The sequence below is a fragment of the Lactuca sativa genome, chromosome 8 (assembly GCF_002870075.4).
Source record: "Lactuca sativa cultivar Salinas chromosome 8, Lsat_Salinas_v11, whole genome shotgun sequence".
Classification (NCBI taxonomy): Eukaryota; Viridiplantae; Streptophyta; class Magnoliopsida; order Asterales; family Asteraceae; genus Lactuca; species Lactuca sativa.
Genome location: NC_056630.2, coordinates 69545646 through 69617734, shown reverse-complemented (window position 1 = coordinate 69617734; position 72089 = coordinate 69545646). Strand labels below are relative to the sequence as shown.

The window sequence follows — 72089 nt, the reverse complement described above, 5'->3', positions numbered from 1 at the left end:
AGGTGTGGAAGGTAGTATGTGCCCGTACTACTGAAAGCACAAGACCCATACGCGTGGCAAGGAAGTCACAACCCCTAGGGTTGGGTTTTGGAGTTGTTTCCCTGTCATTATATAGGTTATTAGAGACTTTTTGGTGTATTTCCAGAATGGTGGTCACAAGACGTCTTTTGACCGGATCCAGGTTAGGATCGGGAGCTGGCAGCCAGGATAGGCCAGCATTGTCAAGGGATCGTGTCAGGGAGATCCTCTGGGAGGAGACGATCGAGATTGTTCGGGGATAAATTCCGAAGATGATTGGGTCTTTCAAGACCACCATGGTTGAGTCGTTTGTTGAGCATCATGCAGACATTGCTGAGACGATTGCCGTGGCAGATTTGGCAGCTGTAATGACGGCAGGGAGAGGAGCTGGACGAGCTTTCTATGATCGGGACATGTTATTGGTACATAATCTGATGAGCAGAATTATACAGTTATCTAGGAGCAGGAAGATGACCTGTACTCGTTATATTTCCGCGGGTTGAGCGGGAGAGTCTAGCTTGTGGGTTTATAGATTTGATGCTCGGGGGTTTGCTCGAGGCCGGGTTATGGGTCGTGGGAACTCCGGAAAGGAGTGATGATTATGTTCAGCTGGGGTTTTGCAGCTGGAAGTGAAATGGTTGATTGATGAATTGGACCGTCGTTTGGTAGGGCAAGGATTGCACCCTCTCCGTTTCCGAGATCAAAGGAGTGAGCAGGCTTGTGACCCCAGGATCAGGTGTATTCCAGCTCGGGGTCAGTTGGTTACAGGAGTAGGCAACATTATTTTAGTGTTTGTGAGCTCAGGACGATCGTGGTGGCATAAGTGTTGTGAGGTACGGTTTTCCTTGGATCTCTTGTATTGTATGGAAAGGATTGATTGTGCGTTCTATTGCACTTTTGGCACTGTAGACTATGTCTTGGGAGTGGTTTGTAGCCCGGTTTCGGGCAGAGGTTGTTTCAGCTGCTGTCGTTTAACTATTGGCGTTTGAGTTAGTAAGTGAGTCAGGGTGTGAACCCTGAAGAGAATGATTTCTAAAGCCCGAAAGTGGGAAGCTTGTTTGGAACACCTTTGGAAAAGGGGTTTTATGTGGGAGGACTGCGGATGGAGTTCCACAAAAGGGTTATTCATCATTGTCAGGATTTAGTGGTTAGCAACCATTAGTGGTTGACAGATTAAAAATGCCAAGAGAAGTAACTCTTTGCCGAGGTATTAGTTGGAGCATCTATATGGTGGTCTTCAGGAAGTGAGTGAAGAGTCACTCACGCATTAGTGGCTGTCGGTTTCACTGGGATTCAGGAAGTGATCATCTGATTCTTAGAAGTGTGTGATGAGTCAGGTCTAGCTAGCAATGGAACACTAGTGGGAAAGAGTTGGTTGTCATCGGATAAATCGTTGGGAAGTGAGGAGGATTGAGAATCCTCTAATCTTCATGTATTATGAAGGCTTAGTTGAATCTAATTGGGGGAGTGTTACCCTGAGATGCTGAAGTGGAAAGGTTTTGAAACGGGGATAAGTTTCACGACCTGACAAGGAGAACATAGGCCCTATTGGCTGCTTAGTTAAGGGTTGTGTTGTTTGGGGGTCGACAAAACTCCCCAGCATAAGAACACATCTTCTGGATGCTTGATAGCAGAAGTTGGATAACCATGTTGGGGTCCTAGTCAAGAATCAGGTTCAGTTCGAGTTTTCAGTCAATGGTGTGCTCGACTCTGAGGGTTTTCGATTGATAGATTGAGGGTTTTGTAAGATGTCAGGGCTCAGCAGTGCATTCAACATGGGAGTGCGGGTTATTTAGCGTGTATCGTAGACACGCATGCCAGGGAACAAACCTCGGATTTCCGAGAAGGTGGACGATTGACTGAAGGCCTAGTAGGGCGGTCCAGTCATGCTGAAGACTCTGTGTATGTTTGTAGATCTATGTTCGGGTATTGAGTAGGCTGCTATGCTTTAGCACTCAATAGGTCTGTTCGACGTTTTGAGCATGCTGCCAGAGTAGGCTAAGGACTCCGGTGTATCTTGGTTGATCGAAAGTTATTATTAGGGTTCGGACAGAGTTCAAAGAATCTTGGTGATCTCATCCGTTCGGAGTGTCTCCGAGGTTTCATCTTCTTGGATCGGGTAATACTCCAGTTGGGGACCGAGAATGGATCTGAATGGGTGTTTTAATTAAAATATTGGATCTAGCGGTGTTGTTAGCTGAGAGTGTGGTGTGATTGGAGCAAGTGATAGACAAGTGGGGCAGGGAATAGACCATGATTTTAGAAAAGGTAGTTGGTCGATGTGAGGCTTGGGTTTAGGCCATGGAAAGGATTCCGGGAACGAAACTGGAGTTCGGAACTCCAAGAGGGCTAGAACAGACTGCATGGGAATGATTCCCGGGAAGGATGGTTCAGGGTGACGTACGACAGTTTTGAGCGGTCCTAATAGATTGAAGGCCGGAAGGCATACCATTTAGGCCGAAGGCTCAGGGAACGGTCCAGACAGGCTGAAGGCCCAGAAGGGTGATCCAGATATGTTGAAGGTTTTGAGAGTGGTCCAGATAGGCTTAAGGTCTAGTAAGGCGATCCAGTCATGCTGAAGACTCTATATGTGTTAAGTGGATCTGTATGCGAAGATTGAGTAGATATGTCGCCATGCAATAGCAATCGATATGGTATGGCCCCAAGTATTGATCATGATGATGGAGTTGGCTGGAGGCTGTGCGTGGGCCTTGTTGTTTATGTGATCAGATTCGGGGTATATGGGAGTTTGAGAATAGCAGTTGCTCTACATGGATAATGTAGAGTGGAGTTTAGCTCAGCGGCACTTATAGGTGCGGTAAAAGTTGTTAAGTAGACTTCCTGGAAGGGAAAGGTTTGTAGCTCCAAAAGGAGTGTGAGTCCTCTAAAAGGAAGGCAGTAGAGTAAATGGATGATCGAAAGTGCTCTAGTTGATTTTGATAAGCACTGAGATTGTACCAGATGTATGGAAGCACATACGGGTTGGATGCCCGTTGAGATTGTGGGACGGTTAGCACTGACGCAGAGTCAGGGGAGATCAAAAGTGATGCACGGGTAGATCCTTGGATCCCGAATTATGGTTGTGGTCATGAGTTATGTGTGTAGTGGTGTTTCATCCTAGGGATGGTTGGACCATCGTAGGCGTGCCTGGTCTTCTAGCCCGAGGCTGAGTGAGCCAGGTACGATGTGTATGAACGTTATGGTTTGATGTTCAGGAGGGTTGCTCGGAAGCTGTGAAATGTTCCATCCTATCAGCGCGGTAACGGATTTGATCCAGGGGGGAAACGACATGAGTTTCCATCGGTGCAAGTTAATAGAAGTGGCGCCAGATGGGCGAGAGATAGCAGGATAGTACTGGGTCAAGACCCGGTGGTTTAGAAAGGTATCCAGTTTTCGTAGGTGGCGAATGAATGCGTAAGACGGAAGTAAGGTAGTGTCTTCTGGTGGCACTTAGTGATGAGTGTTGTTATCAGAGAAAAGAAGTCGGTGGCCAGCTTGAAGCAGTTATCAGGACCCTGCAAGGGAAGAGGTGGATTTTAGGGATTTGATAGCAGTTTTTAAGGAATTTGGGTTGGTTTGAGATCAGTGGATGCATTGTGGGAGTATCATCCGGAAGTTTGTGTTGCAGCAGGCTTCGAGGACGAAGCCTAATTTAAGTGTGAGAGAGTTGTGACACCCCGAATTTCAGAAGTACGATTTAAGAGTTTAAAGTGTAATTTCGAAGAAGGGACTTGACGAGTAGGTATGCTTACTCGCCGAGTCGGAGTGGGTTTGGGTCGCGAATTAAGTGACCAACTCGCCGAGTCGGAAGCTAGACTCGACGAGTTGGTGCTGGGATGAGAAAAACCCTAATCTTAGGGTTTTCACCCTATTTAAAGGACTTAATGTCCTCCCCCTAGCTCCTTTAGCCCCCTTTGAGATCCAGTAAACCCTAGCTCGTGTGTATAAGGCCATTAGAGGGAGATTGAAGCTTTGAGAGGTGTTCTAGTGGAAGAAACTTGAAGATCAAAAGGGTTTGCATCAAGAAAGTAGTGTAGATCCAGAATCTATTGCAGTCTTGGGCACATCATGGAGGTAATGAGTTGTTACCTTTCCTTTGTTGCTTCTAGATTTATTCTTGAATGAGATTTGGGGCCATTTTGGTATGATTGAGATCCACTTCGGGTTTGGAATCCAGATCTGAGGTTGCTACTTCAGATCTAGACTTGTATTGGTCCAGAAAGTCATAAAGCATCAGTTATTGAATTGTTGGTGAAGCCCTTTTGTCTAAAACCCAAGCCCTAGTGTGTTTTGGGCCTATATCTCTTTGGTTTAACGTAAAGTTTGCAACTTTATGTAAGGGATAGATTGTAGAAGGGTGGATCTATGGATTGGAGCCTCAGCATGGCTCGAAAAGCCTCTGAATGGATTGAGAACTGGAGAGACTCGGCGAGTCACATGGGTGTACTCGACGAGTTGTATGAACACGTGCATGGACTCGACGAGTTGGAAGAACAACTCGGCAAGTCTGTTGAAGATTGCCTTGGACTCGGCGAGTCTGTTCTTGGACTCGGCGAGTCAAGTCGCAAAACCCCAACCTCTTTTGGTTAAAGCCTTGGATTAGTGAGTCGGATGGTGACTCAGTGAGTTGGACAGGATGGGACTCAGAGATCGTTGGACTCGGCGAGTTAATTTGTGTCATGAGAGTTTTCTGGGTAAGGGAACTCGACAAGTCGACGGGGTGACTCGACGAGTAGAGTTAACCAGGAAGGTTGACTTTGACTAAGGACTTTGACCTTGACCAATAGTTGACCAGTTTGACTTCCAAGGGTACTTTGGTAGTATTGTATTTACGGAATTGGTTCCTTGGTAGTGTTCAGTGGCGGTGATCGTGTTGGAGGTCGGAGCAGCATGGTCTTATCTTTTTAGTCAACAATTTCAGGTGAGTTATCCTCACTATATCAATAGGGTCTAAGGCACCAAGGCCAACCCTTTTAGTTGTTATCTTGGTTACGGTATGCTACATGTGGTTATGATCTGTTAGATTGGTATCAGAATGGACAGTATGTTATTATGCTCATGTGATCCGTTAGGATTGGTATGTTAGTGACCAGGTTAGGTCGATGCCTTGGTCATGAGAGATTACTATGATCGATGATCTGTGAGATAGTTATATTTGATATCTGTACTTGTACTCTTGATGTGCTTATTGATCTGTTAGATCGGCGTCCTGGTAATTGGGACAGTATTATTTCAGTGACCTGGTTTAGGTCGGTATCCTGGTATATAGGATGATGCTATGTTAGTGACCTATTTTAGGTCGGTATCCTGGTATATAGGATGATGCTATGTTAGTGACCTGGTTTAGGTTGGTATCCTTGTATATAGGATGATGCTATGTTAGTGACCGGTTAGGTCGATATCCTAGTAAGGATGATGCTATGCTTTATGATCAGCTATATCGATTTGTTTGCCTATGGACAGTTATGTGATTTCCTGTTATATGTACACATGGTTATTTTCTTGATGTTTGGGTTGAAGGCCAACATACCCTACGAGTGGTCCGGATAGATTGTAGCCCCGTATGGCAGTCCAGTCATACCAAAGGCTCGGATAGATCAAGATAGACTAAAGGCCCGGTGCGGGTGGTCCATTCATACTGTAGACTCAGAGAGTGGACCAGGTGAACTGAAGGCCTGTTGAGGGCGGACCAGTCACGCTGCAGACTTGAGAGGCATGGCTGTTCTGTATCGTGATATAATATGTTATGATTATGGTTGTATGTGGTTGGTATTTTGGGGGTAACTCACTAAGCTTTCGGGCTTATAGTTTAGTGTATTGTTTCAGGTAGTTCAGGAGATTGTGGCAAGGCGAAGGCGTGATCATATCGCTCCTCATGTTTTTGAATGAAATAAAATGTTTTAAATTGGCTCAAATTTTTGGTCGTTACAAATTTCACTAACCAAGGACTTCTTTATATAGTGTGGAGATTAGGGTTAAACCCTAATACCCATGACCTTTCATTTCATATGATCCATGGGTTAAACACTCCATGGACTATCCATAAAAGCTTAGCCCAACCTAAATGAACTTGGCCCATCACACATATATATCAAAGAGTCCATATTTAATTAGTCCGTTTTTGATCATTTAATTAATTATAAATTAATTCTTGATCAATACTAATTAAATAATATGATTATATATTAATATATTAGAACTTATAATATATTAATATAAATCACTAGTATCCTTTTTCCCCATCTTGTCAATCCAAATGTCCTGATGCTATGCAACCCAAATTGACCATGTCGGGTCGGGTCAAGTCTTACCAATTATAGTTATGGACTTAAACATTAATCCATTAGTCTCCCACTTGGATAAGTCTAAAACTATTATTGAGTATGACTTCAAACCCCGACTAGCAATCGTAGTTCTCAAAAGCTTCTGTCGAACTCTGACCTTGCTGATGAACTCTGACCTTTGTCAATGACTTGTCCATTAGATAAGGGATCATATATTCCTCCATTCTAGATATCATATGGACTGAGACATGGATTATAATCATTATCTATTTCCATTTGTTGTTTCCCGATTTTTGATTTATGATGACTGACTGGTTGAACAAATCAAATCAGTCCTGGTTTGGTCAAGCACTTACATGTATCATCATTAAATCATTGAGGGGCCCACAAATATCGCTTTTATCCTGAAGGTAAAAGGAATGGATAAACTTCGACTCATATGGCTTGTTCTACTACTTGTTGATGTTGGATAAGGTGTCTAAGTCCATAACTATTTCTGGTATGTACTTGACCCGACCCGCCATGGTCCATTTGGGTTGCATGGCACCATGCAATTGGATAGACTAATTGAGAGAAATAACACTTGTGGTTTATTAATATATTATAAGTTCTAATATATTAATAGTATTATTTAATTAGTATTGATCAAGAATTAATTTGGAATTAATTAGGTGATCAAAAGATAACTAATTAAATATGTGGGTTGATTATGTAAATCATCCATAACTTATATAGTGGGTAAGAGGCTCCATGGATAATCAAGTGGGGTTAAACCCATTGGATGCTCCATGGAGGCTCCATGGGAGTTAAAAACCCATGGGTCATGGAAATGAAGAGTCATGACCCATTAGGGTTTACATGGTGTAACCCTAAATGTGTCAACACTATATGAAGCTCATGTTTCTCCCAAAATCGGCTACACATGCATGCTTGAGGGCTAGAGGCTCCATGGATTATAAAGTTGGGTTAAACCCATAGGATGCTCCATGGGAGTTACAAAACCATGGGTCATGGAAATGAAGAGTCATGACAAATTAGGGTTTACATGGTGTAACCCTAAATGTGTCAACACTATATAAGGAACCCATTCTTCACCAAAATCAGCTACACATGAACAAGTGAGGCTAGGCCGATTTTTCAAGTGTATATTCTCTCAAAAAGTTTACTCCTTTGCTGTTGTGTGAAGCATTTGAAGCGTCACACTTGGGGTGCTAGGCTCACAAGGTTTCAAGGATCATAATCAACAACAAGGTAAGTTATTCTATCTTTCATTCAAGTTAAAAAATGTTCCCCATGTATGCTAGATAGGAATATAATCATGGAATTCAACTTTGCATGATAATTAGACAAACATAGATCCAAGGTTATTAAGGTTGCATGTACACTTAGGAAGTGTTAGAATGCTCAAAACCCATCAGTGGTATCAGAGCCTAGGCTTGTTTGTTTGTTATTTGTGCAAAATTGTTGAAAAAAGTCGATTTTGTGTTGTCTGCCTGCTGAACTCGCCGAGTCCATGGGGGGACTTGCCGAGTTCATGTGTAAATTTATGCTACTCGCTGAGTAGGTTCGTGCACTCGACAAGTAAGAGCCTCAGGATGCAGATTTTCGACTTTTGCTGCTGGAAATGGACTACAAACATTACCCTAAACTGTTTTGGTGTTATAAAACTTGTTTTAGATGGTGTAATGTTTATGCTAATCCATTTACAATGGCTATAATAAAAAATTACAAGTTTATGAGTAATTTATGATTCTTGAAAGTGTTCATATCATGTTCTTGAACTTATGAAGATTAGATGATCTTAGGTTTTTCTTGTAACCTTCATGGTAGTTTAATTCATGATGATAATGTGTTTTAATGGAGTCCATAACTTGTCCTCAAGTTATGGAAAATCAAAAGTCACACTTTTATTAAAGCCATTAAAAGAACACAAGAGTTATAAAAATGAAGAGCCTTCATTTTTATTACTCAATTAACTCATAAGTTATAAGAAATGAAAAGTTTTGAAAGTTTACAAAACTTGCCCTCAAGTTTTGGAACAAGTAAAGTCTTGATTAAAACTGTAACGCCTGTGTTTCCGGGCTTGCCATTTTTAGCAATGTAATAGTCTAGGTTAACCTTTGTAACCCATTTTGAAATAATAAAAATGTATTATTTGAGTATTATGTGTTTTGTGCTTAATTGCTTAATTATGTGGTCTGATTAATTAAGAATAAAAATAAGCGTCAAAATTTAAGTGTAAAACGAACGGAATATATTTGGTTAATGTTGTAGTAGTTAAAACGAGGTTTTCGAATATATATATATATATAGAACGCCGAAATCTGACTTCGTATGAGGAAGTTATGATTTATCGAAGTTTCGACTTAGCGGTGTGCAGCCTGAAATACTCGATTTGAGATCGAGCGGTACTTAGCCGAGGCAATCTAAATGAGAATCGAAGATCTCATTGTTGGTATCGAAGCGATAAAAAGTTAGGCGAGAACGGACGTCAAACGAAGAAGTTATGAATTTATAACGAAGTTTTTCTGTCGCGGCCTATTAAAAATAAATAATAAAAATAAAGTCAAAATTAGTCGACGGAGTCTAAACGAAAGTTGTAGAGCTTAGTCTCACCTTTCCGTGGATATAAAGAACGTCGAAAACGGAGTTAGTATGAAGAAGATATGAATTTCCGAAGTTTGATAAATAAATTGTATTTATTTTTAAATCAAAAATCCGGCATTATCCGAAGGCCGAGTCACCAGTCCGATCCGACGTACGCCCCGCGTACTCCGAGAGTGTCGACACTTCGGATGACGCATGCAGTGACGATTTCGGAAGTAGTACGCGCTGCGTACTGCAGTACGCCCCGTGTACTCTGAGGCTCCAGCCTCTATAAAAGGGATCCGAAGGCAGCCGACTATTTTGCCAATTTATTCTCTTCTCTCTCCCGTTTTGCATCGTTTTGCATGCCAAAAATACCCCGAAGCCCCGGTATTATTCTCAAGCCCCGAGGCAAGTCCCGAGATCCCGAAGATCCCGAGAAGTGCGGTCCCCGAGCCGAAGCTCTGCCCGCGAGAAGTTCGATTTTTGTGGAGATCTTCCAGATCTGCTGTGGATTACTACTTCTACAAGTCGTAGTGCTGTCCGATCATCTTCTGATCAAGTGAGTGTATACTACCTTTCATAAACACGATAATAATACAAGTGCGGTTTGAGTGTATTAAGTAAATTGTGGTTTACATGTGTGAGGGTGCAGATACTTTCTTCTAACGAGTAACTATGAAGTATTTTATATGATATACTTGTTATGTGTATATTTTGTGATTGTATGTGTGAATGGATATTCACTTTATTCTATCTCATAGATCTGAATTGTTTTCTATGGAATACGTGTTATGTGGTATGCCTCATCTGTTATGTGGAATATATATTGAATGAAAATGATATACAGGTTTTAAACTATGTATGAAAATATATTCTTATCTACTAATATGTTGGGTAGAACATGGGTAGATAGTTGGTGTGTAATAAACAGATGAGAGGCCTCGATGTTGTTGTTGTTGTTGATCTAGTTATTCAGCGGAGTATGGATAACGACCACAGACTCTTTCTAGACAGTCCAGTGGAACGCTAGCAGGTTCATAACCTGTAGGTGTTGTGAACGATGTGTTCACCGGTGTACTCTATCCTCCCCATGGTTGCCTTTAGGATATCTATTGTTGAGGAAACCCCTTCGCAGTGATGTCCGTCCCGATGAAAATCCTAGATTAGGTCCCTTGAGATAGTTGTTGTTTTAGGGACGTAAAGTGAGGATAACGGGAATGGGTAATCGGGATAGTGATTGGTTGGTGAAATTAAATATAACTTATTGATTGTGGTTTGAAAACCCTATATGCTCACCAGGCTCCCAAGCCTGACCCACTCAGTTTTATTTGTATTACAGGAAGTGGCACAAGGGCGTAAGATGGATGGATCATCTTGTTGTTTTGTTTACAAGTCTGTATATGTATATATTTGTTGAATGACTTGTAATGTTTATCGTTTATGCTTTATGGTCTGTATCGGAACATGACATCCCGAGTTTTGATTATATAATGATAATGCATCTCTTGATGAAATGCTTTGATAGGTATTATTTTATCAAGTTTTGTTTGGGAACAAATTCCGCAACTCTTTCAAATCAAAAGGATTTACTCTGAAATTATTTAAAAGCATAAATGAAAATCGGTCTTTTCTGGCCGAGATTTTGGGGATGTTACAGTTGGTATCAGAGCATTAGTTTAAGCGAACTAGGAATTTGTAGGATTTCTAGACTTAAACTTAGAATGCTAAGTGGAATTTTAAGATGTGTGTCTGATATGTGCATAATTAGTTAATTATTTAACATATATTCTTAGTTATTTTTGATTAATTATGAGAATAATGTAGACAAAAGGTACTTAAAATGTTGTGAATTGTGTTTTCAGTCCAAAAGATATGTTTAGAGGCAAAAAGGAGAAAAGGAAAGCAAGTGAAGATAAAAGAGTGAAAGAAGGAGTCCTACTCGGCGAGTGGATTGACCCTACTCGGCGAGTACATGACGATGTGCCAGAAGATAAATACGACTGCTAATTCAAGACGGATAAGTATTGACCTACTCGGCGAGTTGATTCTGTTACTCGCCGAGTACCCTCTGTTTGGGGATATCTATAAAAGACGAATCCTTATTCCATGAGAAGGCATTCCTGGCGATTTTTGAAGGATCAGCTGCGACTAAAAGGTTCAGAAGGCGCTAAGGAACCCTAGGCTTCAAGAGTTGGAAGAATTCAAGCAATTAGGTTAATTCTACCACTTAGACTTAGGAATTAAACATGTTTGCTTTCATAAACTTTGTTTTTATGCTTGTTTCTACTGCAACTATGAGCTAAACTCGTTTTTGTTTCTGTTTGGGGAATACCAAAGAACTCCTATGGTTTAATTATTGATTTTTGCTTAATTGTCTATTGGTGATTTATTAAATTAAGTTTGTTAAAGAACCTTATGTATTAATCACTACTGTTTTCTGTTAATTGGAAGGCAATTAGGTTGCATGAACATCACTTAATTGTTAACCTCATATGTCTATGTGAATGCTAAAATATACGCTTAGAAGTAATGATTATGAAACTAAGATTAATAAGAAAATAGGAAGATTAATGTGTGAGCTTGTTTGAGAAACCATCAACAAGAGGTTAATTGAATTAATAACTTAATTGACCATTACAAATCTTATGTAATCCAAATAATTAATCTAGGGAATTAATTAGTTTAAACACTTGATCAATGCTTAAATTAGTTAATTGTCTAAGGGTTAGGAGTAATGAACATGAACCTAACTATTATCATTGCTAACCAATAGCAATTAATCCACCTTAACTTAAATAACCATAGGAGTGAATTGGTTGAACCTAAATAAAAACATCTTTATCAAATTTGGTGAATAGTTGTTGCTTTAGTTAATTAGTTAATTTAGTTTGTTTAAGTTTCTAGTCTTGCAAAACTAGAGAAAAACCCTTTACTTTTATTATTTGTTTTAGTTAAAATTAGCTATTAGTTTAATTGTCCGTTCCCTGAGTTTGATACCTTACTTATCAATCTATACCACTTAAAGACAAGTTCACTGCCTTCGTGTGCTCAAATTACTAATAAAAAGTAGGGATAAAACTAGTTGAATTTACACACATCAAGTTTTTGGCGCCGTTGTCGGGGAACGGTTCTAAATAATTAAGCTAATTCCTAATTTTTTCGATTCTTTGTGTGAGTTTACTTGCATAAAGTTCATTTATTGCAATTTAGTAACTAGTAATTAGGTTTTAGTATCTGTTTTAGTTAGGTTAAAACTTAAAATTTTTTCTTTGAAATATCACTGATACTCGCCGAGTGCACTCGCACCTACTCGGCGAGTAGCAGTTTAATCAGCAATTTTTTTTACAATCTTTTTGTTCTTTTTACGTTTTTTTTATTTGATTAATTTCAGGACTCTCGTGACCAGAGGAGCAAACACACCACTGGTACCCCCGTTTGAAGATCCTGAATCCGAATTGAAAAGAAACAAAGGGAAGGACGTGGAGAGTTCAAGCACACCAAAGAAATAACCATTGTCCAACTTGAAGACTGTTTTTGGGAAAAAGAAGAGCAGTAAATCAGGAGCTTCTAGCGCTTCCTTAACAATTGAGGAGCCAATTCAAGAAGATATTGGATACGAGACCGAGGAAGAAGAGGAGGCAACGTACGAACAAGAAACCGAATCGGAGGAAGAGTTAGCATTCACTATGGCTAACATTGATGAAATTCCCATGGGGGAATGGAAGAAGAGGATGCGCGACGACCATGGCCCGGGACTTGTGCAACCCGCAATTCTCACAACTGCTACCTTCGAGCTAAAAGGTCATATCCTAGCTGCGCTTAAGGAAATACCTTTCTATAGGAAAGATCATGAAGATGCCTACAAACATTTGGATGAAGTAAATGATGTTGCTGATTATTTCAACATTCCAAATGTAACCCGCGAAACTCAACTACTTCGGATGCTTCCGGTAACCTTCAAGGGTGCTGCTAAAGACTGGCTCAAATCACTCCCCCCCGGGTCAGTCACTACTTTGGCCAAAATGAAGGAAGAATTTATAGATCACTTTTGCCCACCATCCAAAATAGCCAAACTCAAGAAGGCCATTGCAAACTTTGAACAGCAAGCTGGAGAATCTTTATATGAAGCATGGGAGAGGTACAAAAGTCTGCTACGAAATTGCCACACCATGATCTAAACAGCCAGCAAGAAGTTTCCATCTTTTATGATGGAGTCAATGTCACAACCCGGCAGTTGCTAGACTCACAAGGCCCACTTACAAAGAAGCCACCCCCGGTGATTAAAGAATTGATTGAAGAATTCTCTAAACACTCTAGAGAATACCACAACCCTAGGAATGATGTCATGAGGGGAGCCGCGTACGCTGCTACTGAAGATTTATCCGCGGTCATGGCCATGTTAAAAACCATGGATAGGAGAATGGACAAAATGGATCAAACTATTCATGCCATACTGGTGAGTTGTGAAAACTGCAATGGACCTCACCTCACTAGAGATTGCGATTTGGATGAGAACGGCAACAAAAAGGCACAAGTATGTTATTCGAGTGGTGACCGGTATGATGAAGACTGGCACAAACAAAAGAAGGAGTGGCTGCCTTACGAAGAGTATAAGAAGGCCAAGGAAGAGAAGTACAGACAAAAAGGAAGAGGCTTTTACCAAAACGAGGAGCCGGTGAAAGAAAGGAAGCCAAGCTTGGAAGATATGCTAACTAAATTTGTGGCCGCTTCCGAGAAAAGACATAGTGACCATGATGCTGCTATCCAAGAAACAAGAACAATGCTCAGGAACCAGCAAGCATCCATCCACAACATAGAAACGCAGCTTGGGCAACTTGCTCAACAACTAAACCAAAGGTCACCGGGTGAGCTTCCTAGCAAAACCGAGAACAACCCACGAGGCGCACAAGTAAATATTGTTACCACAAGAAGTGGAAAGATCATTACTTCCCTGGCCCCCATTCGAACTGAAGCAACCAAGGACTCACAGAAGGAAGGAACAGAAAAACAAGTCGAAAACCAACACGCACAATCTGAGAGTCCTACTCGCCGAGTAGGACCGATGGACTCGGCGAGTACCCCTGCTAAAACAAATGAACAGCTGCCCTTGAAACCATACCAGCCTCCAATGCCATACCCAGCCCGAGCCAAGAAAGAGAAGCAGGAAGAGGAATATCAGAAGTTTCTAGATCATATTAAAACTCTTCAATCAACATTCCTTTCATTGAAGCCGTCATGCAAATGCCCAAGTATGCAAAGTTCCTTAAGGAACTCCTCACTAACAGAAGAAAGATGGAGGAAGTGCAGAAGGTAGTGCTTAATGAGAATTGCTCCGCCGCAATGCTAAACAAATTACCAAAGAAGAAGGGTGATCCGGGGAGCTTAACTTTGCCTTGCCAATTTGGCAACTTAGCTGCAATTCATGCCTTAGCTGATTCTGGAGCAAGTGTGAACCTTATGCCATACTCGTTCTTTAAAAAGCTGGACCTCCCGGAGCCAAGGCCAATTCCAATGGCAATTCATTTGGCAAACAAGACGGTTACTTTTCCAAGAGGCATTTGTGAAGATTTGCTAGTAAAAGTAGACAAATTTGCCTTCCCGGCTGATTTCATCATTCTCGACATGGAGGCGGACCCGCAAGTGCCAATCATCCTTGGAAGGCCCTTCCTCAACACCGCTAGCGCTATTGTAGACATGAGAGATTCTAAGCTCACATTGCGAGTTGGGGATGATTCAGTGACATTCGGGGTAGACCAAGCCATGAAGTACTCAAGGAGTAGTGACGACACGGCTTTCTCAATCGACATGCTTGACGAAATATTGGAAGAAGACATACCTAAAGATTCCGGCAAATTTGCAGCCATGGATGAAGAATTTGATCCAGAAAAGGACTTACTAGAGATTGAAAGACTGTTGGAAGAAGCGGAGTATGAAGAAATAAAGAAGCAAGCTGAAAGAACTACTCGCCGAGTAGACCCAATCTACTCGCCGAGTACATCCGAAGAAAAGCCAGAAGTCGTGAATACAGCCACCAACTCGCCGAGTACCAAACCTGCACTCGGCGAGTCCGTCACTATGCAAAACAAATTGGAGCTCAAAACACTACCTGATCATCTGGAGTATGCCTTTCTGGAAGAAGGAAATCAGAAGCCTGTGATCATAGCCTCGGACCTATCCAAAACAGAAAAAGAGGAGCTTGTACGCGTGTTGAAGAAAAGGAAAAGAGCCATCGCATGGAGCATTTCCGACATCAAAGGAATAAGTCCATCCTACTACTCTCACAAAATCAATTTAGAAGAAGGAGCAAGGCCGGTGGTGTAACATCAAAGACGATTAAACCCGAACATGCAAGAAGTCGTCAAGAAGGAGGTGGTCAAGCTTTTGGATGCAGGAATCATCTACTCCATCTCCGATAGTCCATGGGTGAGTCCGGTCCAAGTGGTTCCCAAGAAAGGAGGAATGACGGTCATTACCAACGAAAAGAACGAGTTAATTCCAATGCGAACGGTTACCGGTTGGCGAGTGTGCATCGATTATCGAAAGCTAAACGATGCCACTCGCAAAGACCATTTCCCCCTTCCTTTCATAGATCAAATGTTAGAGAGACTATCGGGCCATAGCTACTATTGCTTTTTTGATGGGTTTTCAGGGTATTTTCAAATACCCATAGACCCAATGGACCAAGAAAAGACCACCTTTACATGCCCCAGTGGAACTTTCGCCTATAGACGCATGCCATTTGGACTATGTAATGCACCTGCGACATTTCAAAGGTGCATGACCGCCATATTCCATGATATGGTGGAAAAATTCATGGAGGTCTTTATGGATGACTTTTATGTATTCGGATCTTCTTTCAATAATTGCCTAACAAATCTTGACTCAATGCTTGCTAGATGTGAGAAAACCGACTTGGTCCTAAATTGGGAAAAGTGTCACTTCATGGTCAAGGAGGGTATAGTTTTGGGACATAAAGTCTCTAAAAAGGGAATAGAGGTGGATCGGGCAAAGATAGACACCATTGCAAAATTACCCCCACCAACTAATGTGAAGGGCATTAGAAGTTTTTTGGGACACGCAGGTTTTTACCGGCGTTTTATAAAAGATTTTTCCAAAATCACGAAACCTCTAACACAATTATTACTAAAAGATGCACCCTTTAATTTTACTAAAGAGTGTTTAGAGGCATTTGACTTTCTAAAGGAAAAATTAACTAATGCCCCGATCATTATAGCACCAAATTGGAACTTACCCTTCGAGATCATGTGTGATGCTAGTGACTATGCACTAGGAGCGGTCCTTGGACAAAGGGTTGATAAGCACTTTCAACCCATCTATTATGCAAGCAAGACCTTAAATCCCACCCAAGAGAATTATACTACTACTGAAAAAGAACTGTTAGCCGTGGTTTACGCTTTTGACAAGTTTCGCCCTTGCTTAGTTTTATCTAAAACCACTGTTTTTACTGACCACTCGGCTATCAAGTATTTGTTTTCCAAACAGGATGCCAAGCCAATACTAATACGATGGGTGCTGCTTCTTCAAGAATTCGATATAGAGATACGAGACAAGAAAGGAATGGAGAACGTAGCGGCCGATCATTTATCTAGGCTCGAGAACCCGACATTGCAAGAAGAAAAGGATGGAGACGACTTTCCGGATGAATACATTATGGTGTCCGTGGGAGAGGAGCCATGGTTCGCAGACATAGCTAACTATTTAGCTACCAATTACATCCCGAAGGATTATAGTAGTCAGCAAAAGAAGAAATTCTTTGCGGAGATCAAATATTACTTTTGGGACGATCCATACCTCTTTCGAAGCTGTGCGGATGGAATTATACGAAGATGTGTGTTCGGAAAGGAGAGTCGACGAATACTAGAACATTGCCATAGCGGGCCCACGGGAGGACATCATGGAGCACACTATACCGCAAGGAAGATCTTTGACATTGGATTCTATTGGCCTACAATCTTCAAAGATGCAGCCCAATATGTCAAAGAATGTGATGCTTGTCAAAGGGTGGGAAACATTTCATCTCGAAATGAGATGCCACAACATAACATTCAAGTATGTGAGGTGTTCGACGTGTGGGGCATTGACTTCATGGGACCTTTTCCCACCTCCAAAGGAAACAAGTACATCCTAGTGGCGGTAGATTATGTTTCGAAATGGGCGGAGGCGCAGGCTTTACCTACAAATGACGGACGGGTAGTGGTACGATTCTTAAAAAAACTATTCTCCCGGTTTGGTGTTCCCAAGGCCCTAATTAGTGACCGTGGCACACACTTTGCCAATGATCAATTGGACAAGGTGCTCAAGAAATATGGGGTGACCCATAAGTTCTCCACATCATACCACCCACAAACGAGTGGACAAACGGAAGTGACCAATCGAGCCTTGAAGCGTATCTTAGAGAAGTCGGTGGGAAGCAACCGCAAGGAATGGTCGGATAAATTGGATGACGCGCTATGGGCATTTCGTACCGCTTTCAAAACACCTATTGGTACTACACCATATAGGTTAGTTTATAGAAAGCAATGCCATTTACCGGTTGAAATCGAGCACAAGGCATATTGGGCACTAAAGAGGTGCAACTTTGACATGGAAGAATTGAAGACCAACCGTCTAATGCAAATGAATGCCCTTGAAGAACTCCGAAATGAGGCTTACTCTAGTTCGTGGCTCTATAAAGAAAAAACCAAGAGATGGCATGACCAACGAATCAAAAGCAAAGACATCCATGAAGGCCAAAAAGTACTACTCTTCAATTCCCGATTAAAACTTTTCTCGGGCAAACTCAAATCAAGGTGGGATGGTCCCTTTTTGGTCAAGACGGTGTTTCCTCACGGGGCTATAGAATTGATCTCAAAAGATGGCACACCATTTAAAGTCAAGGGCCATAGAGTGAAGAAATATGAAGAAGGAGTCCCCCGAAATGAAGGATTGGAGGAGCTGCTGCTGTGCGGAATCGCAAACACATAGAAGGGGCGGAGTCTAGCTAATGACTCCATCAAAAGAAGCGCTTCTCAGGAGGCAACCCGAGTTTCACGTTTGCATTTTCTTTCCTTTTCTTTATTTTTCATATTGTTTTGTTCATTCTTCTTCATTTATTCTACTTCTCTAAGTGCTTGAGGACAAGCTCTACTGGAAGTGTGGGGTGGAAAGGCTAAACAAAGGAATTAATATAGTCAAATTGGCAAATTTACAAAATTTTTTCAACCTGAGACATATACTCGGCGGGTATATCGATTATACTCGGCGAGTAAATGTTCGCTTACAGCCAAATGTCCATAACACGCGTATCTACTCGGCGAGTAGATCCATTCTACTCGGCGAGTAGCCGGTTTAAACTCAGTAAATTAAAACCTGTAAAAATTACTATTATTCAACATTTCATCTCCACACTCGCCGAGCATCTTCCCTCAGCCACCTCTCAAGGGTTCTTCAAGATCTATTCAATTTTCTTCCTCTTTCTCTTCATTCAAGCAACAAGGTGACATCTTTACCCTTTAACTTTATGAAAGGTCCAATCTTTATCACATATCTCCCCATATTTGGTATGATTCCGGATTTGGGGAGTTTTTCCCAATTTTTAGGGCTTTGATTTACTCATGAATTAGAGGTTGTTTGGAGTAATTTCTTCAAGAACTATGGTTAGATAAGTAATTACAACAAAACCCTATGAACAAATTGGACTATTACACAGATTACACAGATCCGATCTCGATCTGTCAAAAAGTTCATACTACTCGGCGAGTATGTTCGTGTACTCGGCGAGTAGGCCCCAATCAGATCAAAAAATTTTCCTGTTTTAACTAAGGGGTGTTGTTTGTTGCTGTTTTTTGGTATGTTTATGCAGATATCATGGCAAGGAAAGGACAGTCATCACGTGGAGGAGGCCATGGTGATATGCCATGGTTAGCTTTTCAACAAATCACCTCTAAATCCTCCAAAACTCGAGCCCTAAACAGGTTGGAAGCGCTGCGACAGAAAGAAACTCACTTGCCCACTGCAGTGGATTGGGGATGGATGGGTAATGTCGGCTTGGAAGAGGAACTTACTCCATATTTGGTGAAAGATTGTAACTTGGGTTATGCCAACATCACTTGTGATGGTTGGTTGCAATTGTTTAAAATACAAGAGCCAGTATACGCGGAGTTGTGCTGGGAATTCTTTGCTACCATTTCATTCCGAGGTGGTAGTGAATATTACAATCCAAACACGATCTCGTTTTCTTTGGGAGGAGAGCTGCGACAATGCAGCATGGTTGAGTTCTCTTGGCGGTTGGGCATCTACGATCAAGATATGTCGATGACGAACTACTTTGAAGCCTTCTTGGAAAATACCTACAAAGAACTTCCCGAGGGGGTGGTGGCGTCGACATGGTGGAGTACAATTGCTAACCGGGTCTATATACCTTCCACTGCTCAAGAAGGGCATATTCGTTCTCCAATCCATCGACTCATTCACCGATTCGTTGCAAGCACGATCAACATGCGAAAGGATGGGGATAAAGTTCCCACCCTTGATATCTTTTATATGTGGAGTATCATCACCCCCGATGTCTTCTGCAACCTCCCATATTGCATTGCTAAATTTCTTGCGAAGGGAGCGGTTAAGGAAAAAATCCACTCTCCTCCGTTCAACACTACACTTTATAAGAGGGCTCGGATAGTGGAAAAATTTGGTGATTCTTTTACTATTCCGAATGAGGACGAGCCGGTGGTCCTCGAGGAGCCGGGAAGGCGGGTTAGGCCGAGAAACGAGCGGGTACGAGAAGACCCACCGGTGATTCCGGTGGAGGATAACGAGGGATGGAATCAAGTGGAGTATCGACGATACTTGGATGATATAGGGCGAGGAGTTAATTACACCAATCAATCCTTTGACCATCTTTTCCAACAAATGCATATTGCCCCGCGACCGGGACCCGGCTATCCTTACATCATGAATTGGGACGAAAGGATGCAAAAAAGGGGTGGAGAAGGAGGTAGTGGAGCTGGAGGAGCAGGGATGGACGAGGAAGAATGAAGATTTTATTTGCTTTTGTTTTGTTTGATTATGATGTTTGTTTTAAGACAATTGTGGATATGTTGAACTTGGCTATGTGGTTTGAATATTAGTGTTACTTTTAGTTTTCTTTTTAGGTATTGAAGCTAGGAAGCATGCTATTTAGGAATGGTCAAGAGAGGAATGAGAGTCTTTATGAGTGCTTGTGGAGTCTTGTTCCTAAGATCGAGTCCGTACGAATTGAGAGTTTATTAAAGTGTTGCTGTTTAGGAAGTTTACTGGAGAGTGCATTTATATCAACACTGGAGTAAAGAGAGACAGCGGTTAAAAATTCTGGAAATACACGCTATACTCGCCGAGTGCACTAATACTACTCGGCGAGTACATCTGCTTTTGCCCGAAATACGTTGCCAGTCAACTTCTACTCGCCGAGTTTAATCGCCTACTCGCCGAGTAGTCTGCTGCGAGAGGAATTTCTGATTTGTTCTGGCTAGTTTTTCTGCACCATTCATACATTCTTTATGAGTTACTACTGAAGATTGTGCAACAACCCTTTTTCCTTGGAGTTTTCGAGCTATCAACCACACGAGACGTATTATACCCGTGCCATGGATGAGCTGTTCCCATGGTTAAAGTCACTAGAAGAAGGAGTTGAAGAGGAGAGTGTCAACCTAGCGACTGCTACCCTAGGGGAGTTTGTTCCAACTTTCTCTCTATTTGCATTTTTAGTTGTTATAATATGCAATGAGGGCATTGCATAAAATAAGTGTGGGGTAGGGGGTTAGTCACATCTTAGAACACTTAGAATCTTAATTTAGGCTAATTTTTAATGCTTAGGTCTTAAATTAGAAAATTTTGGTAAAAATTAGGATTCCATGTTAGAATTGTGTTAATAATTGCATGAGAACCCAAATGTTTAGTTGAGCCTATACACGTTCTAGTGCATATGTGGCTTCCTTATTTCAGTGAAATCATGAGACAAAAACACGACCTTGCTTAGCCTGAGGGATGCAATATGTTTAGCAGCCTAAACCTGAAATGTATCCAGGAAAGTTTTTATCATTAGCCAATAAAGGTTGAGATTGAGCGCCCCTGCTTAAGCATGTAGGGATTTTAGGAAAAAAATATATTGAGAAATACATGAAAAAAAAAGAAAAAAAATTACAAGAAAAGTTGTAAGAATTTTGGAGCAAATGAAGATAAAAAATTCCAAGAAATCCAGAAAAGTTGAAGATACCGAAAGTCAATACAAGTTGGTGAATTCAAAGATATCAAAGATGAAATGTACAAAGAAGTGAAGAATTCAAAAAAAAAAAATTCCATAGTGGTATCGAAAAGTTGTAATTTTAGAATATGTATGCTTGGGTTGCTCAATTAAAAATACCTTGAGGGTAAAGAGATTTTCTGAGGATGGATTCGGAGGGTTGCATAAAATGAGCATAGTTCGGGGTGAGTGGGCGAATGTTTATGAGGATTGTGAGTATTTGAAGTATGGGGGTTTTTAGGAATTTTAGACACAAATGCATGTGTTGCGGTCTTGGCATAATGGCTGGGTTGGATTGGAGTTATTAATGTGATTTTAATATGTTTAAAATTCAGTTTTGCTTGGGGGCAAGCAAAAGTCAAGTGTGGGGTATTTTGATATGTGCATAATTAGTTAATTATTTAACGTATATTCTTAGTTATTTTTGATTAATTATGAGAATAATGTGGACAAAAGGTACTTAAAATGTTGTGAATTGTGTTTTCAGTCCAAAAGATATGTTTAGAGGCAAAAAGGAGAAAAGGAAAGCAAGTGAAGATAAAAGAGTGAAAGAAGGAGTCCTACTCGGCGAGTGGATCGACCCTACTCGGCGAGTACATGACGATGTGCCAGAAGATAAATACGACTACTAATTCAAGACGGATAAGTATTGACCTACTCGGCGAGTTGATTCTGTTACTCGCCGAGTACCCTCTGTTTGGGGATATCTATAAAAGACGAATCCTTATTCCATGAGAAGGCATTCCTGGCGATTTTTGAAGGATCAGCTGCGACTAAAAGGTTCAGAAGGCGCTAAGGAACCCTACGCGTTCAAGAGTTGGAAGAATTCAAGCAATTAGGTTAATTCTACCACTTAGACTTAGGAATTAAACATGTTTGCTTTCATAAACTTTGTTTTTATGCTTGTTTCTACTGCAACTATGAGCTAAACTCGTTTTTGTTTCTGTTTGGGGAATACCAAAGAACTCCTATGGTTTAATTATTGATTTTTGCTTAATTGTCTATTGGTGATTTATTAAATTAAGTTTGTTAAAGAACCTTATGTATTAATCACTACTGTTTTCTGTTAATTGGAAGGCAATTAGGTTGCATGAACATCACTTAATTGTTAACCTCATATGTCTATGTGAATGCTAAAATATACGCTTAGAAGTAATGATTATGAAACTAAGATTAATAAGAAAATAGGAAGATTAATGTGTGAGCTTGTTTGAGAAACCATCAACAAGAGGTTAATTGAATTAATAACTTAATTGACCATTTCAAATCTTATTTAATCCAAATAATTAATCTAGGGAATTAATTAGTTTAAACACTTGATCAATGCTTAAATTAGTTAATTGTCTAAGGGTTAGGAGTAATGAACATGAACCTAACTATTATCATTGCTAACCAATAGCAATTAATCCACCTTAACTTAAATAACCATAGGAGTGAATTGGTTGAACCTAAATAGAAACATCTTTATCAAATTTGGTGAATAGTTGTTGCTTTAGTTAATTAGTTAATTTAGTTTGTTTAAGTTTCTAGTCTTGCAAAACTAGAGAAAAACCCTTTACTTTTATTATTTGTTTTAGTTAAAATTAGCTATTAGTTTAATTGTCCGTTCCCTGAGTTCGATACCTTACTTATCAATCTATACCACTTAAAGACAGGTTCACTGCCTTCGTGTGCTCAAATTACTAATAAAAAGTAGGGATAAAACTAGTTGAATTTACACACATCAGTGTCTGTTGGATTTTAGACACGAGCACTAGTTTATTTTAGGAAAGTTGCCTAAAAATGCTTTATGTGCTAAATGTTATATGTTGCCATATATGATATTATTTGTTCGGATCTACGGTCTGTTGCCGACCGGATCTGGAAACCTTACGTGTGTAGGATTCTAAGAGTATGCCTACGTTATTAGAACTAGCATGTAAACGTTTCGGAGTAATAAGGATGATTTGAATACCTATCGTGAATAAGGATCTAATTTCACTTTATTCGGTGTGTAGATCAAAATGGTGAGAACAAGGAGTGGCGTTGGAAACGCGGATGAAAACAGGAATCAACCGCCAGTGATTGAGCAGAAACCTATTGTAGCAACAGCACCAGAACCAATAACAATGGCTGCGGTGCAAGCCATGATTCGGGCTATGCTAGCCGAACAAAGGGAGGAGATGCGACAAATGTTGCATAATAATAGGGATGAACCTATCATACCTATTGAGGAACCTGAATTGAATCCTGAGCAATCAGAGGAAGGGAACAATAGTCGCATGATGAGTCAAGTTGGGACTCAAGGGGAACGAAGGAACGATCCAGAAAGGAGAAACAACAAGGATGGGCGTATGTACAAGAATTTCTTGGGCGCCAAACTGCCAAGTCTTTCTGGGAGCCCAAAGCCTGTTGAGATAATGGATTGGATCTCCGAGATGGAGATGGTATTTGAAAGTTGTGACTGTAGCAACAAACAGAAGACCGTCTTTGTGGTTAGACAACTGAAGACTGGAGTCTTGAGTTGGTGGAAGTTGTTGGCAGATACTATGCCACGAGGAGAAGCCCTGAAAATGTCATGGGAGGAGTTCTTGGAACAGCTAAGGGTACAGTATTGTTCAGAGATACATCTGATTGATCTGAACAATGAGTTCCAAAACTTGAAGAAGGGGAAGATGAGCATAGATGACTATGCTACTGCATTTACTGAGAAGATGAAGTTGCTTCTGTACCTAGTGCCAACAGAACTCTCCAAGATTGAGAGGTTTGCTAATGGACAGCCTGCCGACTTTGGTCCGACAGTAAAAATGGCAACCACTCTGAAAACGGCTGTTCGTGCAGCTAAGAATGTGGAGGCCTAGCAGAAGGAAAAGGGTCTGGAAAGAATTGATGTTGGTGAAAAGAGGAAGTTCGATGGAACTTCAGGGTCCAACAAGAAAAACAAGTTCTCGAAGTCTGGTTCGAGGGGAAGTGGAGGTGAAGCGAAATGGTGCGACAAATGTAAGAATAAGCATCATGGAAAATGTGAGGTGGCGAACACATGCTACAAGTGTGGAAAGCCAGGGCACTATGCGAATGAGTGTACCCTCACAAAGAAAGTTTGCTATGGTTGTGGTGAGGAGGGTCATATGTTGAGGGACTGCCCGAAGAAGAAGGAGGCAGCTAGACCCAACATTCCGCCAAAGCCAAAGGCGAGAGCATTCCAGATGACACTGGAAGCTGCTAAAGATGAAGCTGATGTCGCTTCAGGTACCTTTCTCGTTAACGAATTGCCTGCCCAAATTTTATTTGATTCTGGAGCCAATTACTCCTTTATATCGCATGAATTTGGTAGAAAGCTATCTTTGCCTGTTATTAGACTAGATAACGCCTTATTAGTCGAAGTTGCTAGTGGCAAGTTTGTACCTGTTAGCTATCGCATGAAAAACATCTTAATTGATCTAAATGGGAATAAGTTCCACGAGGAATTATTGCCTATCGAACTAAATGGTTTCGACATCGTATTGGGAATGGATTGGCTTAGCGCCAACGACGCCGAAATTTTATGCAAGAAGAAAATAGTCAAAGTAAACCCGCCTGGGAAAGATTCGTTTATGGTGTATGGAGACAAACGCAGAGTGAATTCTGGAATCATTTCATTAATGAAAGCCAGAAAATGTTTGACCAAGGGGTGTACATCATATTTAGCATTCGTGATCGATGCTAAGAAGGAAAAGAAAGTGATGCAGAATATTCCAGTGGTGTGTGATTATCCGGAAGTATTTCCCGAAGATCTTCCTGGATTACCGCCTGATCGACAAGTGGAATTCTGTATTGACTTGTTGCCAGGAACGACGCCAATTGCAAAAGCACCTTATCGATTAGCACCGACGGAGATGAAGGAGCTAATGATGCAACTTCAGGAGTTATTGGACAAAGGTTTCATTAGACCTAGTTCATTACCCTGGGGAGCTCCGGTGCTATTTGTAAAGAAGAAAGATGGAAGTATGAGAATGTGCATTGATTACCGAGAGCTGAACAAGGCAACAATAAAGAATAGATATCCGTTGCCGAGGATTGATGACATGTTTGATCAATTGCAAGGTTCGAGCTATTTCTCGAAGATCGATCTAAGGTCAGGATATCATCAGCTAAAAGTAAGAGAGCAAGATATCGAGAAGACTGCATTCAGAACTAGATATGGACACTACGAGTTCTTGGTTATGTCGTTTGGACTAACCAATGCTCCGGCAGCGTTCATGGATTTGATGAATAGGGTTTGCAATCCTTTCCTTGATAAATCCGTGATAGTGTTCATAGACGACATTCTGATTTACTCGAAAAGCCAAGAAGAGCATGGCAGACACTTGCGAGAAGTGTTGGAAGTTTTGAAGAAGGAGAAGCTGTATGCTAAATTCTCCAAATGTGATTTTTGGATTCGTGAAGTCCAATTCTTGGGTCACGTGGTCAACCAAGAGGGTTATAATGGTTGATCCAGCAAAGATTGAAGTTGTAACGAAATGGGAACAATCGAAAAGTCCCACGGAGATTCGAAGCTTTTTAGGATTAGCCGGATATTACCGAAGGTTTATCCAAGGCTTTTCTTTGATTGCTACTCCGTTGACAGCTTTGACCCACAAAGGAGCTACTTATGCTTGGAGAGAGAAGCATAAGGAAGCATTCGAGAAGCTAAAGGAGAAGCTATGTGAGGCACCGATACTTTCTCTACCCGATGGAGTTGAAGACTTTGCTGTTTATAGCGATGCGTCTGGGGTTGGATTGGGTTGTGTTTTGACCCAAAGAGAAAAGGTGATAGCATATGCGTCTCGACAACTGAAAGATCGTGAAAAGAACTACCCGACTCATGATTTGGAGTTGGGAGCGGTAGTTTTCGCTCTGAAAATATGGAGGCATTACCTCTATGGCACGAAGTGCAAACTTTTCACTGATCATAAGAGTCTCCAATATCTCTTTAATCAGAAGGAGTTGAATATGAGGCAACGACGCTGGCTAGAATTACTTAAAGACTACGACTGCGAGATACTTTACCACCCCGGTATAGCTAATGTTGTTGCTGATGCTCTCAGTCGGAAAGTCAATCTTGAAAGGAAAAGGCCAAGAGCGTTGAGAATTGAAGTTGTCTCGACTATTTTGGAAAGTATAAAGAAAGCTCAGAGCGAAGCTTCTGAGAAGAATGACCGAAAGGAGGAACGTTTGGGCAAAACGTTGGTGTTCGGAGTAAACAGTCATGGACTGAAGGTGTTCCAAGATCGTATTTGGATACCTAAGACAGGAGGAGTCAGAGATCTTCTGATGGAAGAAGCTCACAAGACCATGTACTCGATTCATCCGGGTAGCACTAAAATGTATAGGGACCTGGAACCCTACTACTGGTGGCCGACGATGAAGCTTGATGTTGCAAAGTATGTGGCTGAGTGTGTGACTTGTGCGAGAGTCAAGACACAACATCAGAAACCGTACGGGAGTTTAGAACCTTTACCTGTACCTATGGGTAAGTGGGAAGACATTGCTATGGATTTTGTCACTAAACTGCCCAGAACAAAGAATGGTCACGACATGATTTGGGTGGTCGTTGATCGATTCACTAAGAGTGTGCATTTCATAGTGGCCAAGGAGAAATGGTCTATGGAAAAGCTTGCGAATTCTTACGTGAAGGAAATTGTGAGGCTTCACGGTGTTCTGTTAACGATTGTGTCGGATCGTGATAGCCGTTTCACCTCACGATTTTGGAAAAGTCTACAAGAGGAATTGGGTACCAAGTTGTGTTTAAGTACAGCTTACCATCCGTAGACTGATGGTCAGAGCGAACGAACGATACAAACACTTGAAGATATGCTGAGAGCATGTACTCTGGAATTCCTAGGTAATTGGGATGTACAGTTACCGTTGGTAGAATTTTCCTATAATAATAGTTTCCACTCGAGCATTAAGATGGCACCTTACCAAGCTTTGTATGGATAGAAGTGTCGTACGCCGTCTTGTTGGCTTGAGGCTGGGGAAAAGCAGTTTATGGGACCGGAGATGGTTCATCAAACTGCTGAAAAGTTGAAAATAATTAGGGAAAGAATGTTAGCAACTCAGGATCGTCAAAAGAGCTATGCTGACAAGAAGCGGAGACCAATAACTTTTGAGGTTGGGGATTCGGTTTTGCTTAAAGTCTCGCCGTGGAAGGGACTAATAAGATTTGGAAAAAGGGGAAAGTTGAGTCCAAGGTTTATTGGACCGTTTAAAGTTCTTCGGAGGATTGGGAACCAAGCTTACAAGCTCGAATTACCAGAAGAACTGAATGGAATTCATAACACTTTTCATGTGTGTTATTTGAGGAAGTTCACGGGAGAAGTTCCCGACATAATTCCAATCTCTGAATTAAGAATTGATGAGAACAAAAGGTTGATTGAGGTACTAGAGGCAATTGTTGACCGAAAGACTAAGAAATTGCGACGCAGGATGGTTGGGTTGGTGCTTGTCCGATGGAAACACACGAATGGGCCGAATCTCACCTGGGAGACGAAGAGTGACATGATGGGTCGCTATCCGCATTTGTTTGTTGATGTGTGATTCCGGGGACGGAATCATTCTAAGGTGGAGAGAATTGTAACGTCTGTGTTTCCGAGCTTGCCATTTTTAGCAATGTAATAGTCTAGGTTAACCTTTGTAACCCATTTTGAAATAATAAGAATGTATTATTTGAGTATTATGTGTTTTGTGCTTAATTGCTTAATTATGTGGTCTGATTAATTAAGAATAAAAATAAGCGTCAAAATTTAAGTGTAAAATGAACGGAATATCTTTGGTTAATGTTGTAGTAGTTAAAACGAGGTTTTCGAATATATATAGAACGCCCAAATCTGACTTCGTATGAGGAAGTTATGATTTATTGAAGTTTCGACTTAGCGGTGTGCAGCCTGAAGTACTCGATTTGAGATCGAGCGGTTTTTAGCCGAGGCAATCTAAATGAGAATCGAAGATATCATTGTTGGTATCGAAGCGATAAAAAGTTAGGCGAGAACGGACGTCAAACGAAGAAGTTATGAATTTATAACGAAGTTTTTCTGTCGCGGCCTATTAAAAATAAATAATAAAAATAAAGTCAAAATTAGTTGACGGAGTCTAAACAAAAGTTGTAGAACTTAGTCTCACCTTTCCGTGGATATAAAGAACGTCGAAAACGGAGTTCGTATGAAGAAGATATGAATTTCCGAAGTTTGATAAATAAATTGTATTTATTTTTAAATCAAAAATCCGGCATTATCCGAAGGCCGAGTCACCATTCCGATCCGACGTACGCCCCGCGTACTCCGAGAGTGTCGACACTTCGGATGACGCATGCAGTGACGATTTCGGAAGTAGTACGCGCTGCGTACTGCAGTACGCCCCGCGTACTCCGAGGCTCCAGCCTCTATAAAAGGGATCCGAAGGCAGCCGGCTATTTTGCCAATTTCTTCTCTTCTCTCTCCCGTTTTGCATCGTTTTGCGTGCCAAAAATACCCCGAAGCCCCGGTATTATTCTCTAGCCCCGAGGCAAGTCCCGAGATCCCGAAGATCCCGAGAAGTGCGGTCCTCGAGCCGAAGCTCTGCCCGCGAGAAGTTCGATTTTTGTGGAGATCTTCCAGATCTGCTGTGGATTACTACTTCTGCAAGTCGTAGTGCTGTCCGATCATCTTCTGATCAAGTGAGTGTATACTACCTTTCATAAACACGATAATAATACAAGTGCGGTTTGAGTGTATTAAGTAAATTGTGGTTTACATGTGTGAGGGTGCATTTACTTTCTTCTAACGAGTAACTATGAAGTATTTTATATGATATACTTGTTATGTGTATATTTTGTGATTGTATGTGTGAATGGATATTCACTTTACTCTATCTCATAGATCTGAATTGTTTTCTATGGAATACGTGTTATGTGGTATGCCTCATCTGTTATGTGGAATATATATTGAATGAAAATGATATACAGATTTTAAACTATGTATGAAAATATATTCTTATCTACTAATATGTTGGGTAGAACATGGGTAGATAGTTGGTGTGTAATAAACAGATGAGAGGCCTCGATGTTGTTGTTGTTGTTGATCTAGTTATTCAGCGGAGTATGGATAACGACCACGAACTCTTTCTAGACAGTCCAGTGGAACGCTAGCAGGTTCATAACCTGTAGGTGTTGTGAACGATGTGTTCACCGGTGTACTCTATCCTCCCCATGGTTGCCTTTAGGATATCTATTGTTGAGGAAACCCCTTCGCAGTGATGTCCGTCCCGATGAAAATCCTAGATTAGGTCCCTTGAGATAGTTGTTGTTTTAGGGACGTAAAGTGAGGATAACGGGAATGGGTAATCGGGATAGTGATTGGTTGGTAAAATTAAATATAACTTATTGATTGTGGGTTGAAAACCCTATATGCTCACCAGGCTCCCAAGCCTGACCCACTCAGTTTTATTTGTATTACAGGAAGTGGCACAAGGGCGTAAGATGGATGGATCATCTTGTTGTTTTGTTCACAAGTATGTATATGTATATATTTGTTGAATGACTTGTAATGTTTATCGTTTATGCTTTATGGTCTGTATCGGAACATGACATCCCGAGTTTTGATTATATAATGATAATGCATCTCTTGATGAAATGCTTTGATAAATATTATTTTATCATGTTTTGTTTGGGAACAAATTCCGCAACTCTTTCAAATCAAAAGGATTTTCTCTGAACTTATTTAAAAGCATAAATGAAAATCGGACTTTTCTGGCCGAGATTTTGGGGATGTCACAAAAAATTTAGTTCCGACCCTTAGAATTTTAAAAGTTATCTGGTTGAGATAGACCGAAGGGGAGGCCGACACCCAGATATGCATGGCTTGATATTTTATTGTATGGTATGTGGTATGGTGGGAGGGAACTCACTCAGCTTTGTGTTTACGGTTTAGTTTTGGTTTAAGGTACCTCTTCGTCGAAAGGGAAAGAGCTGGCACGGTAGCAGCGCATCACACACTAATATGATTCCGCATGTTAAGATCCATCGGATTGTACTCTGATATTATTATTATTATTATTATTATTATTATTATTATTATTATTATTATTATTATTATTACATGACATGTTTTATGATATTTGACTTATGAGATTACAGGCTGCTTTGATATGGATGATGTTTTTCAGTAAACAATTTTATAATCTACTTAATTTAAAATGAAATTTTGGTTCATAATCTTTGGGGTGTTACAGAATTACATTTGTTATACTTTCAGAATATTATTGTTCAAGAATGTTTTTTTGTAACACGATCATACAATCTAATTATTTGAAATATTATTAGTTATTTATGTCTTTATTGTTCAGAATATTACACTTGTTATTTATGTCTTCTTACAAAATATCATTCTGCCAGAATAAAATCCGGTATAATTAGAAATTACGTTAGAATTAAAATTGAATTAATTAAAAAAATCAAAATTTTTAAATCAAGAGAATTAATTATCCCTAAAAATTTGGAATTTTCCTATTTTAAATTTATCTCAATTGACTAAAATACCCTTATAGTGAAATTAGATGGTATTTTTCAATTATTTTTAATTAAATAATATTTATTAATCACTTTCTTAAAATAAGTAAAATGATTGGTCCACAATCAATCATATATCCACATAATAATTAGTTAGAATACAATAAGCTAAGCGCGCGCGCACACACACACACACACACACACACACACACACACACATATATATATATATATATATATATATATATATATATATATAGGCTTAGGTTATTTTGTTTTTACTAACTATTGTGTGCCAGAATGCACAAATATGGACCAACGGACGAAATTAATCAATGAACTTGGTTTGAAAGTGTATGATATTACAATGGGATAACATGTACTATATAATCACATAAATTTTAACAAAAAGGTATTTTGGACAATTAACTACATTTATAAAATGGAAAATTTTGGATTTTTAAGGATAATTAATTCTCCTAATTTGAAAAATCTTAAATTTTTAATTAATTCAATTTTAATTCTAACGTAATCTGTAAACATAACCGATTTTATTCTATCAAAATATTTTTTTGTTAGAATGATGGTCTTTCAGAATTTTATTCTATTAGAATATTTTGAAGAATAACAAAATTCTTGAATCCGAGGTTGAAAAATAGCATTCTAATATATTCTTATACATTCGAACTTAAATACAATTCATACATATTCTTACAGACTGAAAGTCTTATACATTTTAATATAATTATACGTTTTTTAAAAGAATATCAACAAAAATGAATAAAATTCTTAAAAAATATCAATATTCTTAAATTGTGAGTATGATCAAACTTTATTCATCCTTCAAGTTATTCTCTAATAACTCATGTCAAAATAAAAATATAAAATATATAATCATATTATATTAATATAAAATAATGATTAGTTTAAAGTTAATAAGTAAATTAAAGGCAAATTATGAAGATTAATGTAAAACACTACAAGAAAAAGACCATTTTACGACGCCCAAACCACGACACTCATTGATTTATGTTACACAAAAGAGAGTGACATTAAAAAAGTGTCATCTCTTCAAAAAATTTAAGGATTTAGGTCACGCATTATTGCGTGCCCTTAAATTAGTGCCATAAGAAAAAAAAAATTAGAACACGGAGGGCGTTGTATCTTAAATGGGCGTCTTCTATAAGTGTCGCTTTATAATTTTTGTGAACGCGCGTTTAGTAGATACGGGCGAAAATGAAATCCCCAAAATTTTGAAAACCCGCCTTGTTCTTTTCTGCCTTCTATCTTGCATCTTTGCAATTGCAATCGATTCTCCCCTCTCCCTCCTCTCCTATCCGCTTCACCATCATTGAACCCCAAAAAATCAATCCACACTTCATGCTTCTGTGATTCTCTCCTCTTCGGCTCTCCAATCTCCGATTTCACTCTAAAAACATCGATTGAACTCCTTCCTTCACCTATCGTCTACCAAAAATAAATGTTGATTGCAAGCACCTTCAAGCACGATGCCTCTAAGCTACACACCCAGAATAAGAACATACATCACTCTCAAACACCCCCCCCCCCTTAGCTTCTTCATTATTCTCGACGTCGTGTGATTTCTATGGCTCGAAGCAACCTCCTCTAAATCTTTTACCCATCCCAATCACTGACCCTTTTGGAGCTATTTCTAGGGTTTGAATCAACATTTACCCTTGTCAACAAGTCGGCCTTAAAATCCCCTGGAACGCCTTACATGTTTCCTACTATTTTAGCCGTGATTCATTGGCTTGTACATATTGCAATGTATAACGAGCACCTTGCAAATTCCACGCAGTCACACTCGATTTCTGGCGACAACATGTTCATCTATACTCCGAATACTTACCTGCTTTACATAAGGGGTGACGACGATGCAATTGAAAGGGAAGATGAAAATTTCATGGAGAAGTTACACCAGGTATTAATCACTTTTCTTCGTATAATGAAAATACCTAAAAATTAGTTTACTCAGGCTAATTTGGGTTCCTGAAACGCTGATAATAGGAGAAAATCTCTTTTGAGGAGAATATATAGGTCAAATCAGGAGATGTGAAGGATTTGGAGGCAAAACTGGAGACAATGAAGTCTGGGCTATCAGAGTTCGATCCGAGAGGAAACAGTGTTTTCCTACATTCATGGTACTCCTTCGGCTCAATTTCAAATTGACTTGCTCCAATGTTTTCGTAGGATTGAAACCCATAATCTTTATAAACCTTCGATGTTTCATGAGGAACCCAATAACTCTTCCCCATAGTCACAGAGATCGCTCTATCAGCCATGATCCATGTTCTAAACATTTCGTTCCCAATCATGGTACGTTATCGTTCCGATCGTAGGAGGAAATGTACTTCGGTACGGAAACTCAACGACCCCACTGAATGGAAAAATCGATTGCTGGAACGTGTTTTTAGCGAACGGATTTGGTCTAATATGTGATTTGGGATCACCAATTTGGAGTTTGGGTAGCCAATTTTGCGTTTTTGGAACGCCGATTTGGTACCCTGGTACCAACGTTTTGTCTAATTGGTCTCAAAATCTACCAGTTTTTCTATTGATTTTTTATTTTCCTTATAAATTAGGATTCGATTGAAGCAACTGGTATGATTAAATTTATTGATTATACTCAATTTATTGATTTTAATCGGTTCACAACTTCACATTAGTTAATGAATCACTTAATTGATTTCAGATTTCAAATGGCCATTAGGCGATTTCACATCTGCAACTGATTAGAAATAATTAATTTGTTGGGTCAAGGAATACATGGCTGAATTTTATTGTTTATCACACAATCTTAATTTCAAGTTATTAATGTTCCTTCTTTTTTTTTTTTACGCTTCCTGTTATGGTGTTAATGTTCTTGTTGTTGATTTTACTTTTAATTTTTGGAAATTTGTCATCATTTTAAAGTTAGTGTGTTACAATCTGATTTAAATTTTTAGTTGCTCGAATGTTACAATTTGAGTTGAAGTATTAGTGTGTTACAAACCTAAGTTAATTGTTGTTGGAATTATGTTTTCAAAAGGGGTACACCGTACCAAATTCTATGGTACACCGTACTAGGAAGTAACAAATGTACCGAAATGAACCTACCCCCACACTACCTGGTAAGTCCACCCTAGCGAACCGCGATCTCGATCCTCGTTCCTGTACCGAAGCGTACCGTGAACTATGTGACTATGCTCTTCCCCAACATCATACCCTTCTTATGGAACTGAATTCACAGAAGCTTGCCAGTTTCTTCAGGGTGATCCGAGTGTTCAACTTCTTCCACGGAGAGAATGGAAAGAAAGAAGGGAAAAGGAATTGAGGGACCCAATTCTTTCAAGGTTATTTATAGGATTGGAATTTGTGAGGGCAACATCTGATTTGTCTTCAGGACAGATCTTAAAGCTGGAAGGGGAAATTTCATACATTCCAGTGGTCATGGACATTAACAACAAACTGGGGAATGAAAAAGGTAATCACTACTTGTTTTGACTAGACTCGATCACTGCAATGTACCCAAATGTTCAATCTCCATTTGATAATCCAGATCTTCGTGATCGGGCTGATATATATTGGTGTCTTCTTTCAACTGATCCCAAGGTTTGTTTTTTACTTAAAATTTTAATTTTAATTTATGTATTATAATTTTTAGAGTAAATTGCATTCCTGTAATGTTTTTGTACTTGTTCAGACTAAAATGGCTATACTTTTGGGACAAAAATTGAAAATTTTAGCTATACATGGGGACAAAAGTAGTCATTTTACTTGGAACTGATGGGTTTTAGCCATAAGAACTTTCCTATGTGCGCATGCGAAACCCTAATGCTTGGATCTAGGCTTTCTAATAAACATGCTTTGAATCCAAGACTTCTAATTACTAATTAGGTTAAATAACAACATTGAAACAGATCTAGAATCATACCTTTGAGTTCCTTGTTGATCTTGAGGTCTTGGAGCTTCTAGAGTCACAAATGTCACTCCTCTAATGGCTTACAAACACCAAAGCAAGGAGGATGATTTGGGAGAGAGGAGAGGGGAGGAATTTCGACCAGAGGTTCCTTACTTTAGGTCAAGTGTCGAATTTCCCATGCCATAGGGTCTATTTATACTTGTAGACTCCTTAAGGGTTACAACCTAAACCCTAATTGGATAATCTTCTCTTAAGGCTATCCAAATCCATTCCATAGATAAGCCTTTGGACGATTTTGGCTATCCTAATACTCTTAGAATTCGTCCAAAGCATATCCCAATGGATTTACAGTCTAAAGCTTAAATATCAAACAATTGACAGTTTATACCCCTTTATTTAATTAATCTCTTTAAGTCACCAAATTAATTCTAATTAATTCTATGACTTATATTAATTAAATAACCATATATTATTCTTTATAATATTTACTCTCTCTTAATAAATCATCCTATCAAGTTGCTATGGTGAAGGCAACCCAAAAGGACCATGCACAACCGGGTCAAGTACTTGCCCAATATAGTTGCAGCCTTAGACACTATTCCAACAGTCTCCCACTTGGATAAGTCTAGTAACTATACAAGTACAATTTGGTTTGCAATCGTAGCTCTCAAAGACGCTGTCAACTCTGATCTAATCAATCTTGTCCTTTAGATAAGGGAACGTACAGTCCTCTGTTAGATATCATGCTGACAATCATATGGAATGGTTAGTCAAGCATTTAGGTTTCTCGATCTCTGATTTATTCGACATAGAACTTAATCGAACACATCAATCCAGTTCTGACCGGGCCCGGCACATAAGTCAAATCAAATCATCGAGCGGCCGAGATATCGCTTTTTCCCTCTTAGAGAAAAGTTACAGATAAACTTCGACTTATATGCATTTACTTACTCATTAACCAACTATACACAACAATACGTTTTATAACACCAAGTTACTGATGCGTTTTCGTATTATCAATGTACAATCAATTAACAAATAATAAACCATATATCTAGGTTTTAAGACTATATGATATTATCGTCTTGCGATCACCTTTTATATCGTATTCCATAAGGTGATTCCAGCAAGCGCGGGTTTATTCCAATGCTCAAAACTAGTTCATAAGCACTCATGAACGTTGCAGCAATCTTTTGCTATGTCTAACACCATTTAGACATTCTACACACCAATTCATGACAATCTTCATTCATATCCACTCCCAACATATGAACGATTGTGGACCATTTGAATAATTCGATTATTCCTAATAAACTCAATTATTATGGAAGTCAAAACATGCAAAGTGAACCAATAGCTAAACAATTAACATAAGATAGTAACATTACTCATAAATAAAACTCCTTTATTTAATCATCAAATGTCAATTACATTTATCTATTACACGTTTCTAATACTATCTAATCTATGCTAATATCATCCTTCAGCCCAATGCTCCTAGCATGCTGCAAGTGCTTAACCCTACTCAGTCCCTTCGTAAGCGGATCTGCTGGGTTATCTTCTGATGATATCCTCTTCACTACGAGTTGTCGTTCTTCTACACGATGTCTAATGAAGTGATACTTTCTGTCGATATGTCTTGATCTACCATGATCCCTCGGTTCCTTGGTCAAGGCAACCGCACCTTTGTTATCACAGAAAATCTCCATTGGCTCCTTTATGGCAGGTACAACTCCAAGATCACCGATGAAGTTCTTTAGCCATATTGCCTCCTTCGACGCTTCGCTCGCTGCAATGTACTCTGATTCGCACGTTGAATCAGCTACGGTTTCTTGTTTGGAACTCTTCCATGTCACTGCTCCTCCATTTAGGGTAAAGACCCAGCCCGACTGCGAACGGTAGTTGTCCCTGTCGGTCTGGAAACTGGCGTCACTATACCCTCGCACCATCAAGTCATCACTCCCTCCGAGGACTAAGAACCATTCCTTCGTCCTCCGAAGGTACTTAAGGATGTTTTTCACCGCAATCCAATGTGCTTTGACAGGATTCCCTTGATATCTGCTAACCATGCTCAAAGCGAAGGCTACATCAGGGCGAGTACAAGTCATAGCGTACATGATTGAGCCAACTGCAGAAGCGTATGGTACTCGGCTCATTTCCGCTATCTCAGCTTCGGTACTCGGACTTTGAGTCTTACTCAATTTGGCATTACTTTGTATCGGTAGTTCTCCCTTCTTTGAGTTTTCCATACTAAATCGTTTTAGTACCTTCTCTAAGTAAGTATTCTGACTAAGTCCAATTAGTCTCTTACTTCTCTCTCTTACTATCCTTATTCCCAAAATGTAAGAAGCCTCTCCGAGGTCCTTCATAGCGAAGCACTTCCCGAGCCAGGACTTAACCTCCTGCAGAGTCGGGATGTCGTTTCCTATGAGTAATATGTCATCGACATATAGAACAAGGAAGCTTACTATACTCCCACTGGCTTTGACATATACACAAGATTCGTCTTCGCTTCGTACAAATCCAAACTCTTTGACTTTCTCATCGAAACAAAGATTCCATATGCGAGATGCTTGCTTAAGTCCATAAATGGACTTCTCAAGCTTACACACTCTATCTGGATGCTTCGGATCCACAAACCCCTCTGGCTGAGCCATGTAAACATCCTCAGCCAACTTTCCGTTAAGGAAAGCGGTCTTGACATCCATTTGCCAAATCTCATAATCATGAAATGCGGCAATTGCTAGCATCACTCTAATAGATTTAATCTTCGCAACTGGTGAGAAGGTCTCATCATAGTCAACTCCGAGAGTTTGAGTAAAGCCCTTCGCGACCAATCGCGCTTTATATGTGTGTACGTTCCCATCCACGTCGGTCTTCTTCTTGAAGATCCATTTGCACCCAACGGTCTTACGTCCGGGCACGTAATCAACCAAATTCCAAACTTGGTTATCATATATGGATTGGATCTTGCTATCCATTGCCTCTTTCCATTTTGCAGACTCCGGGCCTGCCATGGCTTCCTTATAGCTATTAGGTTCATCAAGATTTATTAGTGTACTATCACTAATATACGTGTCCCCTTCGGTAGTAATATGAAGGCCATAAAACTGGGGATGAACTCTAACTCTATCGGAACGTCTAAGAGGTAAGGATTCGTCAATTGGTTCAACCGGAGTTTCCTCCTCGGTTTGAGTGCCAGCGGTAGAGGTTCCTTCATCTATCGATTCTTGAATCTCTTCAAGTTCGATTTGCCTCCCACTGTCTCCTTGGCTTATGAGTTCTCGCTCTCGGAAAACTCCTCTCATCGCAATGAAGACAACATTGTCCTTCGGTCTATAGAAGAGATATCCAAAGGATGTCTGCGGGTAGCCGATGAAAATACATTGCTCACTTCGAGGTTCAAGCTTGTCGTGAGTATCTCGTCTTACGAAAGCCTCGCAACCCCAAACCTTGATATGTGCCAACGAGGGAGCTTTCCCTGTCCACATCTCGTGAGGTGTTTTGGCAACCTTCTTAGTAGGGACTCGGTTAAGGATATGGGCGGCAGTCTCTAAGGCATACCCCCAAAAAGAGATTGGTAGCGAAGCACGACTCATCATAGAGCGAACCATATCCAATAAGGTTCGATTACGCCTTTCTGCCACACCATTTAACTGCGGTGTCCTAGGAGGCGTCAATTGTGAAACTATTCCACACTCCTTGAGATAATCGTCGAATTCAAGACTAAGGTTCTCTCCTCCTCGATCGGATCGAAGCATCTTGATTTTCCTGCCCAATTGATTCTCCACTTCATTCTTGAACTCTTTGAACTTTTCAAAGGTGTCTGACTTTTGCTTGATTAGGTAGATATACCCATATCTACTATAGTCATCGGTAAAAGTCACATAGAAGTGGTTCCCATCCTTCGTGGTTGATCTAAACGGTCCACATACATCGGTATGTATTAGGTCCAATAGACCCTCGCCCCTTTCACATGTACTCGTGAAGGGTGACTTAGTCATCTTTCCAAGCAAACAAGGCTCGCATGTGTCATCTTCCCTAAGGTCGAATGACTCCAACACTCCATCCTTTTGGAGTTGGGCTATGCGTTTCTTGTTGATATGTCCAAGACGACAATGCCACATGGATGCTTTATCCATACTAGTGGAAGAATCAATATTCAAAACATCATTTCCTAAGTTATCAACAATCATAACGGTTTCATATATTCCATTACATGGTATAGCTTCAAAGTAAAAGACACCATTTAGATAAGCCAAAATAGAACCATTCTCATTATTAAAAGAAAATCTAAACCCTTGTCTATATAAACCATGAAATGAAATGATGTTTCTAGCCATTTCTGGCGAATAGCAACAATTGTTCAAATCTAAAACCAAACTATTCCTAAGCACTAAAGAATACACTCCAATCTTGGTCACAGGCGACGATCTTCTGTTCCCCATGATTAGATTGATCCTTCCTTGCTCCACATCCCTACTTCTTCTTAGTCCCTGCACATTAGAACAAATGTGATAACCACAACCGGTATCAAGAACCCAAGAAATAGCATGATTAGAATCGTTAGATTTGATTGTGTATATACCTGCGAAAGATGGCTTGATCTTTCCTTCTTTGATTGCTTGCAGGTAATCCGGGCAGCTTCTCTTCCAATGTCCTGTCTTGTGGCAGTGGTGGCACTCTGCCTCCTTCGGGTTAGGACAAGGCTTAGCGGGATCAACTTTGGTCCCACTAGAAGAGGCACCATCTCGGGCTTTCACCTTGCGATAGTTCTTCGATGAAGCTTTCCTCTTCTTTCCCTTCCCTTGTCCAATAGCCAAGACAGGAGCAGTGGACGGATTGGGAGTAGGTGCAACAGACTTGTCCTTGAAGTTGCTCTCAGCGACTCTCAAGAGACCTTGGAGTTTGATTAGGGTGACCTCTTCTTTGTTCATGTGGTAGGTCATCCTAAATTGGTTGTACATCGGAGGCAAAGAGTGAAGCACCATGTCGATCGCCAAGTCCTCACCGAAGTCAACATTTAACTTACGAAGGCGGTCGACATACCTTTGCATCTTTTGCAAGTGCACGGTAAGAGATTCTCCATGACCCATCTTCGCGGAAATCATGTTAGTGAAAATCTCATACCGCTCTTGTCTCGCGTTTTGGTGGTACCTCTCCAATAAGTCTTGGTGCATCTCGTACGGGTACATGTCCTCGTAGGACTTTTGGAATTCGGAGTTCATGGTGGCGATCATGATGCAATGTACCTTCGTTGCATCTCGCTCTTGAGTTTCAAAGGCGGTGATTTCGGCGGGAGTAGCGATTTCGGTGTTGATTTTCTCGAGCTTCTCATCAAGGACATACTCCTTGTCCTCATAGCGAGCAATGGTGCGAATGTATCTTATCCATTCGCTAAAGTTCGTTCCATCGAAGGTGACCTTTTGGCAAAGGCTCATCAACGTGAAAGAACTAGCAGCAGCATTGTTTGCGTTCGACATCTACAATTAGAAAAAAGGACAAAGATAGATTAGAATAAGAATCCCTAATTATCACCCAATAAGAAAATTAGGGCTAGGATCCAACAATAACATTTACATACTAGAAAAGGGATGCCGTAATCTAACATGCAAATAAATTGAAGGTAAGTGAATGACGATTCACTAATTCTCCATCACAAAACTTAAACTATTAGTCCTAAGTGTTTTTTGAGAATTCCTAGGTTCGGATGAGATTTATTGAAACTATTCAATGGCATGTTTAAATCTCGATATGCCCCTCTTGTTTGTGACTGGGATGCCGAGGATCACAAAGCGGGTGTGAATTACCATGCAAATTCACATGGTGCCTTCATTGTAACGATCACCTATTCGATGTGCCGGTAAACCACACATGCTCCATCGAACTATGATAAACAATGAATCACCCTTTGCCACCTTCGCTTAGAACCAATTAGTGTGCCGGTAAACCACACACGCTCCACTAACATCTTAGCAAGGTGCAAAGTGTAATTTCATGGGATTGCATCAATTCACTTTTCCTAAAGTAACTAGGATTGGGAAATTTTAAAAAAAATGTGTAGTTACTTTATATTTCTTATTATACTTTTAATGAGAGGATGAGGTTGCCCTATCCTACCCGTTCGGCTAACGACCCTCCACCAATCAAGCAAGCGGTGGGTGTGAGTGTACACCCATTAAGCGCCATTTTATAGGCCGCAACCTTATACCCACCTTATAGATTGGCTTCGTGAATGAGGCCTACTAACGGTAAGACTAGCATTTAGTTATACATATATATATATATATATATATATATATATATATATATATATATATATATATATATATTATTCTAGTAATATCATATTAGTATAGGGTTGTATTTTAAACCTTTTAAAATCTAGGGTTTTGAAATTTAAGTTGTCTAAATTAAAACTTTTAATGACAAATATAAATTTCAAAACCTGAGGACAAGTTTTAAACATTTAAAACATGGAGGATCAAATAACAAATAATTCCAATTAACAATTAATATCCTAATTATCTATATTTGATTTATTCAAGATTTCTTTGAGAGATAATTACCAAAATAATTAAAATAATTAATTAATTATCATATAAGGAAATTAAATATTTAATTAGTTGATAAATACCTTTTGCTAGATCAAGATAATAGTCATATATATCATAAAATCAGATTTAGGTTGATCTATTATGATTAAGGTAAGTTTCCATAAGATAACCACAAAGAAATCCCGAATCTGGTCATTCCTGACGCCTGGACTCGCTGAGTGCACAAGGGGACTCGCCGAGTCCACCTTGGGACTCACCGAGTCAGTGAATCAAAAACCTAAAAATCGAATTTTGCAGGTTTGTTTCAGTTAATCAAGCAACAATTTAAAGAAAACCAAGCTAGGCTCTGATACCACTGATGGGTTTTAGCCATAAGAACTTTCCTATGTGCGCATGCAAAACCCTAATGCTTGGATCTAGGCTTTCTAATAAACATGCTTTGAATCCAAGACTTCTAATTACTAATTAGGTTAAATAACAACATTGAAACAGATCTAGAATCATACCTTTGAGTTCCTTGTTGATCTTGAGGTCTTGGAGCTTCTAGAGTCACAAATGTCACTCCTCTAATGGCTTACAAACACCAAAGCAAGGAGGATGATTTGGGAGAGAGGAGAGGGGAGGAATTTCGACCAGAGGTTCCTTACTTTAGGTCAAGTGTCGAATTCCCCATGCCATAGGGTCTATTTATACTTGTAGACTCCTTAAGGGTTACAACCTAAACCCTAATTGGATAATCTTCTCTTAAGGCTATCCAAATCCATTCCATAGATAAGCCTTTGGACGATTTTGGCTATCCTAATACTCTTAGAATTCGTCCAAAGCATATCCCAATGGATTTACAGTCTAAAGCTTAACTATCAAACAATTGACAGTTTATACCCCTTTATTTAATTAATCTCTTTAAGTCACCAAATTAATTCTAATTAATTCTATGACTTATATTAATTAAATAACCATATATTATTCTTTATAATATTTACTCTCTCTTAATAAATCATCCTATCAAGTTGCTATGGTGAAGGCAACCCAAAAGGACCATGCACAACCGGGTCAAGTACTTGCCCAATATAGTTGCAGCCTTAGACACTATTCCAACAGGAACAAGGACCAAAAGCGTTACAAGAGCCTCAAACAAGGACCAAAATGCAAGAGAAAAAACTTTTTGGGACCAAAAATGTAAGTACGCAGAACAGAAATTACATCAATAATTCATTACAATTCCAAACATGTTACCATTTATGTTACCATTCGTGACAATAATTCGTAAGAGCTTTGTGCCTTTGCCTTTTATCTCGACAGTCAGGCTCCCCACTCTCCAACTCTATCTATTTTGAGATTTTCATTCAGCCACACACTTCAGGTACAGTTGTCGACTTTCCCCTCTCAATAGACACACTTAGCTTCTGTCAAAATTTGTGTTTAATCTGTATAATTGTATGTATGTTATCTGTATACTTGAATCAGTTGAATGTATTTAATTTGTGACTAATCTGTGATGAAATGACTAAAAATATGAAATCTGTGGAATATAGTCTTATACATCATCATCTTAGCTTATGTTATGAAATATGTGTATGCTGTTGTAGCCTTCCATGGCAGGGGTTAAAAGCTGGCACCAAGAAGCAGAAATATGATAAGATTAGTGAAAAAAAGATGTTTACTCCCATTGAGGTATTGATTATTATTTATAACAACAAATATACTTTTAAGTACTTATTCTCTTTAAGTTTTATTTTATTTATTTACTTTTATCTTACAGGTGCTTTGCAAATCTTATCCTACTGAATTCATAAAATATTTCCATTATTGTTGATCTTTGCGATTTGAGGACAAACCAGATTATTCTTACTTGAAGAGGCTTTTCCGTGAACTTTTCACTAGAGAAGGTAGAATTCATTTATATTTTTTAAATAATTATATTGTTGTATATTATTTTCTTAAATACGTGTCAGTATATTGAACAAGAAGTGTTCATGTGTCAAAGTTTCTTTATTCAGTTTATCAGTTTGACTATATATTTGACTGGACCATGTTAAAGTATCCCCATGTGGGCTCCAGTTCTAGAGGAAGGGTAAGTTATTTTTTTGTTAATTTTCTGAATTTTCTGAAACATTTATTTATCTTTATTATGAGCAGACAACTACAAAGTTACCATTGAACCCTGGAATATCAGCAGAGAGAGCAGAAAGGACCCTAGGTTTGTTTAACTTTGTTTTTTACTTAATATACTTCTATTAATTTTAATATTTATCAAATAGAATGAGAAGGAAATCTTAATGGTTGATTATTTATACCATTTTAGTGAAACAAGAGGTTCGAGATAGATTCTCAGGGGCAGTTGAGTCATTTACTAGAAGAAATGGTTCTAGTAGCGGCTTGCATGGTGATCATCAACCAAGGCATAGATCTTCAGAGAATGTTACACCCTCCAAGGATGCTGTGAGTAAAAATAAGAAAATTTTGACTTTTACATTTTTACCTATAAAAGCAATGTTCTTACATTTGAAAAATTGCTTGACTTTGGATAATATTTGAAAAAAAACTTCGAAAATTTTATTTGTTTTTAGATACTTGGTGTGTGCGAGTGGGCATGAACCAACCCAATGCGCCCGGAGTTCTCGCTCCTTCCATCTCTACTTCCTATGTATATATACAAGTTAATCTACTCGTATTCATGTCTCAAAGTGTGTATTCCAATATAAGGTATCATTATTTTTGTATTTACAAAAATTTGAAATATCTCTAATTTATTAAATTCAGCAAAAATGTGGTGTTATGGTCCACCTGGCCTCGTTAAGGTAACAACATATCCGTTGTTCAAACTTGAAAACCCTACTTGAATTTATATTCCATTCATCATCTAGAAACTAGTTCAAATTAGAAACCTTGTCAACTTAGTCAAATTAGTTGGCTTAATTGCCCTATGTAGAAGGAATTGATATGAACAAAAAATTTCATGAAAATGCTTTGTCTTCACCTCTAGTTCAGTCACCGGTATGTCAAATGACAAATCTACCCCCATAGGACGCCTCCCCATGTTCCCATATGCATAGAAAAACATAATATATTCAATAGGGAGCTTCAGTACTTGAACAAATTGAGGAGACATTATCCCTATCAACCCTACAAATAGTAACATTATTTCTACCAATAATGCCCCTGGTGTTGGTCAAGCTCATGGATAATAGCCTTCTGGATGTGTATGTCATCATATTACATCCTCCAAATACTACCTTAACATATATTAGTTTTTTGCAGCTCTCAATCTGATCTGGAAGCTAATTTGTTTAAGGTATATATATATATATATATATATATATATATATATATATATATATATATATATATATATATATATATATCCCTGGTATCTACATTATAGCCATGTCTGAGTTTTTACAGTATACCCTCCACATCCTTATCAGTTTAAATACTATGTTTTGTTTTGTAGGGTAAAAATGTGGATGCATTAATTATTTACTTTTGAGAGGATCCAGCTCGGTGTCCATATGAACATGGTAATTATTAATTAACCACTAATTTACTTTTAAAATCTACTCTTTATATATATATATATATATATATATATATATATATATATATATATATATTAATTTCACTACATATATTTTTTCAGTTGTTTCAACTTTGAAGAACTTTGTGAGAACATTCAATCAAGCCCATGATGAAAACTGCAAGCAAATAGAGGCAGAAAAGAAGAAGGTTGAGAAGGAAGCCTTAGAAGAAAAATCCAAACCAAATGATTCCAAAACCTCAGATGAAATTACACCAAAACCCAATGGTTGACATAGAGCCTAATTGTCCGAATCACTTCTTACAATGTTGTATTGTTGATGCTGATATGAAGCAAAAAAATGTTGATGCTGTCAAGGTATTCAGTATTCCCTTTCTTTTTTGTCATTTTCCAAAAATATTTAAACTGACATGTATTTTCTTTATGCAAAGCACTTAGTTGAAGAGTCTTGCTGTTGCTGCATTGACTGTTGAAGTTCCTGCTAAAGATTGGGGAGATGAACTCAAATCCTGATATCGTTCCAAGTTTCCTAGAACTACTCAGAGTCTTACCTGAGGTTTTAAAATTCACCGGAAGCTTATTATTAAATTGGTTTTTGGAGTTGCTAATAATCTATTATTATGCTTTAAAACAGGAAGCTTTTAATAATCTATTATTATGCTTTAAAACAGGAAGCTTTTAATTACAAAATAGTTGCACATCCTGATAGACATAGAAAATTTGAAAATGAACTTGCCTCTACAATGGATGTTGCTCTTCGGATTTTGATTATTGAGTAAAGACTTGGAGTTGAATTTGATTTAAATCTTGCAGCATTATCAGCAAGATTAAGTAAAGACCTGGAGTTGAATTTGGCTAAGTCATTATTGAGTGAGATGGGCCAATGTACAACTGCTTATCCATATAATCAGCTGTTTGGAGCATTAGTCTTAAAGAATTATAAAAGGCAAGATGCAACTTTAGTTAGTTGGAATTTGATGTACATAGTAGATTAGATGCAAATTTATATATTGTAAGAAAAATAGATTAGTATGACATTAAATTTATGCAATGGATTCTATTTTTTGTATATGATATTTTATTTTCTATTATGAAACATTAAATACAAATTTAATTTGAAAATATTTTTTACACATTTAAAATTATGATACGCATTGCGTGTCATTAACACGCGCGCCGTAAAGTTACGACACGCGAATGCGTGTCGTCTTCCTTTATGACAAGGCCTTCCTTGATGTGCATTGCGTTTCGTAAACGCGCGTCGTAATTGCGCGTTGTAAATGCACGTCGTAAATGCGCGTTGTCTATAGACGACGCTCTTTTGCGCGTCGTCTCTCTTTATGACAATGCCTTCCTTGACACGCATATGCGCGTCGTCTGAGCCTTTTACAACGCGCAATGAGCGTCGTAAAAAGGCTCTTTTTCTAATAGTGAAAAGAACCATAATCTTCATTGGGGAATTAAATTCGAGCAAATGAGTGGTCTCAATCAGTTGTAAACTTAGGCATTATAAGTAGAACGTAAAATCGAATGGTAACCCCACTGAAATTTCTGAGATCGGTTGAGAATCAAATGAGAGGTAGGGCTCAGGAGTTCTTGGAAAGTTTCAGAGTTAGTTCTTAGAAATTAAGGTATGTCTCTTTGATTTAAGATCAGATTGGTTGTTTGAGTAGGTTTATAATCATGGTTTTGATGGGTTTTATCCATAAGAACATCCTATGTGCTCATGCAAACCCTAATGTTTGGATCTAGGTTTCTCTATTGTACATGCAATGTATCCAAGACTTACAATCTTAGATCTAACATATTATAAACTGAAATTAGGGTTTAGAGAATTCCCTTTGATTGTTATATAGCAATAACAATCACAAATCCTCCTTGTAATGACTTTAGAAAGCTTAGAGTCACAAGTGTCACTCCTCTAATGGCTCACAAACACCAAGAGCAAGAGGATGAAGAATAAGGAGAGAGGAGGTTGCCCAAAACGTCAAGAAACCCTAGTGGATCTCTCAGCCACGTTTTTGGGGCTTAAGGGTTCTATTTATACATGTAGGCTATTAGGGTTTTCAACTAGAAAACCCTAATTTGACGGCTTAAGCCCTAAGCTGCCCATGGACCCTTTTAGAATATCCCTTAGATGATTTCTAACGGGTTTCCCCATAGAACTCGTCCAACCTATTATTCCAAGCTTATCCATAGCCCAAATGCAATTATCTTATAATTACAGTTCCAGTCCCTTAAGTTTAATTAATCTCTTTTAGCCACTAAATTAATTATCAATTAATTCTTGACTAATATTAATTAAACAATATGATTTCTCCTTTAATATATTATTCTCATAATATATTAATAAATCATAATTAATCTTCTTTCTCCATAATTCATCCTATCAAGTTGCTTTGGTGAAGGCAACCTAAAAGGACCATGCACCATCGGGTCAAGTACATACCAAAATAGTTATGGACTTAGACACTAATCCAACAGTCTCCCACTTGGATAAGTCTAATAACTATTATGCATATGACTTCAGATCCTGATCTGCAATCGTAGCTTTCAAAAGCTGCTGTGAACTTTGATCTTATCTGATACGTGTGTCCTTTAGATAAGGGATCATATATTCCTCCATTCTAGATATCGTATAGATATGACTGACAACAGACTACAATTGAACACATCAAATTAGCCCCGGCTTGGCCAAGCGCTTATGTGCCATCACTAAATCATCGAGGGGCCCACATATATTGCTTTCATCCCACTTTGGAAAAAAGGAACGGATAAACTTTGATTCAATGCTTGCTTGCACTCACTCACCGAATCACACACAACAATATGTTTTATGACACCAAGTTACTGGTGCGTTTACATATTATCAATGTGTAACCGACTCGCAAGATACAACTCACAGATCTCGGTTTCAAGAATATAAGATATTATCGTCTCACCAATCACTCGTGATAAAATCTATGAAGTGATCCAAGTGAGCGTGGGTTTAATCCAATGCTCAAATCATATTCATAAGCACTCATGAACGTTACAGCAAACATTTGCTTATGTCTATTACACTTTAGACAATCCTCACACCAATTCACGATAGTCTTCATTCATACCTACTTCCAACATATGAACGACTATGGTCCGTTCGAATAATTTGATTGTTCTGAACCAATTTAATTATTCAGGAAGTCAAAACATGCAAAGTGAAACACAAGAATAATACTAATCCCACATGAACCCAAACTCTGGATATAAATAAAACATTTTATTTAATCACCATATTGATTACTCATTATTGTCGTTTCGGGTAATCAACTTCTTACTTGAATTATTACTACACTTGTCCCATGCTCTTAGCATGCACATAATGTTCACCTACGGTCCTTACTTTGTGAAATAGATCAAATGAATACATTTCCAATCATACTCATTTCACATCTCCCAATCCTTATCATAAGTATAAGAATATCAAATTCTTGTTACTTATGCTAGATTCTAACATTTTATGCAATGATTCTTTCGTAAAGTCATAGCTCAAAATCATCAAGACTTGGCCAATCTCTATCAGAAACAATTCTATAGACATGATGTCACTTACTCAAGGTACATTCCTTTGACACATCCTTCTTGCATAAAAGTTTCTAATCTAGACATAGATTCTCAATATCCAACTCCTAATATGGAAACATTTCCATACTTGCCATATGACAACTCATTCTTAATAGAATCTTATATATTCATAATGATGTCGATATGATCCATCCAATACCACACTTCCAACTACTCACAAGCGACCAATCCTTGGTGAGCTTTGGATCATCCTTTGATAGTTGTTTACTTATTTTAGTCAAAACCGATTCTAGTCCTTTTTCCCTCTAAATGCGCTAGACATTTGGAAAATTTTAGAATGGTAAAATATAATAGCACTGGAAATCAATCCTATACCCAAAGCGTATGGGACATGATGGATAATGTCTTACATAAAGATTTGATACTTTATCAATCTTCTGCCATCATATTTTATGTGCAACGTTCTCACATTTCGAACTATGAAGAGGGATGCCATAATCATAATCGAAATTTGAGAACACACTATGTATCCTTGACTAAATTTATTAACATTCCACAACCTAAGCCTTTAGATTTGAAATGAAGCATAATATTATCTCCCTTAATTATAGCAAAACAACTATTCAACCCTTACGACTTTGCAAAGTATAACTCTTGTTTTCTATAATTAATATTGCTAACTTGTAATACTTGTCTTAATAATCATACAAGCACTACTTTTATGCTCCTACTATCATGATGATTGTTATCAAATAAGAATAACACTTATGCTTCCACTAGCTTTGACATGTATTCAGAAAACAGCTAAACTTCCAGAAAACAATACCTATTGAATTTCTTAAGTTCATATTTCTAATAGCTAATGCTTTGATAATCTTTTATCTAAGCTTCTTAATCTTATACACCTTTGCCTTAAATAGCTCATATGTGTGTCTAAACAATACAGACTAATTGCCAAATCTCACAATTCAGATTATGGAAAGGGATACCGTAACCATAATCGAATTTGAGAATACAATTTTCACAATCACTATCTTCTTAAAATCTCTCTTAGTGAAAGCATTTCCTCACAGTCATCTTCATGAAGGAAGGAATCTTATGACGCTTAGATTTTAATGGTGTATGTGTTCCTATCCATGCGAATTTGTCAAAAACAAAGATTGCAACAAATCCAAACTCATATGGACCGAACCTTCTCAATCTTGATCTTTTGCCTTATGGTAACACGAGTGCCCACCATGTCTTCCAAGTAGTTAAGCAGCTCACCCTTTCATTGATCAAGGTGCTTGCCTTTTGTGCATTCAAATGAGAACTCATAGAACTCACATGCATAATTAACTCAATTGGAATGACACAAAAACAAGATAGTGTCAACATGATAGGTTGTAAACCTCAAGTCGTGTGCTAGTGATGATCGATAAGGTTTATTCTTGATTAGTTCTTGAGACTTTTCAAGACAATTAAGACTCCCACTGACTCCTTGACATATAAGATTCTTTTGTCAATAAACATTTCTCAACAAACAAATATTCAAGAGTTAGTGTAGCTTTTATCAAGATAAAACACTTCACAAAATTGGTCCTAGTTGGTCTTTGTCTTATCCAAGACATCACAACTTTCCAATTTCAAATGTTCAAAAATAAGAAAACCATTTTCCAAATTCCACAATTGAAGAATGTTATAAACCTTCTTTAGACTTGTCACTCAATGTCACAATCTTAACACTAAGACTTGTTTTTGGAACGAAGTATGATTGACTTCTTGACTTAACCATTTCTTCAATTCTTGGTTCCTCTTCTTAGACATACAATCGCACTAAGACTTACATAGAGGATCAATTGATATATGGTTCTTAATCATTAAGATCTATCATAAAACATAATAAAAGGTACTCTCCCTTCTTCTTAGAATAGAGAAACTTTTATCTTTCTGCCTACTTGATTCTTCTTATTCGTTCTGGTCTTTCAATCAACTCGGAATTACACTTAATCTTATAAGTACAATCATATTTACTAAACCTTTAGTAAATCATGACGAATATCTTTGTCACTCTTGTGGTGGACTTGATCAACACACAACATTGTGTACTCGATCTCCTAGTCCTTCACTTGACACTTTGTCAACGAATTAGTCTAATTTCCAAATGTGTAATTTATCATTCATCATGCAATCAAGTTGTATGATTCCAGGTTTCTGTCTAATTGAAACTTGGGCGATGAGAAACTTTCCCTATTTTGTAAATTTTTAACATTTCCCCAAATAACATAATTAAGAATCAAATCCATTATTGCTAATACTAGAAACTTTCATGTAACACCGTAAAAATTAAAACAATTTTTCGCGTTTTCAAATCACATTTTCCAAACACATTTATTAATAAAATGTCATTGTATCATATCCTTGTTTCACAAAACATCCCCTAAGATCAAAATACATAAAATCCCATGTGTGTGTACGAATCATGCCGGCGCCTTCCCGCGGTCATCACTGGTACCTGAAACACATAACACGTAACACTGTAAGCATAAAGCTTAGTGAGTTCCCCAAAATACCACTCTATCATATATTAGCCACTCGAGGCTGTAACTCTGTTGACCCTCAGGTCAATGTGTCTCAGTTGGGCCCTCCAGCCCCAACTCTCTGTGGGCCCTTTGGCCCTAACTCTGTGGACCCGAAGGTCCTAACTCTGTAACTCTGAATCATGCATATCACATATCACAATAAATCACAACACATAAATAACATGCAATTACACTAGCATATAACTATAAAATACTCTATCACATAACTCTGTTACCCCACTAGGTAAAGTATAGTGAGAAGACTCACCTCGGGTATCTCGGTAAATCTCTGACTCGGTAAACGCTGGTCTAGCCTTTGCCTAATCATATGAAATAAATACCCTAATTAATGTAACTCTCAAAGGCTAGACTATGTCCTCATATGACACTCTCAGAAGGGTAAAAGACCATTTTACACCTCTCATAACTCAAAAGGCCCCACAAAAGACCATACCCTAAAAGTCAACCAAAAGTCAAATTTTCGGGTTACGCTGCGTGTACCAGATGTGTATGCTGAGCGTACCCGGCTGCATCTCAAAATCGGGGAACGCCACCCACTACGCGGCGCGTACTGGGATTACGCTCGGCGTACTCCCCAGCTTCAGCCCCTTAGCTCTTGAGGTCTTAAACAGTTAAGACCCACGCCCAATTTCTAGATCTGACCACATCTAAGCCTCTTAATCCATAAAGTTGATGACTTTAAGCCTTTGCATGGCTGAACAAGCCACCAACTCCCATAATATTCCATCCTCTAACTCTAGAAGGCTTATTACTCAAGCATGACCTCAAACTAACAACCAAAATGGAAATTTTATGGTTCTACATCACTAATACCACTGAAAAGGGACAGATCTCGGACCATGGAGCACCATACACCCATAAAGTCTCCACCTTTGGGGTTTTTAACCCTAGAAATGGCATATGCAACAACAACGAAAAGAAGAGGAAAGTTTTTCACTTTATACATCTAAGTGTAGCCCCTTGCTCTGTAGATCTCAGATCCAAAATGGCACCTCAAGCTCTAGCTTCCAAGAGCTCTTTTCCTTCTTCTTCACTAAGTCACCAAAGCACAATTAGCTCCAATAACACTCACACACACTAAGGACGATGGGAAGCTCTCTTCTAGGGTTTCACTTACTGATATGGAGGCTGAGAAATGAGCCTTAGGACCCTTTAAATAGTGCACAAGACGGATTAGGGTTTTTGCACCTAGGTCGGGTACGCCCAGCGTAACTCTAAGTATGCCCAGCATACCTTGGCGACTCTGCGTCCAAACTAAGCGCATGAGTGCGTGCAGCATACCCCTCTGGTACGCCCATCATACTCACTTGCTAGGTTTCCACCACTCAAGGACTAAACATGACCAATTGACAAAGAATAAGGGTGAAAGAAATGCACCTGAATCTCGGGGTGTTACAATTCTCCCCAACTAGAACTAGGCTTCGCCCCCGAAGTCTCAATCCTCGAACTACTCTGGATGCTGCCCTCGCATTTCCGACTCTGACTCCCAAGTCATCTCGGACCCCTTTCGATGCTGCCATTGAACCAAAACCAGAGGCACTTCCTTGTTCCTCAAAACCTTGATCTTCCGATCCCTGATCGCCACCGGTCTCTCAGCATAATTCAGGCTTGCATCCACCTGAATATCCTCCAATGGCACCACTGCCGACTCATCGGCTATACATTGTCGCAACTGTGACACGTGGAAAGTGTCATGAATCTGCCCCAACTCCTCAGGTAGCTCCAAACGATATGCTACCCTGCCCGCCTTCGCGATCACTCTAAACGGACCAATATACCAGGGCCCTAGCTTGCCTCTCTTCTTGAACTTGATCACTCCTTTCCAAGGAGATACCTTCAGGAGCACAAAATCTCCGACCTGAAACTCGAGATCGGACCGACGCCTATCCGCATAACTCTTCTAACGACTCTGAGCGGTCAACAACCTCTGTCTGACCTGCTGAATCTGCTCGGTCATCCGAAGTACTATCTCTGTACTACCCATCACATGTTGCCCTACCTCTCCCCAGCAAATAGGAGTCCGACACCTTCTCCCATACAACAACTCAAAAGGCGGCATACCGATGCTCGAATGACGGTTGTTGTTATAGGAAAACTTTGCCAAAGGTAGGTACGTGTCCCAACTCCCCTGAAGTCCAATACACATGCCCGAAGCATTTCCTCGAGCGTCTGAATCGTCCGCTCGCTCTGCCCGTCAGTCTGTGGGTGGTATGCGGTACTAAAATGCAGCCTCGTACCCAATTCCTCATGAAATTTCAAGAATCTAGAAGTGAAACGCACATCTCGATCTGAGACGATCGAGATCGGTACTCCATGTCGTGATACCACCTCTCTCACGTACAACTCTGCCAACCTCTCAGCGGAAGAGCTCTCACTGATAGCAAGGAAGTGGGCGCTCTTCGTCAACCTGTCCACAATCACCCAAATTGCATCGACTCACCTAGCAGTCCTCGACAATTTGGTGATAAAATCCATAGTAATCTGTTCCCACTTCCACTCGGGAACCTCCAACGGCTGCAACTTTCCATGCGGTCTCTGGTGCTCGGCCTTAACCTTACGGCAGGTTAAGCACCTCTCAACAAACCACGCGACATCCCTCTTCATACAGGCCCACCAATACTCTCTCTTCAGGTCCAAATACATCTTAGTGGCCCTAGGATGGATCGAGAACTTCGATCGATGAGCCTCTTCCATCAAAATGGTACGCGTCCCGCCCTCAAACGGTACCCAAATACGACCCTGGAATGTCATAAGCCCCCGGCTATCGGTAACGAACTCTGATACCAACCCGACAACTCGCTCTCTCTTCTGGTTTTCTGATCTAACGACCTCAGCCTGGGCCCCACAAATGGTGTCCATCAAGTACTTCAAGCTCTTGTGATCCGTGTATATGGTACACCGAACCCCTTACAGATAGTGACGCCAGATCTTGAGGGCGAACACCACTGCCCGTAACTCTAGATTGTGGGTGGGATACCTCGTCTCATGAGGCTTCAGCTGCCTCGATGCGTATGCTATCACACTTCCCCTATTACATCAGTACCGCTCCTAACCCCGATATTGACGCGTCACAATACACCACAAAATCCTCCATCCCCTCCGGAAGGGCTAAAACTGGGGCTTCACACAATCTCTGGCGAAGTGTCTCAAAGGAGGCCTGCTGCTCTGGGCCCCATGAAAAAGCAACACCCTTCCGGGTCAACCTGGTGAGTGGCACGGCGATCTTGGAGAAATCCCTAATAAATCTCTAGTAATAGCCTGCCATCCCTAAGAAACTCCCGATCTCAGTGGGTGACCTCGACACCTCTCAACTCATCACTGCCTCAATCTTGGCTGGGTCGACCGATATCCCTCTCTGGTTAACGAGGTGCCCTAGGAACTGGACCTCTCACAACCAGAAATCACACTTGGAGAATTTGGCATAAAGCCTCTCCGAACTCAGAACTCCGAGGATCTCCCTCAAATGCTTCTCATGTTGCTCTCTGGATCTCGAATACACCAAAATGTCATCGATGAATACGATCACCGAGCGATCCAACATCGGCCTGCACACTCTGTTCATGAGATCCATGAACACCACCGGTGCATTGGTGAGTCTGAAAGGCATCACCACAAACTCGTAATGCCCATAATGAGTCCTGAATGCTGTCTTCTGGATGTCCTCATCTTGCACCCTCACCTAATGATACTCAGACCTAAAATCTGTCACAACTGGAAATTTTGTGTCATGTAATCTATACATTCAAACTAATATGAATCAAAAACTTCAATCAAATACATCATACTAGTACTACAAATAGTCAACAAGCAATTAGAAACCCTAGAAGTTCTTGTTTAAATCCATTTTAGACTAGGACTTCCTTATTGGACTCAATGGACCAATAAGCTTCCAATTTGACTATCATGGGCTTAGAACCCTTAATTGGGCTCTAATTGGACCCACATTAATTTACTTCAACATTTTGGGCCATATTGGGCATAGAATGAAATAAATTAAAAGTTTTGGACCATGATTAACCTAAACTAGCCCAACAAAGTGTAAAAATCATATTATATTTTTTTTTGGGCCAAAAATCATCCAACTTAACTCCTATGTGGGCTTAGGGGCAATAGAGCCCAAAAATCTTTTCTTCCTTCCCAAATTTCGGCCCAAGAAAAGCCCAAGAGGAGAAGTTGACTATTACCATGCCACCTCATTTTTATCTCTTGGTTTTCCATGCGATATGTCTCATATCTCCATGCATATATCACTTCATGTCTATTTCTCTCTCTTTCTTCTTGCTCTCGGCCAAACACAACACACACACACACACACACACAAATCTCTCACAAACTCTCTCTAGATTACTCAAGAAACCATCCTCCCTCTTCATTTAAAATCTCGAAACTTTGCTTGTGCATCAAGAGGATTTCAAGAAAATATCATCACTTATTAGTAAGTTACACATATCTAAGGAATTTATAACTCTTTTCTCATTATTAGATCCTTTCTCTTAAACAATTTTGGTAATCATGCTCCTAGAAAACTCCTTAAACTCGAGATCTTCATCAAGGGGAGCTAGGGCCGAAAATCACTTCATTTTCCTTCCATTTTCTTTGCAAAACCGAGCCCCCACACCCAAGGTGAGCTTCATACCCCCTATTTTTTGTTTTTATGAGTTTTGGGAGGGGGGGGGGGGGGAATAAAAGTGAAAGTGTAGATCTATATGTGTTTTGTATGCCTTGTATGATTTCCATGCTTATATGTATGCATTTGTGTGTTATAATGTTGGATCTAGCCATAAAACCCCTCAAAACGGAGATATATCTTGTGTTAAATGATTTTAGCTTCAAATATATTTCTACATACAAAGTGTTTCAAGAAAAATGGCTAAGTGGTTTAGTAACAATTTTCTTTGGGTTAAAAACACAAATTTTGGGCCTAAAATGTGAAAAATACAAAATTAAGGGTCCAAATGGGCATATCACGAATTCGGATGGATGAAGTGTGCCAAAACAGTTTCCATAAATCAATTTCTGGAAATATACTCATTTAGGGGATTAAAAACATAAATTCCAAGCTTAATGGGCTAAAAATGACATTTTTGGCCCAATGAGGCCCATTATGCGAATTTTTCTGTTTTGGAGGGCCAAAACTGTGATTTTCTATAAAACAGTGGACCATAAGTGATCCAAGTCCTTTTCAAAGGTTTAAAATGCTTTTTAAATTTAAAAAGGACCAAAGTTGCAAAAATTTTCCAATTTGGGCCAAAATTGTCAAAGTTGCGAAAAAGAAGGGTTAAAACCGAGAAAACTGCATTTTCAGGGACTTAAACTGTTTTCTATGAAAAATATGCTGAAAAATATTAATTTCAATAATTTTTGGTGTTAAAATGTCAAGAAAATTAATTTAAGGACCAAACCGGGAAGCATTTAATAAAAGGGTTGAAAATGTAAATTTTACAAACAATGAGGGGCTGAAAACAGAAAAATTTCAAGGCTAATTCAATATACACAATTTGATCAAATAATGGCACCGCGGCTATCGACGAAATACAATACATTACAATACCAAAAGTCGTTGTTAAACGAATTGGCTCGGTCTCGAACCAATAGAAATCTACAACTACTAACACTACGACACTACGATTCATACAAGTAACGTTTGGTAATACATTATACATGCGAGTGTGCAGAGACGTCTACGCACCATCTTTGGGCCCCAAAAGTGTAAAATCTTGTTCGTTGAGCCTAGCTAGCCCAATGACCTGATCTTAAGGCCCGAAGACATTTTTTTTTACGGAGTGTTGGGTTTTACCGATCCGACACAACGTAAATGGACTTTCAATGGCTTGTATATTACTGGTCCCCAAGGGTCCTTTGGTATAGCTAGTAAAGTCTACATTTTATGCGAGGCGGGTCGGGGACCCCTTGTACATTTTATCCCCAACCGGTTAATGGAGTCATCGGGGTCTTCGTGACCTCTTTCTCTTCGGATGTGGGACTACACATAGTCAGGGCGATTGGGTAACGTGATTAGTACGGACGACGCCTACGGGATCGTTGGTATAGCTATAGACTAGTCGTTTGTGTAACGCGTGTTTGTAGCAAATAATCATGCTCAAAAATAATCCAACGTCGCCTGGGACTGACACTACACGCTATGCAACGTTTTCAATGTGGCTTCATGGAATTCAAGGAATTAGGAAAACATCGGGTTTTCCTAGGGTTTTCACTACATACAGATTTGAAATGCATACAATTTTAAATGAACAATTTTTTTTACAAGCATAGAAACAAACAAGCATAACTATGGATCTTCACAACATTTTCAAAAGCTTTTCTTTTCAGAAAATATCGGATTTTCTGGTAGTTTTCAAACAATACAAACATTGGATTTCAAACACTGCTTATGAACTCACCAACATTTCACATGTTGACGTTTTTCAAAATACTTGTATTCTCAGGGAACCAGTGAACCAAAGGAAAACCTATTCGGTGATGGCTTGCAGTTTGATTATGAACGAATCGAACAATTTTTTTTTTTTGGGAATGTAACGTTTAAACAATGTATGACATGAAAACGCTACCGGTTGTACTATATTAATGCATGGTGACGAATGTTGTTATGTTTCATATATATTCAATGTTATGGTATTCAATTGAGTCACGACAGCCCCCGGATGTTTCCGCCGCCTGGTTCGGGGGTGTGACAGGTTGGTATCAGAGCTTTGTTTATAGTGAACTAGCATGTCGAGCCACACATTGATATGCAACTATAAACCAAAAAGAGGGACTAACATATCTCTGAACAAAACAAGTAAATAAAACACCCTTGCTTGCATTAGGGATAAGGACCTAACGCTGAATCAAACACAATAACACTGGTATCTCGGTTAATTCGGGACTGTTCTTAGTGATACCAAGGAGTGAATGTAGCCTGATCAACTACATTCTCTCCAAGGTAAAACTAACACACGTCTTGATGAGATCGGGATAGCTAGGGAACCTAAAACTATACCCTTTATCACCAAAAAGAGAATGTTTGCTTAGTCTGTACAATAGTTATAGCATCCTAGGAATAATGGTAGCATATTTACATACTCGCGCAGACAGCATGGCTGGTTTTCATCACCCTGGAGACCCCTACTTCCCTAATCAGGGAAACAACGGGTGGCTAGAGGAGGAGGAGCCTGAGGAAGAGCCTGAAGAGGAAACTGAGGAGGAGCAGCAGGGTATCCAGTTTCATCAGGCCTTAGTAGCTCACGGGATGCTTGTGGATGAGCCAGGAGAGAATCCAGGAGAAGCACACGATGTCGGACCCGACGAATACGTAGACACCGACTACGAATTTGGAGGAATCGACAGTGACGACGAGGAAGGTCAGGTCGGGGACCAGGACCCTATCCCGCCATGCGAGGACGAGGCACCACCAGATCACCCCGCTCCACCAGCGAACCCCCAAGAGAGAACCGTTCCCTCGAAGCTGAGATCGCCGCACTGCGACAACAGCTGTATGCTATGGAGGCTCGGGCAGTGCAAGCGGAGCATGAGAGGGATGAGGTCATTGGAGACATGGCAGAGATGGCGCAGCTGCTGGCACAACATTTCAGCATATGACCTTGGCACCACCTCCTGACGCAGCTCATCGCGGTTAGGGATAGACTTATCATAGTAGGTCATTAGGAACTATGTTATGTACTCCGGCTCTATGTTTAAGTGACTACACTACTCATGGAGCCGTTATGCTGTCGGATTAGTGCCACTCATGTATGCTCTTACGAGCAAATTTTCTTGTATTACATGCAGATAATATTAATGAACTTTTGTGTGTTTTGTTATGATATTATCAGTTGTTATGTGTTGAGACGTTATGGTTGTATGCTCAATGGTAGTAATGATTAGGTTCGTATGATACACCTAGTTAGTAGGATCGCAACCTCACAGAAACCACGTACACTCAACATCTTTCCGTTTCATGACAGAAAGATGCCTCGCCCAGCTACTCGCAGAAATCCCAAACCAACCCCGCCCGAAGTTGACTCCACTGCTTTCCAGGCAGCCGTGTCTGCTGCGGTCACAGCAGCTATGGCACAACTTCACCGAGGGAACAACGGAGGAGGTAACGGACAAGGATCCGGAAGTTCGAACAACGGGACGAACCAAGGACCCACTAAAACGTGCACCTACAAGGACTTTGCGAACGCTAAACCCCGAACTTTCAACGACACTGGAGGAGTGATCGCTCTGAAGCAATGGATCGAGAAGGTAGAGTCGGTATTCGAGATATGCGAGTGCCCCGAACAGATGAAGGTGAAGTTCGCGGCCTGCACATTTGTGGATCAAGCACTTACTTGGTGGAATGGACATGTAGAAGCTATGACGCTCCCTGTCGCCAACTCTATCCCCTGGGCAGAAATGAAAGAAATGTTAATGGCTGAGTACTGCCCCTGAGGCGAAATACAAAAGATGGAGCAGGAATTATGGAACCTCACTGTGCAGAATGCGAACATCGATGCCTACATATCGAGGTTTAGCGAACTATCTCTGTTGTGCCCGGGTATGATCACATCAGAAGGAAAGAAGATCGAACGATTCATTTGGGGACTGACACCTCCCATACAAGGGAATGTGATAGCTGCGAACCCTGAAACATTTGACAGTGCAAAGAGATTGGCAAAGAGGCTATATGATCACAACAACAAGAAGGGCGAGAAACCAGTGGAGACTGAGAAGAAGAAGGAGGGTGATGGTAAGAAAGGATGGAACAACAAGAGAAAAGGGGCGTCAGGGCCCCGAGACCTCTAAAAAGCAGCAAACAGTGACAGTTAACGCTGTCACTGCGCCGGTTCCAGCCATACCACATGCTCCAGCCTCAGCTACTTTAAATGCTTCAAGACCCTATTCCGGTAATCTTCCCAAATGCAACAAGTGCGGTTTCCATCACCAAGGAGAATGTAGGGAGTTTCATTGCACCAATTGCAACCGAAGGGGACACACTGCAAGGTTCTGCAGGACTTATCCTTCTCAGAACCAAAGTCAGGGAAACAACCAGAACAACAACAACCACCGCAATAACAACAACACCAATGCCGGCAGCAACAATACAGGGCCTAGCCACACCTGTTTCGGGTGCGGAAGGACGGGACACTTCCGTCGAGATTGCCCTAACAACAACAACTCAGGAAACAGAGGAGCAGGAAGAATGCTGACTATGGGTCAGAGTGATGCAGTTTAGGATCCCGCAGTTGTGACCGGTACGTTCCTCCTAAACCACACTTATGCATGCATCTTATTTGATACCGGAGCGGAGCGAAGTTTTGTAAGTGAGAAGTTTAAACATTTGCTAAAACAACAACCCCAGAAGCTAAATGAAACCTATACGGTGGAAATGGCCAATGGGAAAACCGAATCCACTAGGGAGATCTACATCGGATGTACCCTAACCCTCAACCAACACGTCTTACGAATAGATCTGATGCCAGTATCAATTAGGAGTTTCGATGTGATTATCGGCATGGATTGGTTAAGCCCCCACCATGCTGAGATTATGTGCCATGAAAAGGCCATTCGCCTTCGTCTCCCAAATCACGAAACCCTAGTCATTTATGGAGACAAACCCAGTACGAATCTTCGTCTCATCTCGTGCATCAAAGCACAAAAACACTTGCGAAAGAACAATTTGGCGTTCTTGGCTCACATAGTGGACAAGGCCAAAGAAGAAACTAACATCCAAGACATCCCAATAGCGTGTGAATTTCCGGACGTGTTTCCCGAAGATCTTCCAGGAGTACCCCCAGAGAGACAGGTTGAGTTCTGAATCGACCTCGTTCCAGGAGCAACTCCTCTCGCTAAATCACCATATCGATTGGCTCCTGCTGAAATGCGGGAATTGTCCAGCCAACTCAGTGAGCTTCTGGACAAGGGATTTATCCGACCTAGCTACTCGCCATGGGGAGCTCCGGTGCTCTTCGTCAAAAAGAAAGACGGATCTTTCAGAATATGTATCGATTACAGAGAGTTAAATAAGCTCACTTTTAAAAACCGCTACCCACTCCCGCGAATCGATGATCTATTCGACCAGCTCCAAGGAGCTAGCTATTTTTCTAAAATAGATTTACGGTCCGGATACCACCAACTCAAAGTCCGAGAAGAGGATATTCCTAAAACCGCTTTCCGAACCCGCTACGGACATTATGAATTCGTCGTAATGTCTTTCGGTCTAACAAATGCACCTGCCGCGTTCATGGACCTAATGAATCGAATCTGTCGACCATTCCTGGACAACTTCGTCATTGTGTTTATCGATGACATCCTCGTCTATTCTCGGAGCAAAGAGGAGCATGGCCAACATCTCCGACAAATCTTAGAGACTCTGCGAATGGAAAAGCTTTACGCCAAACTCTCCAAGTGCGAGTTCTGGCTCCGGAGTGTGAATTTCCTAGGCCACGTAGTTAGCCAAGACGGAATTCACGTGGATCCCTCTAAGGTCAAAGCTGTGGAAGGATGGGCAACTCCGACTACGCCCACAGAAATTCGTCAGTTCTTAGGCCTAGCAGGCTACTATAGGAGGTTCATCCAAAACTTCTCTAAGATCGCCAAGCCGCTTACCTTGCTCACGCAAAAAGGCGTGCCATTCAAATGGACAGACCAACAAGAAATTGCGTTTCGAACCTTGAAGCAAGCTCTCTGTAGCGCTCCTGTGCTATCTCTACCCGAAGGAACGGAAGATTTTGTAGTCTACTGTGACGTGTCAAATCAGGGCTTAGGTTGCGTTCTCATGCAACGTGGAAGAGTGATAGCATATGCGTCCCGCCAACTAAAGACGCACGAAGTAAATTACACGACCCATGACCTAGAATTGGGAGCCGTGGTCTTCGCCCTAAAAATTTGGAGGCACTACCTGTACGGCACAAAGTACACCATCTTCACGGACCACAAGAGCCTTCAGCACATCTTGAATCAGAAGGAGCTGAACATGAGACAACGAAGATGGGTGGAGTTGCTAAACGACTACGAATGCGAGATCAAGTACCATCCAGGCAAGGCCAACGTGGTAGCCGATGCATTAAGTCGAAAGGAGTACTCTAATCGCTGTACGAAAACGCACTCGATAACCATTCAGTCTCATCTGGCCACTCAAATTGCATCAGTCCAGTCAGAAGCTATGAAAGCGGAAAATAGAACTAGCGAGGCATTACGCGGGACGGAGAAGAACCTAGAAGTCAAGGAGAATGGGGTATACTACTTCATGAACCGTATTTGGGTCCCAAAAATCTGAGGATTTAGGGAGACCGTTATGAAGGAAGCCCACAAGACACGATACTCCATTCATCCCGGTTCGGACAAGATGTATTTGGACATTAAACAACACTATTGGTGGCCTAACATGAAGGCGGAAATCGCAACCTATGTTAGTAAGTGCCTTACGTGCGCCAAAGTAAAGGTGGAATACCAGAAACCTTCTGGATTGTTATAGCAACCGACAATCCCTGAGTGGAAATGGGAGGGGATTTCTATGGATTTCGTGACCAAGCTGCCCAAGACGTCGGACGGACTGGACACCATATGGGTAATAATCGACCGACTGACGAAATCTGCCCATTTCCTGCCAATCAAAGAATCCTACAAGATGGAGAGACTGACGCGGTTGTACCTATGCGAAATCGTAAGACTCCATGGAGTGCCAAAATCTATCATCTCGGATAGGGACAGTAGGTTCACATCGCGCTTTTGGCAATCACTCCACAAGGCAATGGGAACTCATCTCGATATGAGCACCGCATATCACCCACAAACGGACGGTCAAAGCGAACGAACCATTCAGACGCTTGAAGACATGCTTCGTGCATGTGTAATAGACTTTGGAAAGTCTTGGGATACTCACCTGCCGTCGATTGAGTTCTCATATAACAATAGTTACCATTCAAGCATCAAGGTGGCTCCTTTCGAAGCACTGTACGGGCGTAAATGTAGATCCCCATTATGTTGGGCTGAAGTAGGTGATACCCAGCTAGCAAAAACACATATGTCGGACAGAGCACTAACAGGACCGGAAATCATTCGCGAAACCACAAAAAAGATCGTCCAGATCAGAGCTCGATTGCAAGCGTCGCGTGACCGACAAAAGAGCTACGCCGATAAACGGCGAAAGCCCTTAGAATTCCAGGTCGGGGATCGGGTACTGTTGAAAGTCTCACCCTGGAAAGGGGTTATACGTTTCGAAGAACGGGGAAAGCTGAACCCGCGATACATTGGACCTTTCGAAATCGTCGCCCGAATAGGTCCGGTAGCCTACAGACTGCAACTACCCGCAGAGCTAAACAGTGTACACCCCGTGTTTCATGTCTCTAATCTGAAGAAGTGTCTATCAGATGAAACCCTTGTCATTCCTCTTGACGAAATCGAAATCAATGAGAATCTCCTGTTCGTCGAAGAACCCATCGAGATCATGGACAGGGAGGTGAAGTGTACTAAGCAAAGTCGCATCCTGATCGTGAAGGTGCGGTGGAACGCAAAGCGTGGGCCAGAATTCACGTGGGAACGCGAAGATCAAATGAAGCAAAAGTACCCTCACCTATTCTAGCATTCTCAAATCTAGCTTTCAAACAGAATTTTGGGACGAAATTCCCTCTAACGGGGGGATGATGTCACAACTGGAAATTTTGTGTCATGTAATCTATACATTCAAACTAATGTGAATCAAAAACTTCAATCAAATACATCATACTAGTACGACAAATAGTCAACAAGCAATTAGAAACCCTAGAAGTTCTTGTTTAAATCCATTTTAGACTAGGACTTCCTTATTGGACTCAATGGACCAATAAGCTTCCAATTTGACTATCATGGGCTTAGAACCCTTAATTGGGCTCTAATTGGACCCACATTAATTTACTTCAACATTTTGGGCCATATTGGGCATAGAATGAAATAAATTAAAAGTTTTGGACCATGATTAACCTAAACTAGCCCAACAAAGTGTAAAAATCATATTATATTTTTTTTTGGGCCAAAAATCATCCAACTTAACTCCTATGTGGGCTTAGGGGCAATAGAGCCCAAAAATCTTTTCTTCCTTCCCAAATTTCGGCCCAAGAAAAGCCCAAGAGGAGAAGTTGACTATTACCATGCCACCTCATTTTTATCTCTTGGTTTTCCATGCGATATGTCTCATATCTCCATGCATATATCACTTCATGTCTATTTCTCTCTCTTTCTTCTTGCTCTCGGCCAAACACAACACACACACACACACACAAATCTCTCACAAACTCTCTCTAGATTACTCAAGAAACCATCCTCCCTCTTCATTTAAAATCTCGAAACTTTGCTTGTGCATCAAGAGGATTTCAAGAAAATATCATCACTTATTAGTAAGTTACACATATCTAAGGAATTTATAACTCTTTTCTCATTATTAGATCCTTTCTCTTAAACAATTTTGGTAATCATGCTCCTAGAAAACTCCTTAAACTTGAGATCTTCATCAAGGGGAGCTAGGGCCGAAAATCACTTCATTTTCCTTCCATTTTGATTTTCGGCCCTAGCTCCCTTGATGAAGATCTCAAGTTTAAGGAGTTTTCTAGATTTTTATGAGTTTTGTGGGGGGGGGGGGGGGGAATACAAGTGAAAGTGTAGATCTATATGTGTTTTGTATGCCTTGTATGATTTCCATGCTTATATGTATGCATTTGTGTGTTATAATGTTGGATCTAGCCATAAAACCCCTCAAAACCGAGATATATCTTGTGTTAAATGATTTTAGCTTCAAATATATTTCTACATACAAAGTGTTTCAAGAAAAATGGCTAAGTGGTTTAGTAACAATTTTCTTTGGGTTAAAAACACAAATTTTGGGCCTAAAATGTGAAAAATACAAAATTAAGGGTCCAAATGGGCATATCACGAATTCGGATGGATGAAGTGTGCCAAAACAGTTTCCATAAATCAATTTCTGGAAATATACTCATTTAGGGGATTAAAAACATAAATTCCAAGCTTAATGGGCTAAAAATGACATTTTTGGCCCAATGAGGCCCATTATGCGAATTTTTCTGTTTTGGAGGGCCAAAACTGTGATTTTCTATAAAACAGTGGACCATAAGTGATCCAAGTCCTTTTCAAAGGTTTAAAATGCTTTTTAAATTTAAAAAGGACCAAAGTTGCAAAAATTTTCCAATTTGGGCTAAAATTGTCAAAGTTGCGAAAAAGAAGGGTTAAAACCGAGAAAACTGCATTTTCAGGGACTTAAACTGTTTTCTATGAAAAATATGCTGAAAAATATTAATTTCAATAATTTTTGGTGTTAAAATGTCAAGAAAATTAATTTAAGGACCACACCGGGAAGCATTTAATAAAAGGGTTGAAAATGTAAATTTTACAAACAATGAGGGGCTGAAAACAGAAAAATTTCAAGGCTAATTCAATATACACAATTTGATCAAATAATGGCACCGCGGCTATCAACGAAATACAATACATTACAATACCAAAAGTCGTTGTTAAACGAATTGGCTCGGTCTCGAACCAATAGAAATCTACAACTACTAACACTACGACACTACGATTCATACAAGTAACGTTTGGTAATACATTATACATGCGAGTGTGCACAGACGTCTACGCACCATCTTTGGGCCCCAAAAGTGTAAAATCTTGTTCGTTGAGCCTAGCTAGCCCAATGACCTGATCTTAAGGCCCGAAGACATTTTTTTTTACGGAGTGTTGGGTTTTACCGATCCGACACAACGTAAATGGACTTTCAATGGCTTGTATATTACTGGTCCCCAAGGGTCCTTTGGTATAGCTAGTAAAGTCTACATTTTATGCGAGGCGGGTCGGGGACCCCTCGTACATTTTATCCCCAACCGGTTAATGGAGTCATCGGGGTCTTCGTGACCTCTTTCTCTTCGGATGTGGGACTACACATAGTCAGGGCGATTGGGTAACGTGATTAGTACGGACGACGCCTATGGGATCGTTGGTATAGCTATAGACTAGTCGTTTGTGTAACGCATGTTTGTAGCAAATAATCATGCTCAAAAATAATCCAATGTCGCCTGGGACTGACACTACACGCTATGCAACGTTTTCAGTGTGGCTTCATGGAATTCAAGGAATTAGGAAAACATCGGGTTTTCCTAGGGTTTTCACTACATACAGATTTGAAATGCATACAATTTTAAATGAACAATTTTTTTTACAAGCATAGAAACAAACAAGCATACCTATGGATCTTCACAACATTTTCAAAAGCTTTTCTTTTCAGAAAATATCGGATTTTCTGGTAGTTTTCAAACAATACAAACATTGGATTTCAAACACTGCTTATGAACTCACCAACATTTCACATGTTGACGTTTTTCAAAATACTTGTATTCTCAGGGAACCAGTGAACCAAAGGAAAACCTATTCGGTGATGGCTTGCAGTTTGATTATGAACGAATCGAACAATTTTTTTTTTTGGGAATGTAACGTTTAAACAATGTATGACATGAAAACGCTACCGGTTGTACTATATTAATGCATGGTGACGAATGTTGTTATGTTTCATATATATTCAATGTTATGGTATTCAATTGAGTCACGACAGCCCCCGGACGTTTCTGCCGCCTGGTTCGGGGGTGTGACAAAATCGATCTTGGAAAACCAAGATGCTCCCTGCAACTGATCGAACAAATCGTCAATCCTTGGCAACGGGTAACGGTTCTTGACCGTCAGCTTATTCAACTCCCGATAATCAATGCACGTCCGGTGTGAACCTTCCTTTTTCTTGACAAAAAGGATAGGCGCTGCCTGGCCGAATAAACCCCTTCCCCAGCAACTCCTGAAGTTGCGAGGATAACTCCTGCATCTCTGGAGGTGCAAGGCGATAGGGCACCTTGGCGATAGGTGCAGCCCCCGGAACCAAATCGATACCGAACTCCACCTGCCTCACGGGAGGCACGTCCGGCAACTCCTCCAGAAATACGTCCGGGAACTCACGCAATATCGGAACCTCATCAACTGACCTCGGTCTCTCTGAATCAACCCTCGTATCCATCACATACGCTACAAAGCCCCTACAGCCCTACTGTATACACTGTCTCGCTCTAGCGGCCGAACAAAATGCTGACCCAGAACGTGTACCCTCGTCGTACACCGTAAGAACTCCCCCACTAGGGTCTCGCATGGTCACCAGCTGTCGCTCGCAGTCGATAACAGCTTCGAATCTACTCAACAAGTCCATGCCCACGATGACACAGACATCCCCCATCGCAATAGGAACTAAATCGATCTGGAATTCAACACCGAAAATCTCAAGTACACACCCTCGGATCACCTCTGTGGCATACCCCGCCCTCTCGTCAGCTATGGAAACTCTCAGAGGTCGACTCAACGCCTCATGACTAACACTGATGTGCTGAATAAAAGCCAAAGATACAAAAGACCGACTCGCACCCGAGTCAAATAACACCAAGGCAGGTACAGAATTCACAAGAAAAGTACCTACCCATAACATAATATAAGCACAATATCTTAACATCAAAATAAATACATGAAAGAATACATACCAGCCTCGACATCGGGCGCTGCGCGGACCTCCTCCACGGTCAACTGAAAGGCTCTCTCTCGTGCCTTCGGTGACTTGGCCTTCACTGGCCGGCTCTCAGTAGCTCTGATAGCAGCAGGGGCAGATCCCGGAGATGCTCCCTGTACTGATCCCCGCAGCTGTGGACACTCTGCCTTCCGGTGTCTGGTCTGGTTGCAGTGAAAACATACTGCAAACCCCTTGGGGCAATCCTTGTCCATATGCCCCTCCTTGCCACATTTGTAGGAAGACCCTGCTTTGCACACCCCATCGTGGCTCTTGCCACAATTACCACAAGTGCGGCCCCTCTGACTCCCTGATCTCGAATCAACGGGCTTGGCCCGCTTGGCTACCGGCTGAGACTGCACTGGTCGCCGATCCCTCCCCTGAGACTCAGCCTCCTCCTTAGCCTGGGTCTCCAGCTCTATCTCCCTCTTCCGGGCATTTGCCTGAAGCTCGGAAAATGTCCGGTACGTTGAGTTCGCCACGAACTCTCGTATATCCCTCCTCAAAATGATCAAATATTGGCTCATACGTGCCTGCTCGGAGGACACGTGCTCTGGGCAGAACATCGCCCGCTCATGGAACATCCTCATAATCACTGTAACAGACTCAATACCCTGCTTGAGGATCAGAAACTCCTGGCCCAAACGCTCCCTCTCCACCTGGGGAACGTACTCATCTCGGAACATAGCAGTGAACCTCTCCCAGGTCACTACAGCAAGCTCAGCAGGCGTATAGTGTGTCGTCACAAACTTCCACCAATCCTTCACTCCCAAGCGAAACTGGTTCATCGCGAACCGGACTCTCAAATGCTCTGGAGATGAGCAAGTAAAGAAACACCCCTCTATGTATGAAATCCACCTCATCGCCGCAATCGGGTCCTTGGTCCCGTCAAACTCCAGTGGTTTTGTGTTGCTGAACTCTCAGAACAGCAATGCATCACCACCCTGCGGCCTAGTTGCAGCTATAGTTGCAGTGGCTGCAATAACAGCAGCCTCAGAAAGAGCATCATATCTCTCATCAAAAGTCTCTATCAGTGTGGTCTTGATAGACCCAAACATCTCTGGTATCTCTGCCCTGATGGCCGCAACCACCTCCTCGTGGATGATCCTACGGATTTCCTCGTCACTCGTACCGCTGCGCTCTGGTGTGTGGCATGTCCTAACCATGATCTCCCTCTCTCTGAAATACAACATAAAAATATCAGGGACTTGCTCGAGTATACTCACACTCGAATACTCCACCCTACTTGTTTCTTGGTACTCTAAGGATTCTTACTTGGACTGTGCACTGACCCGGTGTCTTCAGTAGTACGGGCCCAATACTACCGTCCACACCACATCAGCTTTCACCCCAAGTCCTCCTCCCAGAGTCCCAAATCCCAAGTACTCTACTCTCTCTAATCATATGGTATTCGCTAGCAGATCTCTCATAACCTCCTTGCTGCTATCTAAACACTCTGAAGCATCCCTAGAAGCAAGACATCCTAGACTAAGGCATGACATATCAGGCCACTCTAGTCCTAATAAGAATACCTAGTCTACTCTAGCATGTATAATATAACTCATCATATAACATATCATATCATATCTCATAACACTTATTGTAATGGTCTTTTGGGAAATCACCGTTCGGGCACTGGCTGTTCGTACACACGAATCTGCTCTGTTTTGTCTCGAAAGCTCTTTTTACTCTTTTAAAAACTATTTTATTATCGAAATTTCCTCAAATCCTCAGTTTGAGTTCAAATACGCCCGAAGGTGCACCCGAATCCCTCAAACCAAGGCTCTGATACCAACTTGTAACACCATAAAAATTAAAACAATTTTTCGCATTTTCAAATCACATTTTCCAAACACATTTATTAATAAAATGTCATGGTATCATATCCTTGTTTCACAAAACATCCCCCAAGATCGAAATACATAAAATCCCATGGGTGTGTACGAATCATGCCATCGCCTTCCCGCGGTCATCACTGGTACCTGAAACACATAACACGTAACAGTGTAAGCATAAATCTTAGTGAGTTCCCCAAAATACCACTCTATCATATATTAGCCACTCGAGGCTGTAACTCTATTAACCCTCAGGTCAATGTGTCTCAATGGGGCCCTCCAGCCCCAACTCTTTGTGGGCCCTCTGGCCCTAACTCTGTGGACCCAAAGGTCCTAACTCTGTAACTCTGAATCATGCATATCACATATCACAGTAAATCACAACACATAAATAACATGTAATTACACTGGCATATAACTCTAAATACTCAATCACATAACTCTTTTACCCCACTAGGTAAAGTATAGTGAGAAGACTCACCTCGGGTATCTTGGTAAATCTCTGACTCGGTAAACGCTGGTCTAGCCTCCGCCTAATCATATGAAATAAATACCCTAATTAATATAACTCTCAAAGGCTAGACTATGTCCTCTTATGACACTCTCAGAAGGGTAAAAGACCATTTTACACCTCTCATAACTCAAAAGGCCCCACAATAGACCATACCCTAAAAGTTAACAAAAAGTCAACTTTCTGGGTTACGCTGCGCGTACTAGATGTGTACGCTGAGCGTACCCGGCTGCATCTTAGAATCGGGGAACGCAACCCAGTACGCGTCGCGTACTAGGATTACGCCCAGCGTACTCCCCAGCTTCAGCCCCTTAGCTCTTGAGGTCTTAAACAGTTAAGACCCACGTCCAATTCCTAGATCTGACCACATCTAAGCCTCTTAATCCATAAAGTTGATTACTTTAAGCCTTTGCATGGCTGAACAAGCCATCAACTCCCATAATATTCCATCCTCTAACTCTAGAAGGCTTATTACTCAAGCATGACCTCAAACTAACAACCAAAATGGAAACTTTATGGTTCTAAATCACTAATACCACTAAAAAGGGACAAATCTCGGACCATGGAGCACCTTACACTCATAAAGTCTCCACCTTTGGGGTTTTTTGTTGGATAAGGTGTCTAAGTCCATAACTTATTTGGTATATAGTTGACCCGACCGGCATGGTCCATTTGGGTTGCATCTCATCCAAACTATTATGGATAATTTTATGAGAGTTATACACATATGTTTATTAATATATTATGAGTTATAATATATTAATATGAAGTTACGTTATTTAATTAGTTTTAGTCTTAAATTAATTATGGATTAATTTAGAGATTAAAAGGAATACTAATTAAATTATGGGCTATTTGTTTTATATAGTGTGGGCGAATACTCATTTGTTAATGGGCTAGGCTTATGTGGAAGTCCATGGATGATCCATGGAGCTTTTAACCCATGGATCCTTGGAATAGGAAAAGACATGGGTTATTAGGGTTTCACCCTAACCATGCATACTATATAAGCATGCTTATGGAGCATGAAAGAGAGCCTAAGATAGCCTAAGAGAAAGCTAGTGTTCTAGTGTGTGTGTGCATGTGTGTGGCCAAAAATACAAGAGTGTGTATACTCTCTCAAAGTTTTCCAAGAGTTTGTGGTGTTTGTGATTCCATTTGAGGCATTCACACTATTGGTGCTTGGCCCTCAAACTCCTAAGAACCCAACACAACAAAGGTATGTAATCTCTTCTAACTCTTTTATGTTGAAATGTTCCCCATGCCATGTTAGATAGGTTATAAACCTTGGAAAATTATTATTTTGCATGTATTTAGACAAACATAGATCCAAGGTTTATTAGGGTTGCATGCACACTTAGGAAGTGTTAGATTGCTCAAAACCCAACAGTGGTATCAGAGCCTAGGCTTGCTTGTTTGATACTTGATGCAAAATAGTGAAAAAAGTCGAAATCGTTGCTGTCTGCATGCTAGACTCGCCGAGTCCATTGGGGGGACTCGCCGAGTCCAAGGCAAACTTCAACCTACTCGACGAGTCCGTTCGTGCACTCGGCGAGTAGGTTCGAAAGAATGCAGAATCTCGACTTTTGCTGCTGGAAATGGACTGGAAACATTACCCTAAATTGTTTTGGTGTTGTAAAACTTATTTTAGTTGGTGTAATGGTTGTTCTAATCCATTTACAATAGCATATATAAAAAATCCATGATTTTATGTGTTCATATAATTCTTGAATTTTTGATGATCATGTTCATGTTCTTATGAATTTAGAAAATGATAGGAATTATTTGCTGAATTGTTTAGAATTAATTCTTAATCATTTATGTGTTTTAATGGAGTCCATAATTTGTCCTCAAGTTATGGATTACCAAAGGTCACTTTCATTTAACACACACTTAAAACACATAAGTTACATGAAAATGAAGAGTCTTCATTTTTATGAACCTTTAATTCATAAGTTATGAAATGAAGAGTTTTGCAAAGTTACAAAACTTGTCCTCAAGTTTTGGAATTTGTAAAGTTTCACACACTTTAATAAACTTTAATTCCAAACCTTAGAGTTTTAATAGTTAAAATTCAACCCTTATACTATTTATAACATTAATGGTTAATTATTATATATATGTATAAGAATAAGTCGTTTTACCGTTAGTAGGCCTCATTCACGAAGCCGGTCTATAAGGTGGGTATAAGGTTGTTGCCTATAAAATGGCGACTTAATGGGTGTATACTCTCACCCACCGCTTGCTTGATCGGTGGAGGGTCGTTAGCCGAACGGGTAGAACAACGACTTTAAATCTTCATTAAAAGTATAATGAATATTATAAAATAACTAAACTCTTTTAATTCCCAATCTTAGTTATTTTAGGAAAATG

General features: G+C 40.2%; 1 non-coding gene and 1 pseudogene across 1 annotated transcript; one reads left to right on the top strand and one right to left on the bottom strand.

Annotated features, from left to right (window-relative positions):
* Positions 1-12961: 12961 nt before the first annotated feature.
* Positions 12962-13067, bottom strand: LOC128128240 (small nucleolar RNA R71). The gene has a single exon (XR_008226100.1). It is a non-coding gene; the product is annotated as a small nucleolar RNA R71 (small nucleolar RNA).
* Positions 13068-33746: 20679 nt separating this feature from the next.
* Positions 33747-43725, top strand: LOC111888427 (casein kinase 1-like protein 11; annotated as a pseudogene).
* Positions 43726-72089: the final 28364 nt, after the last annotated feature.